This window comes from Pipra filicauda, unplaced genomic scaffold (assembly GCF_003945595.2).
Source record: "Pipra filicauda isolate LSUMZ 115617 unplaced genomic scaffold, ASM394559v2 scaffold18_size4552066_pilon, whole genome shotgun sequence".
In the NCBI taxonomy this organism is placed as follows: Eukaryota; Metazoa; Chordata; class Aves; order Passeriformes; family Pipridae; genus Pipra; species Pipra filicauda.
The window spans coordinates 1,945,338-2,013,024 of NW_024104298.1; the positions used below are offsets into that span (position 1 = coordinate 1,945,338).

At 45.4% G+C, this 67,687-nt stretch overlaps 2 protein-coding genes and 1 long non-coding RNA gene across 7 annotated transcripts; 2 read left to right on the plus strand and 1 right to left on the minus strand.

Moving 5' to 3' along the window:
* Positions 1 to 482: 482 nt before the first annotated feature.
* Positions 483 to 13,699, minus strand: LOC113998915. 5 transcript variants are annotated; one of them, XR_003544653.2, is made up of 5 exons: positions 13,515 to 13,699; positions 10,947 to 11,150; positions 9,170 to 9,316; positions 7,440 to 7,564; positions 1,778 to 3,074 (listed from the first exon to the last, which is right to left on the minus strand). It is a non-coding gene; the product is annotated as an uncharacterized LOC113998915 (long non-coding RNA). The 5 variants fall into 5 exon arrangements; XR_005563150.1 differs by lacking the exon at positions 13,515 to 13,699 and adding an exon at positions 12,963 to 13,492; XR_005563151.1 differs by lacking the exons at positions 1,778 to 3,074; positions 13,515 to 13,699 and adding an exon at positions 483 to 1,016 and having other exon boundaries at positions 10,947 to 12,345.
* A 240-nt stretch (positions 13,700 to 13,939) lies between these two features.
* Positions 13,940 to 31,384, plus strand: DDX3X (DEAD-box helicase 3 X-linked). Its single transcript, XM_027742014.2, has 17 exons — positions 13,940 to 14,100; positions 16,045 to 16,102; positions 17,054 to 17,104; positions 22,192 to 22,315; positions 23,505 to 23,645; positions 23,729 to 23,828; positions 24,387 to 24,522; positions 24,923 to 25,008; positions 25,583 to 25,681; positions 25,757 to 25,917; positions 26,082 to 26,226; positions 26,336 to 26,480; positions 26,791 to 26,972; positions 27,064 to 27,181; positions 27,544 to 27,700; positions 28,407 to 28,534; positions 28,852 to 31,384. The coding sequence occupies exons 1-17, from the start codon at positions 14,056 to 14,058 to the stop codon at positions 28,932 to 28,934; spliced, it is 1,959 nt and encodes a 652-aa protein (XP_027597815.1). The 5' UTR covers positions 13,940 to 14,055; the 3' UTR covers positions 28,935 to 31,384.
* Positions 31,385 to 56,426: 25,042 nt separating this feature from the next.
* Positions 56,427 to 62,347, plus strand: NYX (nyctalopin). Its single transcript, XM_027742015.2, has 2 exons — positions 56,427 to 56,545; positions 60,166 to 62,347. Exons 1-2 carry the CDS (start codon positions 56,524 to 56,526, stop codon positions 61,563 to 61,565), a joined length of 1,422 nt encoding a protein of 473 aa, XP_027597816.2. The 5' UTR covers positions 56,427 to 56,523; the 3' UTR covers positions 61,566 to 62,347.
* The last annotated feature ends 5,340 nt before the right edge of the window (positions 62,348 to 67,687 follow it).

Sequence of the window (67,687 nt, forward strand, 5' to 3'; positions counted from 1 at the left end):
CAGCCAGAGTAACTTCCCAGCCCTGGTATTTTCAGTGCATGTCTGGAATTTTGGAATGGGGTGGTGAATTTGGACCCTTGTATGCTGCAGTTGTTGATTTGCTTCTTGCCTTTTCTACTTCAGTTGTGTATTTGTATAAAAATTAAGAATCCTGGTGGGTATTTTTAGTGCAGGATCCAGGGGTTTTGGCTTTTTCTTAGGTTTAGATGGGGGACTCTGAGTTCTTTGTTATCCAGAGCATTGTCTGTACAGTTGCCATACATTAAAGGAGCTGGAATAAAATCGGCACAATATCCAGTTTCACCCAAATGAGGTTGTTGAGCAGGATCCAGAAGATCTGTATCCACAGAAGGCAAACACAGTATTTGAACAGAAACAAAGCCTGCGATTTATTTCATTATTTACCAAGTGCTGCCATGGTGCTCAGTACTATATAAACATTCCCTGCCCCGGGTTATTAATACTACCAGGCACAGGCAGGTTCAAGAATCAAAACACCTTATATTAAATATTCCCAGAACGAAAGCTGTAAGGACAAGTTAAAAGGACAAAGTTATCCGTAGAGGAATCCTGTTAATGAAGTTTCAGACTTCAAAAATAGCTACGTGTTCCAATAAGAAGTTCACATTTGAGGACCTAACTCTCCACCCATGCCATATAACAACCCCTCACGGACTATTGCTGTAACACATTTCTGCCCTGTTCAGTGTGTGAGGGATGCCAGCATAGCCTTTTTGTTGTACCATAAGGAACATCCACCCCCCCAACAAATATGGAGAACTAGTAGGAGATCAGATTTTGGGGGTTACACTACATAGTGATCCCATATTTAGGGAGAACAAGAAGGTTTTGGTCTTTAGACTGCATAGCTCTGGAAATGCTGGGGAGTCACTGCAGGGTCCCCAGCATATGTTGTCAGTGGGTGAACAGTAAAAGGGAAAATGTTCAGGAAGAATGAAAGGTCACATCTTTACCTCTTACAGAAGGACTAAAAGATGCAAGCTATTTGGAGGCACCTGGCAGAAGAAAAAAAAGGAGTGTTTTACTTAGATATAACTTGAAAACATTATAAATTCTTGAGAAAGGCTGGGAAAATTGTACTTAAATGCATCAGGTTGAAATGATCCCAAAGGTATACAACTGCTTGATGAAAACATCAATCATTTTTTAAAAAATTGTGTATGCATGCTTTAGGTCAGTGAAGATTACATCTTATGTAAGGCCACTTAAAAGACAGAGCTCTCACAAGAATTACAAATTATTCTGGGCCCATGAAAATCATCCTGGTTTTAATTACAACATTAAAGACAAATCCACAGAGTTGTAAGTTCTGCTGGCAAGCAATCATTATAAATCTGGACAAGGGATCACATAGAAATTGTAAATAAGGGCTATGAGAGATTTCAGTACTAGCTATTTTCGTCTTTAGAAATGTTTTTCATTTCAAAAAGTCATCAGCACTTGTGCTCAGCCAAAACTTGCTCATAAGACTAACCGGGATTTCTGAACATAAACCGTCCTTAAAAGGATACTGTCAACTCCCAACTAGTCAGTTTTGAGAAGAATTTTAAAGATCTTTCAGTACATGAATCCCTGGGGTGATGCCTGTCCTTTTGTCACAGTACTTCACTTTTTTTCCTCAGTGCTTTATCTTGCCCTTTTGCAGCATCAAAGGCACCACACAAGCTCAGGGAACCAGAAAATAGGGAGGTGAAACTGAGAGCCTGGAAAGCATTGTCAAATGCTGAAAACAAGCCAGGGAAGCTGAACAAAGAACTGAAAAGGGGTATCTCCTTTTATTAACTTTCAGTTCCAGGAATTGTTTGGAAAAGAGAGAAAAATGTCAGGTAACGATGCTCCTGCAATTTAGAGTTTAATTACAGCCAATACTGCAATAAAGAGAGGAAAGATGGACAAAATGAAAATTCTCTTCTGATATTAAGATGACCTTAAAAAATACTTTTAAAAAGACAAAAATTCAGACAAAGCAAGAGTTCAGCATGTTGTGGAACAGACATACAATATAGTTCCTATATCCTGGCACTTTAAACCAGAAGTTTGTTACAAATATCATGATCCAATGCCATGAGTTGTTGGAGGTGATAGTTACACTGACTTCAGGGGGTACTGAGGGCAAACTGGGAGAGGAGTCCCTCAGATCATCAGACAAGAGTTGTACAAGTCTGTAACACGTTTTATTATATTACATTTGTGTCAGCAGCCCTATCCTCCCAGTGGGATTTGTGCAGCTGGGTCCTTCATCTTGCAGGGACCCTCAATGATAGCAAAAAATATCTTTCAGTAAAGCTGTCAGGATTCAAACACTGCTGTCCCTCTGAAACGAACCTGAATCCTACTGGGACCTTTGTTTGGCCTTTCCTTACCTTCTGCATTTGCTTGAGAAGAGCTGCAAGGACAGCCCCAAGAAACAGCCCCAGCAAGCCTTGCCCAGTCTGACACCAGCTTTATTCCAGATGAAGAGGTCTGGAGCTGGTGATGCAGATCAGCCAAGCAAGATGAATCCCATGCATAAACAGCAGCTTGCATGTGAGCCTGTCATTACAGGCTCTTCCCATATAACTTCAGCTGTCTAACATGGAATGAAGAGTAGGCAAAAGCACCTTTGGAGGTGCCATGTCTCCTGTTGACTCAGCAGGATGACTAAACTCCTCACTGGTGCCTACAGTCAGGCTGGCCATGTTCCCCCTCCCACTGTGCCAATCCCTCCCTAGGCAGTTTTCCACATACAGCAGGCAACTCACATGCTACATATACATCACTCGTGGTGTCTGCTGATATCTCAGAGACAATTATAAAATAGTCACTTGGAAATGTCAGAGTTTCTTAAAGAGGCAGCCAAAGTTAACCCTTCTCCTTTGCTTTCTTCTTTCCATTTGTCTTCTCAGCTGCTCTCATTGTTGTCCAGCATTTGGCACCGCTGTAAAAGTTGTATGCCAGAGTGTTTCAAAAATAAGATAACCTTCTGCTCTGTTTTATAGTGGGTCCATTCATGAAGACCAGAACCTTCTATCCTGCAACGTCAGATATCCCTGAGATATTCTACTATTCCACAGCTGTAAAAAAGAAGCAAAAGCAAACCTAAAAGAATTTAGCATGGAAAACATATTGCAGCTTTAGTGACACACTGGGCTTTTGTTTAGGTTTCTTTATTATGACAAGTCATAGTATGTAAACTTCTCATGCAGTGACCGAAGTCATGTGTCTGCTTTATTTTAGCTTTGGAAACAGCAGCAATGCCCTTCAGAAAGGACCTGAGAAGTCCTGAAAGCCAAGGTACCCTCATAAGCACTGTGCTGCTTTTTCACCCTTTGGCTAGAAAACAGAGGTGTAGATTCTCCAGACCAGCCCTTTCCACATTAGGCCTTCCTTTTAAGACCCTGGCATTGGGAATGCTGTTAGCAAAAAAAGGATGTCTTGTTCGGTGTCTGTCTGGCCTGCCTTGAGCAGAAGTGAGCCATGCACAGGTGAAACCAGCAGAGCTCTGCTAGTGCTGGTAGTTCCACTGCTACTTTTATTACTGGAGCTGTTCCAATCAGAAACCCCTTCAGCAGGGTTAGGGTGAATGGAGTTTGAAAACAGCTCCCCATCCCTCTCCTCACCTTTCAGCCGGGTCCTACAGAAGACTTAAACTAAGCAGAGAGATTTCCACTGCTCTCATTCCCCAGGTGAGTGTCCTGCAGTGCACCTCTGCAGTCCTGTTCATGGAGAGGAGGGGTGGAAAGGGAGATAGGAGACTCCCCTGGTTCAGTAAGTGCAATGCCCATCCTTGCAGGTATAAAAGGGCAGCAGTGCAGTCATCTATATAAAGAATGTTCTTCAGAGGGGTCATGTATAAACTGCCTGATGGCAAGGGTATCAAATGAAGGTCGAGCATCAGAGACCTTTAGGCTATTACGAAATATGACTCATGGATTAGTTAACTGCCTGTCAGATTTTCCATTATGAAACTTTAACCACAGCCCATATCTGCACAGCACCAACACCTGTAGAAGTACAAACAAACAAGTGGTTATGTATGCATTTGCACTGAAGTGGGTCAGGAGATGTGCTATTGTATCAAGAGAAGCTTTTTCCTTAGTTACAAACTATTAACTAAGGAATAAAAATGAGAGGAGGGGGAGAAGATGCTATGAAAGTAAAAAAACCTGTTTTGAAGTACTTATTTGCCAAAGATTCTGCAAGATAAATCTTTACAGTTTAACTATATCAGATGAATCAATCTAAAAGTTCCCCTCTACAAAATACCATTATTTTAGCCATGATGAACATCAGTGCTTCCTAATCCAAGCATTTGCTTTTCCAATTCCCCTTGATGGCATGAGCAGATGTGAAAAAGCAACTATTCCTGCTCTGGAAAATGATTATTTAGATACTGAACTAAGAAAGAAGGATTTAAAAAAAAATTATTTCTGAAAATCAGTAAGATGTAGCCATTTAGTGGAAGACCCTCATATGTCTCTCATCAGCCATGACACCTGGCTGCTTTGAGGTGGCTGTAAATTCAAAAAGGCAGAAGATGTGCTCTGAAGGTTTCCCACAGGAAGTGGGGCTTTTGACCCCTGTGTCACCACTTTGGTGGACTCCACAGGTGAGATTCAGCTCACCTAATTTTAGATGTCTACAGTGTCTATCTCTACATCTGAGCCTGTTGCCCCACAGGCAATTTAAAGGTATGTCTTATCTGATCTATTTTAAATACCTACTTTGGGATGAGATGATTCATGACCTCCGAGTGCCTTTTTCTCCTCTGCAGCTGAAAGAGGGGCCTGAGATGACTTGGCTGGAGATCCTTCCATGTGTCCATCTACAGCTGATTAGATGAACCTGCCTGAATGCTCTGCCCCCACAAGGCTGGTAATTCATATGAAATGAGCTGGTTAACACTGCTCCTTGCTATTGTAATGTTTTGTCCATATCGCAAAAACACCACCACATCTGGCACAAATGAATCCTCAGAGGCTGCCTAGAGGTTACTGATTAAGGAGGAAACCTGAACCACTCAGATATATTTCATCACCACATTGTCTTCTTGCCTCTAGAGATGTTCCAGATCACAAGTTAGGTATGGAGTTCTCACTCCTCCTACCACTGTGGTGTCTAATCTGTGAAGACAGAAGTCTCCATTTCCATGCCTTGTCAGTCCAGCTCATTTCAGGAACACTATATTCATTTAAATGTTAAATTGCTGCTCTACGAGAAGTTCAGAAGATATAAACTGTAAGGCACAATGAAAAACAATTCAGTCTCAAGAAGTGAAGTCTGAGGAGGGGCAGAATAGCAGCACACAAATATATAAAAAGCAGTTGCAAAGAGGAAGGAAATAAACTACTTTTCCTGTTTACTATGAATAGGCTAGAAGTGATGAGTACAGGGAGACTTCACAGTGAGGTGACATACAACAAGCCGTGCAGCCACTTCTTGGAGCTGAAAACCACCATTGTGCCATCTTTTAGACAAGGGGGAAGTCACCAGGAGCTGCTGTCTTAGAGAGAGGCAGCAGCAGCTCCTGCTTCCCTGCAGGCACTGAGCTGCCTGCCTCGGAAAGGGGTGGGAGGGTTTCAGCTCCACCGTGTCCGTGGGTGTCTGAAAGGAGCCGGGAGCCTTTAGCTCACTAAGCAGCTTTTCAGTCCCAGCATGAAGCAGGGGTTCCTGCCTCACAGCTGAGGAACAGTGGCTGTGCTGACATGACAGCATCCTGGGGCCCTGCCCCTTAGGAGAAGACAATTATTGCCAGGGTTGGGAGCCCTACCTCAGTTTGGGCATGTAGCTGGTGTTCTGGACATCCAGTCTGATGAGCATCCATCCAGAGTGGATGGATATATTTAGTCTTAAGGCAGTGTGGTGGACTAGATGTCTCAAAACCCCTTTACCTTTAATGATTTAAGTGGAAAGGTTGCAATGTGCATGCTGAAGCCTGAGCTAAGCCTCTTACAATGGAGTGGGCCACAGCTCCAGCTGTGTAACCTCCACTGCTGACCAAAGCCAGCAAGAGGGACAGGGTGGCCTTTGATGAACCCATCCAGAAAAAGACTATTTTCTACTGACATTAAATTTTTTATGGTTCTTTCTCTGCTGCCACCACAAGAGATATGACTGAAAGATTATGCAGCTAGGTGCTCCTATTTACTACTCCAACATGGTATAAACAATGTAGAAAACATATAGGAGGGGAAGGGGAAGAAAGTGATTTCATTTAAAATAAAAACTGAAACAAAACAGGTTTCACTCAGCCACATTCAGTCTCACACTCACAAGTGCAGCCACCAGGCATCAGGTCATCATGTTCAAGCCATCTATCCAAAATACAGGGAATATGAAGACCATGCCCAGGTAATGGGTCTAGGATCTGTGTGATGCCATAGAGAACACAAGGGATGCCAACTATTAAGCCCTTCTCGTGTCTCCTGGGCTATTCTTGGATTCCTGACTATGCACAGGGTTTGGACATCTTTTTGTATCTTTTCTGAATTTTTGCAACAGCATCTGCATCCTGTCCCAACTCTGACAATCGAGGGCTAATCACTTTGTCCCCAGTTCTGAGTGTCTTGAGGGATAACAGGGAGATGCCCTGTGGTCTTGGTGACCTGCTAACTCAGGCCATTCAGAGAGCACTTTCCCCTCTGAGTGCTCCAGCTGGTGCCTCCATATCCAGACCTTCCCTCTCCTCTGCTCACAACTCTACGAGCTTTTGTACTTCAAGTTTCTACACCTCTTCCATTCTCTTGCTGGAGACCCCTCACTTGCCAAGGGACAGACCTAATCAACACTCAGTGGCAACAGTGAGGGAATGGAAAGATGGGCCTTCCTCCCCCTTTTTCTTGAAGACCAGAATTGGGTTTGGTTCATGATTTAGGTCTTTTAGTTCCTGGCAGGGCACAGCAAGGATTGCTGGCAGCAAGGGCAGCAGATCCCTTAGGGCTGGGGACTGGGGACTGCAGGGGAATTCCCAGGGCATCAGAGCAGGGTCTGGCAGCCCAGGCCATTCCCATTCCCCATCCAGGTGCAGCTGGGGGCAGCCTCAGGCACCGGGCACCTCCCCAACTCGGGGACAGCCATGGCTGGGACAGGTCGTGGGCCCATGGCCAGGCAGGGCAGGGCTGTGGGGAGCTGGAGACCAGCAGTGCTGTGGAGCTGGGGGTGTCCTCGGGACTCTGACAATCCCACAGGCCCTTCTGAGCTGCCATCACACTCTCTGGTCAGTGACCCTCTAGAGGATTTTCAAAGAAGACTCTAATGCTACATTTATGTTACATAACATAAAAGTTACATTTGGTATTTGGAAATAGTAATTAGAAAAGGTTTACAGAAACCAAAATGAGAAACATTAGTGCCTTCTTCAAAGTATAATACTAATGCTGATTAATATAGGAGCCATCTTGACTAGGTGCCTGTTTTGATTTAGGCAATTACTAGCTTACCAGTTCAAACCAGTTAACAATGAGAATTCACAGAATCCAAGATTTACTGATGTGCCTCTTCCCTTTCTTCTTGCTGCTATAAGTCTCTCTTCTTTTGTCTTCACCTTCTGTTCCTTTGAGCTTGTCTACAAGAGAAAGGCATATTCATAAAATTACAGTCTGCTTGTAAACCAACAGTTAACTCCAGGCATTCATTCAAAGAGGGGCAGTAGATGGATGCTCATGACTTTTTCCTACTGAATACTGTCATACTACAATTTGCTTGGCAAAGGACTCAATTTTTAATACCTGTAGGAACAGAGTGGGAGCCAGGCCCCTCTCCTGCCCTGTGGACTGGGATGTTCTGGCAGGAAAAAGGCTGCAGTGGGCATCATCTGCTTCACAGCTCGTGTCAGAACACAGTGACAGCAGCAGCTGCTGCTTTGGTGGGACCAGCTACCTCTGCCCAGTGGGTTGAGACTCCTGCTGAGGTCAAGACCATGCCCCCAGCTTTTCACTCCCATTTGGAGGACACAATGGGCAGAAGAAGCTGCTGGGCTCTCTTTGTTCTGGTGCAGGAAAATTTATTGCTTTGCAAGTTCTTCCTGTTCCTAATTGACCTGATCTAACCTGAAACAAGCCATTTGTATTCCTGCAAAGGAATACCAGGGAGTCCACATGGCCTTTTGCCCAGGTTTAACATAATTTCTTTAAAGCAAACTGCAAATTAATAGTAGTGCAACTTTCCTGTGCAGGCAAGCCCTCAATCTAATTGGAACATGGAAAACAGCATTTGTGAAGACAAAGCAGTGCATAAACTTGGGGAGTGAGAGAGGAAGGCAAGGTAATTTGGAGTCCAGTGGGGACAATGGAGAGATCCGAATGCAGAGAGATAAAAGTGATTAAGGTTTTTAAAATCCAAGCTAGCAAGGAATCTAGGGATATGAAAAATAGAGCCCAACTCAGAAATTTTCAATGTTCATAGAACTTCCATATTCTTTCCATTCATTCTTCCAGTCAGGACAACCACCCTTGTCATTTTAGTCAAAAAATACCCTCCCTTCCACCCTCTACAACCCTCTACAACTCTGAGCCACAGAAAAAGTCCAGCATGGTTCTGACAGCGCACAGGATGGAACATTCAGTTAGTGCTGCCTCTCAGTAACATTATTAATACTTGAAAATCTCTCTCACTTAATAAGGAGCAACGCCGGGCATTCCCCAGATAGCTGAGGCCATCCACTCAACCTGAGCACTCCTGGCAGCTGCACCATGTTGCACAACCACCATCTGCAAAGGTCAAAGCTTGCCAGGTGCTCACACCTGGCAGCAGAAGTCAAACCCCTGCACACAAGAGGGGAGAGAGCTAGTAAGGCCCTTCCTTGAAAACCCGGGATGCATCTACTCCATCTCTCACATGTGGCCAGGGAAAATCCTCCACAGCCAAGAGAGGTGCACAGCAGACAGAGGGACTTGTTGGCAAAGCAGGGATATTTAGCTGGGACATGGGGTGGAGGCTGGGAGTGAGGGTCTGGATATCCCATCAGGCTCTGGAGGAGTGACTTCTTGGGGGCTCAGGGAGGAGGGAGGGGGAGGAAGCCTCTCCTACTGCAGTTCTACACTCCTCTGGACCCAGGCAAGCAAGGCAGCCCCAGCAGGCAGGCAGGCCAGTCCTTTTTTTGGGCTAAGCATGTAACACAGCAGGCTCACAGCAAGCAGCATGGATTTTTTGCTGTTCTGCTCACTCTTACCTCAAAAGGGGACCATCTTCATCTTATCTCCCATTTCTTTGCCTCTATTCTGCTGCCATTTCAGTGACAGCCTTGGGTGGCAGTCCTGTGCCCTGATTCCAGCTCAAGAAGTATCTCCTGTGTGGAAGTTACGGACTCATTCTTCCTCTGTCATGTAACAAGAAGAAATAAGGACAAGACTATGCTTGTGCTTCCTCAGTTCCCACAGAAACCTGTGACTACTTGATCTTGTCACTAAACCATTACAGAAAATAAAAATAGGACTTCATTTAAAAAAAAGAGAGAAAGAGAAGCTGCTTCAGATAAGGACTATTATATGTTTGAAATGGCCAAATTCTCTCTGCGTATCCCCGTTCTAGAGTCATAGCTTATAAAACTTTCTGTCTCTCCTTTCTCACAGTCTCTGCTGTCTGTAAACAGTCTTTAGTGGTTTTTCAGGACAAGATGTGAATGTCTTTGAAGCTTTAGAACACGCTCCAGGCATCTTTTCAGAGATTCATCACGAATCTGCTCTTCATCAAGCCCTCTCCAATCAATTGTGTACATTCTATCTACCAGTCTGTGAGTGTGGAGAGAAAAGGGGAGCCAGCAATGCTTGGGTGGCAATACACTAGCCAAAGAACAGAGTAGCTCTTAATCAGATTGCCTTTTAATTCTTCAGGTGAGTTAAAGGCATTATGTCCTCTCTGAGACTTAGGATAGATGTATACTCAGCAAAGGCAATCAATGGCAGAAAATAGTGTTGCAGCATAGTGGAAAATTCTGTAAATATTCTATCAATGCTGTCCAGGCACAGTTTAATAATAATGTTTTTATTAGTAGTAACTTCCTTTATTACTTAGATTTTATATCAAAACAGAGTCAGAAGGACAAAAACAAATAAAAAAAACTCTGTGCACATTTTGGCTAAGATACCTGATGTAATTCTACAGGCAACAGAAAATTCTGCCCAGATTTTCCTGAGATTCCCCCCGAGTTCCATGGCTTGTGTAATGGGCACCCAGTGCACTCCTTTCCCAAGAAAATGTGGGTGCACATCCTGTGCTCTCATCCTGCTCTGCCCCTGCCTACCCAGAGAAGGAGGCTGTGGCTCCACACAGGCTCCTTCGGCAGCAGCTCCAGGCTCCTGTTGTCCCTGCCTGGGACTGGTTACCCCTCTCATGTTGGACTGGCAGAGGCACTTGTGATGCCTCCCTGCCAGACTGATCCAGTTGAAAAATAGCACCCTCTCCACACCAGTTTATTTGAGTCTGAAATGAGCTGGGCATGCAGAGTGAGATGGGGACTACATCAGCTGGCAATGCAAGTGTGAGAAATCCTTGGCTAACACTGAGTTAGGGCACATGTATGGTAGGAAATATTCACTAAATTGACAAAATTGATTGACTACAACCCAATATCCCACACACATTTACCAGGGCAGAGAGTTGATGTAGGCAGGGTCTCTTTCTATGCCTACAAACAGTTATTTTAAATTCAGATCAGTTCCTTCATTGACTGCACGGACTGGCATCACTAATAGCTGTACTGGGACAAAAGAGGGGACACCTGGGGGACAGGAACAAATGGCAAGTGCTGGGAACTGCCTACACCAGTCCTGCTGCCAACAGAAATGTCTGAACAGAGACAGCTTTTCAAATGTGAGGAACCTGGTAAAGCTGTCCAATGCAACAAACCTAGTTTTGTTTTGAAGTTAGAGGAAAGGTGCCAGCTTTAACAATGCTTTTCCATTTTATTCTGCTGCATAATTTTTTACATAGATTATTTTAAAACTTACCCAAAGAGTCCAAAGAGTTTCGTAGCCACTGCTGTAGGGAAATGCAGACTTTTTAGTGAAGGCTTCACCAGCAGTACCATCAATGGTTGCACGTGCTTCTTCTTCTCATGTTATTCCTCCAAATCAGTAAGATTGTGCCTTTTGACTACTAAAACTGTCCACAGAACTTTGGGAACTGATCAGATGGAGCATGTAAAAATTATGCTGTTAAAGACAGATTTCTGATGTTACGGAGAGATATACGCTGTTGACTAAAGGCTCTTTCCAAGTCCCTCTGCTAACCTGTGGCTGGACAACACTGAAGTTATATTTTTATTGCCCTGCTTACAATATGAAAGACTCACACAAATATTGTATCGTACTCATAAGCAGCTCTGTAGAACAAGAAACAAGTTTTCAGTACTGCAACCTGAGAATTACATTCATGGTAGGATTTATTTTGTATCACACTCTGGATTTCAGGGCCTGAGTTGCTTTATGATTAGTAAAATATCTCCTTTCCTTAGAAGTGAGGCCATAGCTTTGTAAGATGAGAAATCTGCTTGCTAAGATGGTTAGTACTGTATGACCTGTTGATAGTTTCAAAACAGATAAGGAAGCTCATGTACACAAGGTCAGTATCTATCAGTGTTGGATAAAAATATTCTAAAAGGCAGATACAACTTCATAAACAGTGTTGACTTCACAGCTCACAAGGGTTTGGTGGCAGCTGGTGACACTGTTTTCCTAATGCAACCTCCTCTATACCCAGAAAGCCGTATTTCTGGCTATTTGGGGGTTAACAGTGTAGCCTTTCAGTAAGACTACCAGAGGAGGCTCTGCAGGTGAAGGAACAGCAAATTTGGGAATCCTGCTAGGATTTGAGTGTCCAAGCACCTGGCAGTGTCAGGTTTTAAGCAGTTTTGGTCGAACCCATCAATAAAAACTTGCTGAGTTTAACAGTAAGCAGGGTTTGTGAGGACTCCAGTGTTGGTTTAATGCTTGACTCAGGTACTCAGGAGCTGCTCAGCTTCCTCCAGGGAATTGTGTCTGACTCAGCTGTGGAAGAATAAAAGTGAAACAGAGAATACATGGTCCTGCCTAGTGCAGATGGCAACTTAATAACAGAGGGAAAACTGATTTCCCCAAGAACTGACTTTCCTGACTGCAGGATCAGGGTTTAAATTGCTATGATACTTCTAAAACTTGCACAGCAAAGAATTAATTAATGTCATTTTCTAGTGCATATGAATTATCTTAAACAATGCCCTTGTTTATAAAAGCACTGAAGACACTGCAGGGATGTAAACATTGCAGAATTGTTCAGAAATTAGAATTGTCTCCAAAAGCAGTAAAAAGAAAAGGAATTAAAAGATTTATTTGACACTTGCTTTCAGAAAAACCCCACAAAATTTGGGCCTCCATCCAGTAACAGCTTTTTAAAAGAATACAGAAACTTTTTCTTTTTTCCTTTTAACTGTCAGGCAGCCTCAGTGAAGACACCTGCAAGGTTTTAAATTATATAAATAGGTGCACATGGGGAAGAAATACAAATATAAATCTTTAACTCTGGAGTTGTAGCTGGATGAAGGAGCATTGTGGAAGAGTGAAGGAGAGAACTGAGAAATGTTTTGTTTAAGGCCAGACCCTGTCCTGTACAGAACTGACAGGTTTGTCTGTGAGAAGGTGTTTTGCTCATTTAAGGATTTGTTTGTGGATGTTTAAACCTTGCAGGGCTTAATTTCTGGAATGGGAGGACTTTGGTTCTAGCGCTCCAACTTTAAGGGCAGGAAAACCTAAGCAGAGATTAACTATATGTGTGAGTACTGTGGGAAAGTATTGTCTTTCTTTTGAATCCCACGGTGAATCCAGCCATCCTTCTGGAGTTTAAATCTTCCCTATGCTCTCTTGTTGGAGGAGGGAAATGGAGGAATAATTGCTGTGTGTGGATCAAGGACAATCAAACTAATGTCCTTTTCCTTGGATACGTCAGTATGTCCTGACCCCCAGAGCATGTTTGTCAGGACTTTTACTGACCCAAATTCCAGGAAGTGGCTCCAGTGTTTTCTGTGTCAGCAGGCTGTGATGGAAGGGAAGGGGGTTATTTATATACTTTTCTTTTTAAAGACAGGCATTTTAATGCTTATTATTTGAGTGATGTTTACAGGCTAAGAGTCTTAATGAGTCCAAGGTGGGGCATTTTGGGGATGTAATGGGAGGGTGAAACTGTCACCACAGGGAAAATGGGACTGCCGGGGGGAACCTTTGGCATGTCCTTTGATTTGACAACTAAAGGTTTTAGGGGGAAAAAGATGCCGGATGTGTGCAATAACTCGTGTCGACCACCACCAGCAGCGTGTCGGGGTGAGCGGCTCGCAAGGATGTGCCCCGGGGCTCCGGGCAAAGGGGACTGTTTGAGCTGTGCAGACGCACAGGTTATGGTGTCCGCACCCGCGCTGAGAGCAGGTGGCGGAGCCCGGTGTGTTTTGGGGGGCAGCGACCCCTCCTCCCCTCACCCCCCCAGCACCGCCATTACGCGCTGCGCCACTGCCCGGGGGAGGGGAGCGACAAGATGGCGGCAGCGCCTACCCACGTGACCCGGGGCCTGCTTCCTTCTAGAGCCGTCCGGGCCGCACGCGCGCGCGGGGGCTCTCGCGAGAGCGGCGAACAAAAGGACAGCGCGGCGGAGCGAAAGGGGGGAGCTCGTGATCTCGCGAGAACTCGCGGCCGCTCTCTCTACCACCCTGGAGAGAGGTGAGTGAGGAGGAAACCTCGCGGTATCTCCGGGAGGCGCCGCGAGGGCCCCGGCGCCCCGAAGTCTCGCGACAGCTCCGGGAGCATCCCCTTCACTGTGCGCTTGGCTGCGCTGAGATCTCGCGAGAGCGCCGAGCAGGCGGGCGGAGTGAGGGGGGGCCGGGTGGGGGCGGTCGCGTGCGCGGTGAGGTCAGCGCGCGCGCAGAGCGGCGCGCGGGGGGCGGGGCCTATATAAAGGGCGGGCCGGCGGTGGGGGGGGCTCAGTCAGGGCAGCGATTCGTGGCGGAACCAGCGATATCGGCGGCAGCGACATCCCGGCCCGGCACATCCCAATTCTCGAGGCGGAGCGGGACAAGCCCGAGACCGATCTCTCGTTATGAGTCATGTGGCGGTGGAAAATGCCCTCAGTCTAGACCAGCAGGTGAGCAGAGAACCAGAGAGCGGAAAGGCCGCTCCGTTACCCGGAGAGTGCGCGTGGCGGAAGCTCCGCGGGCGGCGGTGGCGGGAGGAGGCGGTCGCGATCCCTCGCGCGGGGGCACCGCTCCTCGATCCCCGGCGGCCGCGTCGCGAGTCCCCCCCGGTAATCCCCCCTCGCCCCCCCCATCGCGGCCTGTTGTGGCGCACTCGGTCGTTGCGCAGTTCCCGCCGTGCCGAGGCCCCGCGCTGGGCCGGGCTCCCCCCGCGGCGGTGCGTTGTCCCCGCGGCCCGGGGGGCGTTGCGGGGCGTGCGGGGCCAGTCGGTGCCGCCCGGCCTGGCCCCGGCTCCGCTCGGGCCCCGCGGCCCCCGCGCCGCGCTCGGACCCGCTTTGTGTGGGAGCGCCGGGAGCAGCAGCGGCCCCCGGAGGCCGCGCCGGGAACTGCAGCGGGGGGGAGGAGGAGGAGGAAGGGGCGGTCAGTGGCCGCCATTGTGCGGGGCGGAGGAAGGGGGCACACACACACACCCACCCCACACACGGCGCTTTGTGTGACGCCCCTTCCCCGGGGTGGGGGAGCGGCGCTGGCAGCCGCCTTTGTTCGCGCTCCGGTGCTGTCGGGCCGCGGTGACGCATTTGGGCCTGGAGTCGTGTTTTTCCGCACTTTTTTTTTTTTTTTTCTTTAAATTTATATTTTTCTTTAAATTTATATTTTTCTCCCTTCTCATTCCTACGCTCCCCCTCCCCCGCCCCCCCCCGCTCCCCGTGCTGGGCGGGACCGATGGTTATCTAACCCCGCGGGGGCAGGAAGAGCCCCATCTGCCGCGGCCGGGCAGCCCTCGCCCTGCGCCGCTTCGGCGAAGTAGGTCATGGAGACGGTCCTTCCCTCCCTCTCTCCCGGCTCCCCCCCTCTTCCCCCCCGCCTCACACGTGACGGGCGCCGGCAGCAGGATTAGCTGCTCCCGCTGCGCCGGGAATCCAGCCCGCAGTGCCGCACTGAGATGGCGCCGGGGCTGCGCCAGCGCCGCCGGGACGGTGTTACCCCACACGGCGGGAATCCAGCGCCGGGAGATTCGCCCATCGCTTCTCGTGACGCTGGAGAGCCGTTTTTACCTTCTAAAGAGCCTTTGTTTTTGTTTGCTTTTAAAATAAGAATCATCCTTGACCTCCGCGTTGATGCTTCTATCAGCTGAAATGATATTTTTTTTTTGAGCGTTGGCTTTAAAGAGGGTGTTAAGAGGCCACCCGTGCGAGAATTTTTAACTGTCTGTCTCTAATAGCAGCACACGCAGCTTTGGATTCATTCATGTTGGAAGATGCTTCTGTGCGATTGGTCTTAAGTAAAATTCAGTTGTATATAAACACGCCTTATTTTTCCCCAGATAAGTTCATAATCTTGCCATGCAGCTGTAATAAGCTGGTTCTTCATCTTTACCAGTTCACTGCCTTCTAAAATGAGTCCATACTGCGCTGGACTTAAAACTTCTGACACACCAGCAGTCAACACCTTTTGGAAGACTTTACTGTGAGGGGCTTTTTTTTAAAAAAAAAAAACACAAAAAAACAAACAAAGCAAAAGTATTTTCTGAAGTAATTCTAGGAAGACATCACCTCTTATTTTGTGAGCAGTAGCTGCCTCAAACATGGAGACTGCAATCTCTTTGTAGTGTTATTGCACGTAAAAGAATACAAGTCTCTACAAGTACAGTGCCTGACTGAATTGGTATTATTTGGGCTGGAGTCCCTATAGAAAAAAAAATAGGCATTGATGTTAATCAGAATATGTTTGAGGAGTACTAACTATCAGGAGATGTAACTGGCACTGTGTAAACACATTTCTTTGCAGCCACAGTTTGTGGGAACACTGATTGCTTTTGATAAGCAAAAGGGTTTTTTTGTATCTTAGCATAGATTTGTCATATAACGTCTTGATATTTGTTTTATTTCTTATAGTTTTCTGGTCTAGACTTGAATTCCTCAGACTCTCAGAGTGAAGGAAGCTCTACAAGCAGTAAGTACATGCAAATTCTCAAGCTTACAAATACACAGTTTTAGAAATAAGGGGTTTGTAACTGTGAAAAACAAATTTTAAAGCAAAATTTACAGAGGCTGTTGGGGGAAATTAGAAAGATTGCCAGTTAAGTGTACATTGGAAACACTGCGTGTTTCAGATAGGACCGCTTCATTCAGCATGATACAGCATGTGTACATTTCTGAAATACTTGAGAGAACTTAGTGTTCCAGTTTAATCTCAGATTTTCAGTTGCCTCTAAACTGGGACTGCAGATTGTAGTTGTAATGTGGTGATCTGTCTACTCAAAACATCCAGGGGGAGTAGGAATGTTAACTCCACCGATCTTGATTCATTAAGTAGAAATTGATGTTAAAGGCTTAAGTGCTTAAAGAAGAGGGAGGGAGTCTTCCAGGAATTCACATTCAGCTTGTGCCTGGTACATTCTAATTCACTTTACTTAGCAGACAGATGCTTCTGGATTTAAATGAGGAATGCTATTCAGAGGCAAATTAGGTGTGGCTTCTGGTTTGATCTGAGCTGAACTGATGGGGATGGTGGAATTTAAGGGGAAGGACTGTCAGTGCCAGTACTTAAATGTCACAGTGAAAATCTTCAGCTGTTCAAGTATCTGGAACCAGATTAAACCTTAATGAGTTCTGGGAAGTTGGGCTTTGTAGACACTGTAACACCCATAAATGTGTGTGACTTGGTCAGAGAAATAGCAAGACATCTGTGCCTTAAAAGCAGCTGCTTAAATGAATGTGCAGTAACTTAATCTTCAGCTCTGAGAGAATGATACCAAAGTGCTGTATTAAAGGACCCTTATTCAAAGATGCTGCAAGAGGCCTCAAGGCAGATATTTTTACTAAGCAAAAGCTGTTGTTGACTAGCATTTCAAAATGTGCTAACACCACAGTCCTGTAACACTGCCTTTCTTTTGTCCTTTAGAAGGCCGATACATTCCTCCTCACTTGCGGAACAGGGAAGCTTCAAAACAGGGTATGTATCAGAAATGCAGTGGCAACACTTTTAACTGGTTCTTGGCCTTCTGAATCTGTGGGAACAGCCTGCACAGGCTCAGACAGTGCTGCTGAAGGTGATTATACAGACTGCTTGACTGTCCTGTGCAGAACATGGCAACTTGATCTTCTGCTTTCAGTGTGCTGTTCTTGGTCCCTTTGCCAGGTTATATTCTAAGCTCATGATAACTGACGAAATACTATTTATATCTCTTTAACAGTTAACCGTGGCTGAACCAAGATGGAGTGTCCCATCTTAACTTGATGAGCCATGTAATCTTGAGTGTCAGTCTGAATAGATTTTGTGAGTGCCAGTTCTTCTGCAAGTGACTGTGACTTGGAACTTGTAATCAGTTGTTTAATATGAACAAACAGCACAGTTTCACTTGGTAAATGGATCTTTTACACAAAGACATGTTGTCCTTGTTTAGCTTCCTGCAGTTTTGATGGAAGCCCCCAAGAGTACTTGCAGAAGGAAATGCAGGATGTTGTTGAAAGCAGTGCCAAGTACATGACCTATTTTGGTCACGTGTTTACACAGGGGTTTATACTGAGGAGCAGCCTTTTTATCTTCCACTTGAATCTCTAAACAGAACATGATACAGAAGAAAAATTTAATGGAAGGCTTCAGTGAAGTAAATCCTGACCTCTCTGTAAGATACTAAGAGGGCAGGTGTTGCAACACATGTTGTCATCGTGTCTGGTGACTTGTGTGGATATGAGAGAAACATTTCCTCTTAACACATAATCACATACTGGGATGAAGCAGCTAAAACACTTTCTGCAGTCCTACAACCTAAAGGATTGCTGTTTCATGGCATGGGAGGACTTGGAGCTCACCTATTTCTAAAGCAGTGAACTTTCACAGATTCTTTTCAATACTGCAAGAGGACAACTTCCCTTTGGAGTGGGTGGGAGGGTAATACTGAAAAAACTGCTGATAAATCCCACAGTGCTTCTGAAGCTATGTTCCTTTAAATCAGACTAGATGAAAAATGCTTCATTCTAGTCTTACACCATTTGAAGAAACAGATCAGTCTGTTTTTGTCTTGCTTTTGTATGTGCCCAAGCTAGTGGGTTTTTTCAGTGTTTAGAGGTTTTTTTTTTTATTATGTATAAGAAGCATGGCCTGAAGCATCAAATGATGGTACAGCCTTTTGCGAGAGCTGAATGTTTTGGGAAAAGTAAAGAGAATGGTGGGCAACAAATTCAGTGCTCTTGAAGTTCCCAATCACATTGACCTCGAATCCAACCAGTCTTTGAAGAAACTGACTGATAAAGCCCAGAGGAATGTGCAGTTTCTCAAAAGGAGGAAACAGCTTTAAGCTGGTTTGTGAATATTTGCTGTCATATAGATTTCTTTTCCTTATGTGGTGATTTGTACCAAACTCGAGTTTTGTGGATATTAGTTAATTTTGAGTTCCTATCGTGACCTGTTCTGTATAGGTCTGTTAATGTCACTTCTTATGTGCAAGACCAGAGTTCAGATACTGAATTGTATTGTGTGGTCATGGGGGCCACATGAAGTCCCACTCTGGGGACTTCAGACTTCACCCTTGCAAAAATGTAAACAAGTCACGAGGCTTATATTTGACATGTGGCTTGTTCAGTTAATAAAACTTTGACTGCCAACTTTCCTTGGTAAAGGATGAAAAATTGCCTTTAAACCTGGTTGAGCGCTGTATCGCTGACCTCATGACAAGGTTTGTGATTGCTGAATGGAAAAACTGCAGTTCCAGTTCAGGCCCCTATTGGAAGCAAAGAGAGCATCATAAGTTGGGGGTTGTAAAGCTGAGCTATTTTGTAGAGTGGGTTGAAGTCTGTTACACAGTTGTACTTTGGTAAAAGTAATGTTTGCTTCTGTTATTTACACTGAATCAAGGATGGTGTTCTTAGGCTGCATCAAAGCTGTTCTGTATTTTGGCTGCTCCTTGGAATTTTTAACAACAGATTTTTCAAAATGTAGACATTACAAGCCAGAGGCAAAAAACCGCTTGTGTGATAGTTTGGCTGTACAACAAACTCTTGATGCAGCCTTACAAGGGTAGTAACCTGATAAAATTTTTATTGATACAAAAGTTAAACTACTTTAATATTAGTGCTTATAATACTGCTACTACAGCAGAACTGTATTTCAGTAATCCAGTACAGTTGTCTTGCTCACATACCACAACTGTACATACTTCTGTGAAAGTGTTAAATAACTACTACTGCGTTCAAAACTTCAAAAAAAAGTTTCTTTCCTGTGTGGTGATGTTTACACATGCTCTGCAAACAAAGAGTGTGTGCACATGGGGTTCTCACTTTGCTCTGTAGCTGATGATGGGATCGTAACTCACAGGCACAATTGAAGTTGCACAATGGCCTTACTCACATTTAAATAGGAAGTTGCTTAAGGCAGTGGACTTAAAAAAGTAGCTGTAGTTTGTGTTCAGGAAGAGCAGAACATCTTTGTGATTCCAGTAGGTATTGACAAAAAGAGCTTTCTTCAGCTGACTCCTTCCATTCACCTGCAGATCTGACCATTTCTAACACTAATCTGTTGGCTTTGTAAATGGGGAACAAGGCAGTACAGAACTGCAGGAAGTAACAGTCTGCATAAAAATAATGTCCTTAGGTTATGTAATGGCGTTTTTCAGCTGTTGAAACTCAATATGCAGGGCTGCCTGGTCTACAGTGTCTTGCTTCCATGAGCTCAACTTGATACCAGTAAAGCTTGTTGTCGTGTTATTTTTCTGTTAAACTTCCTGGAAGCTGCTCTTGGATATTTAAAGTCTAATCTGATCTATAGCAGATCAGAGAGTAGATGTTGGAACTCATCTTAAAGGTCTCATGCAACCTGAAGTATTCTATGACTCTGTTTCTCCCAGTTTCAAAAAACTGACGATTGGCTGCTGCACGTGGAAGCTTTTCAAGTCAGCTGGCAGTAACTTGTGTTAGAGCGTTAGGAAATAAGAATTAAAATGCTGGTTGAGGGAGAAGCATTGACAACTGTAACATTGTTCATAAGCGTAAGAACTACAAAATTGCTCTGAAAGTTGATGAACTTAGTGAATTCCAAACTTAACCCCTTTGGTGAGAATTATGTGGTGGATGGAATTATACGGGTTTTTACTTACAAAAGAAAAAAGCCTTGACATTTTTAGGAATTTTCTGATGATTCTTGCATGGTCTTGTAATCATTCTCTTCGCTTTACAGCGATGTCTGTCACAGGCATTTACGTCTGATTTTTACGTCTTAGGGCATCTACGTCTGATTTTAGTTTGCCACGTGGTGTTCTAAATCCTGACTCTGTGTTCTGCCAGCCAGTTACTTAGAATTGACTTGTATGGCCTGGACCTCTTCTATGCTGATGGGAATGCCAATCTAAAAGGTGAACTGGTAAAGCAGGGAGTATATATTTATTTGGTCTAAAAGTTGCTGCACTACCTTAAAGAAAACTGTGACAAGGTGCCAGCTTCAGAAATGGGTGCAGTAACAAGCTGGGCGAGTAAGCTTACTTTGAAGGCTCTTTGGAGTATAAAATTTTCACTCCTTTTTGGAACTTTTGGCTTGGTAGATGATCTTTAGTACAGGGTCAGCCCAGTTTTTTCACTTTTGAGAAATTAGATATGTATATTGCTGAAGATGGCTCTGTCAGTTCTACTGCTGCTGGATCTCTTGGCAGGATGACATACCCTGACATACCCCAACATTTGTAGTGTGGTTTGAAAGTTACTACTAATAAAGGGATTCAGATGCCTTCTAAACTAAAATAACTTTCTTGAGTGTTTAAGAAGTGATTATGGTATTCCTGATGTTCTGTCAGTAGTCTCTCTGTGTGAAGTTAATAATAATAGATTATTTTTGCTGTCTGTTTCAGTTATCCAGACAAATTAATTACAGTTATCACACTTGTTTTTAAAAGTTCTGTTGTGACCAGTGTATTTCTGGATTCTGGGGAGTAGAACTTCTTGTTTTTTAAAAAAGTGGGGGGAAGAGAAATAAAACTCTAAATTTTCGAGAACATCTGAAAAAGTAGGGTAATTGTGGTAGCAGAGCTTTTTTCCAAGAGACTGGGGTCTAGAACAGCCCCTTTCTTTGGAATAATTTTGTTTTGTGGTTGCTTTTATTGTCTGATGAATAGGTCTTGACTGGTTTTTTGTTGTGGAGCTGGCAAAGCATGTGCACTTACAGGGGTGACATTATTTGTTTATCTGTTCCATTATTTCGCTTGCTCTCTGGTGGAATCCTGTAGCTGAGACTGGTTGGGTCATGTTTTCAAACTTGGGAAGGTTGGACCTCTGAAACAGAATTTGTAATTTTTTAGTCCAATATCAGAGTGGTGTTTAATGATTCCTGTTTCTGCTGCCTCACAGCCCCTTGTAGCTGAATAAAGGGGAGGCTTTTTACTTAATGGTGTTGGCAAACAGAAGTTCTTTGTATTGTTTCTGTGAGTTAACATAACTAAGTAGGCACCTTCTGTGGGCAGGTGTAAAAATGCTGTGGAAAGGCGAGTGTGGTTAATTTGTTGTGAAGAGCTCCATATGCCTTATTTACACATGGGGCTGTTACTTTGTTTTACTCTGTGTAGATCATATTGCTTTGTGTACTTACAGTGCGAGAAAACATTGTAACTTCTGACGTGTTTCTAATGCAGGGGTAATATCATTTGTTGATCTCCACTGGGGCCTTGTTAACCTCCAAAAATTAGAGACATACTCAAGAATTTCTGTTGCCTAGAGAATGTACATGAGGCTTGGCAAGACTTAGTGCCTTAATTTTTCTTCTGATACCCATTTTGCCCGGAGTAGGCAAATTAATTACTGGTACTAAGGCATGTGCAAGTTTTTAAAAAAACAAACATACTTGTCCATGAGTGAAGGACTTTCAACAAGTTCTAATGGGTGATGAGAAACGCTTAGTCCCTCGTTGAGTAAGTCTTAACATCCATACCCCATAACTTCCCTTTTTGAAGGACTTCAGTCCTGTAGAGCTTCCATTGAAGATGTCCTGGACAGAACTTGTATTTTCTCATAAAAGCCTGGTCTGTGTAATGTGTGGCTAAAATAATCTTTCCCTTGTAGGGTTTGACAGTGGTGGCTGGAGTTCCAGACGGGACAAGGATGCGTACAGCAGCTTCGGAGCACGGTCCGACCGCGACGCAAAGTCAAGCTTCTTTGACCGTGGGACTGGATCAAGAGGAGGAAGGCAAGTACTTCTGTGTCTGCGTGGTGCATAGGAAGTCTCTCTCAGTTCTAGTGCTGCACATGTTATCTTGGTGTCAAAATTAGAGTCTAGGTGTGAATAACATGATAAGGTAGGAGGAGCCTGGGAGGGGAGGCGATAGGGAGAGAACCTTGCCTTTAAAGCTACATGATTTCAAAGATGGGCAACTTGCATGTGTTGAAAAATGTGCCCTGTAGTCTGCCACCAGCCACTCAGTGCAGCTGTAGAGACCGGCTGACTTCAGCATTTCACCAGAAAAGTTCCAGGTGGGTGGCTACTTCCAAAAAAGAGCTGTTGGGAGCACCACAAGACAACATCAAAATGGATTTTAATTTTTTTTATTTTAATTTCAGTATTTTTTTCTTGTTTAAAAAGTGTAGTTAATAAAACTGGGTGAGACTCTTGCAGGTTCTCTGCCTTACTTGATCAGTCTTACACACATCATGCGTTGTATGCACAAGTGTGGTGAGAGTGACCTTTATCGACTAGTAAAGCTGACGTTAGTCCTGTATCCAGAATTTTCTCAAACATGGTTTACCAGGCCTAAAACTAAACAGTTGAGGTAAGGACTTCTTCCACCTTCTTTCCGAGTCAGTAATACAGGTGAGCTCCCTCTTTATGGAATAATTATGTGACGTATAATTGAGGTATTTGGTCACATGTGTGGTGGGGGAATAAAGGAACAAATTGCAGCACTTAAAGGTTTTGTCTGGACATGGGAGACCTGTGTAAAATGAGGCAGAGGAAGGGGTGGGGGGAGTTCGAAATAATGCTTCTCAGGAGGTTTAAACAGAGCTCCCTGAAAAAGAAAATGTCAAGGACTGAGCAACTTGGCATTGCAGCTCTACTGGCAGATGATTGTTTGCATTGTTATGCTTAACCAAATAAAACTGGTGATAACAAGGTTCACTGTGTTAAGCCAAACTGAGCCCTGAAGTCACAACAAACTCTCCTGTCTGGCACAGAATAACATGACCTAGTCTGATGGCTGGGACTAATTTCTGTTCTTAGGTCAAGAAGCAAGCACAGATAGTGTGATGACTGAGTTGTTCCCCGGTGGTGTGTGTAATACACAGAGCATACGCTGCTGCATTGTTACAGCTTTGATTTTTGCATGTTGAAAAACCCCTGATGCCTGGGAATGGTGGCCTGATACTGTTGCTGTGTTTAGATATGAAGAGCGAGGCAGAGGGGGTGACTATGATCGGAGCGGCTTTGGAAGATTTGACCGCGGTGGGAACAGCCGCTGGTGTGACAAATCAGATGAAGATGACTGGTCAAAGCCTCTGCCCCCAAGTGAACGCCTGGAGCAGTAAGTAATGGAATAGCATAAATTCATGTGGCAGGGCCGTTGCATAATTCTAGCAAGTAAAATGCTGTCTCCTCTGTTTTTAGGGAGCTCTTTTCAGGAAGCAATACTGGCATTAACTTTGAGAAATATGATGATATTCCTGTTGAAGCAACAGGCAGCAACTGTCCTCCACATATTGAGAGCGTAAGTTTTCTTAAAATCTCTTTTGTTACTGTATAATAGTGACTGTTTTGCACGTGAAACTTGATTTCTTGCTGTCTGGAGTTTATGGAGGAAAGGAAACGCTGTCCTGCTTTCCTGCAGCTAAGCTGTTTTGCAGAGGAGGGTTGTATATGATGAGCTAAGTTGTGGGAGAAGCTGTGGAAGCTTTTTCAGTTAACACTTGCAGCTTACTTTGTGACTTGTCCTTAAACAGGGAACCTGTGAAGAAGTAGAAGTGCTTGGAGGTGCTGCTTTGCGAGCAACTGCTAAAGCATAGGCACTGTTTTGCGCTAAGCATAGTGTGCTAGTGTAGTCTGCCTTTCAGGCTTGGCTAGCTTTTTAAGAATTGCTTAGAAGGCTGGACTAAGTATCTATGTAAGTCTCAGTAACCAGCTTTTGAGTATCTGTGAACTTCATAGGCAAGTTCTATAGGAAGAGCTGAAACAAAAACTACCTTATAAATGATTTCTTAAGTTGAAAAATATGTTACATGGTGACTGCAGGGAAGGATCCTGATCTTACTCATTTTAAATCTTACAGTTCAGTGATGTTGACATGGGAGAAATTATAATGGGAAACATCGAGCTCACACGCTACACCCGTCCTACCCCAGTCCAAAAACATGCAATACCTATTATTAAAGAGAAGAGAGACTTAATGGCCTGTGCTCAGACAGGTAAGTTGGTAGCTCCTTGCTGCTTAGTCTCAGTAGGAGTGGGGTCTTGTATTGCTGCAGGTAAGAGGTCTGTACAGTAGTACAGCCTCCTGTTCAGTGTACAGTGACATACCTGCAGTGTTGGAAGCTTTAGAGTCTTGCATCTGCTTTAGATGTGACTTGACTGGGTTTACTGTGTTTGTCCTGAGAGAAATGTTCATGTCTTGAACCACATTCCCTTCAGGGTTTTTGCTGAGTGATAAGTCTTTTGTAGTTAACCTCTGCTGGCTGAGGGGTGCACTCCAGTGGTGTAGGTAGTATCCATACACTAGTGCAGATATTACGGGTAATATGCTATTGATAAAGGATTTGTGCTATATTTGACAGTAACTCCTAATAATACTGATTTGTGTTCCGTTAGGGTCTGGGAAAACAGCTGCATTTCTTCTACCAATACTGAGCCAGATATATGCAGATGGTCCAGGTGATGCCTTGAGAGCGATGAAGGCAAGTATTCAAAATACCCAGTCCTGGAAAAGCTGTGTGACCAGTGTGTACTTTTGTTCTGTGTGCTGATGTTTGCTACCGAACACAAAAGGTGGTCTTAAATGTCATAATCACTGGAAATGATAGGCAAGCTTCTCAACTTCTAGAAGAATTTAGGTGTTTCCCTTAAAAAGTACAGGCTGTGGATTGCTTTTTTTCCTACCTAAAGAGTTGATATTCACAACTCTCAAGAAAATTTTTTTTTTGTCTTTGTTGCATAAGCTTAAAAGACACTTCCCTTGCTTCAGGGTAGGAAGTAACAGGTTTTATGGCTATTGTTTCTCTGCTACTCAAGTTTGGGATCACAGTGCAGGTTGTGGATACCAGGGTTGTGCAGCTGTTGCTGTACTGACCCGCAGCTGTACCTTGGGTATTGTAGTAGGGCCATCTTCAGATGCAGTGCTTAAGTTGACTCTCCATCATGCCTTTTCTTTCTCAAGGCAGACTTGGTGACCTGTCTTTAATATTGCCTGTAGTAGCTGTTTTCTTTCCCCCTGTGTTTGGGGTACTCATTCCAAGTATTTTTTTCCTTCAGGAGAACGGAAGGTATGGCCGCCGTAAGCAATATCCAATCTCACTGGTCTTGGCTCCCACTAGAGAACTGGCTGTGCAGATCTATGAGGAAGCCAGAAAGGTATATCTTGGAGCTCGTCATTAGAACATAGCTTAAGTAGAGTTTTCCTTGGAGCTAATTTACTTTGTTTTGTAGTTCGCATACCGCTCCAGAGTTCGCCCCTGTGTTGTGTACGGTGGTGCAGACATTGGTCAGCAGATCCGTGACTTGGAACGTGGCTGTCACTTGCTTGTAGCAACTCCAGGACGACTGGTTGATATGATGGAGAGGGGAAAGATTGGGCTGGATTTCTGCAAGTAAGTGTTGCTTTTCTGTAAGATGAATGACTTGAAGAAAGGTCTAGTTAAGGACCTTAAGTTGTAGCTTTTGGATTGTCTAGTTGAGGACTGGTAACCAGTACAGACACTAGACCATAGCTTACAGAAAAAGTTCTGAAGAAGCTTTTTTTATTGCTCTGTAGGTACCTAGTGCTTGATGAAGCTGACAGAATGCTTGACATGGGGTTTGAACCTCAAATTCGTCGAATTGTTGAACAAGACACTATGCCACCAAAGGGGGTTCGCCATACCATGATGTTCAGTGCTACTTTCCCCAAGGAAATCCAGGTACTGTACATGAGTTTACATACTTCAAAAGTTCATAAGGCCAAACTGATTTCTACTCTGGAAGGGAGGCAGTGTACTGATTTGATTTTTGTTTCCTTCCCTTTTTTAGATGCTTGCTCGTGACTTCCTTGATGAATACATCTTCCTGGCTGTTGGCAGAGTAGGTTCTACATCTGAGAACATCACACAGAAAGTAGTGTGGGTGGAAGAGTCAGACAAACGATCATTTCTGCTTGACCTGCTAAATGCCACAGGTAAAGGCCAACTTCAGAAAAGCGAATAAGGCAAAATTCAGATGAGGCAAATCTAATCACTCAAGTAATAACTTCTGTTGATTAGATGAATGAAAGGATATTTCCTTAACAGCCAGTGAATGTATTACACTGGCTAAATGCCAGCATTGAGTTGACGTAAGCATATCTTAGTAAAAAATGAGGAGGGACATCCTCAGTGACTTCACCTCAAAATAAGTGAGCAGAGAATTGAAACTGCCTGTTACCAGTTGGTGGAGCCAAGTATTTGTGCCCATTTTCTTCTGCTAACCTGTGCTTTAACTGTTGTTAGGCAAAGATTCCTTGACTCTGGTGTTCGTGGAAACTAAAAAGGGGGCAGATGCTCTTGAGGACTTCCTGTACCATGAAGGATATGCCTGTACAAGTATTCACGGAGACCGTTCCCAGAGAGACAGAGAGGAAGCGCTGCACCAGTTCCGCTCCGGCAAGAGCCCCATTCTTGTTGCCACAGCAGTAAGTGAAATGTACAAAACCTGAGCATGGAAGCCTATTAACTTGGCCTGTGGAATTTTACTAAGACTTTATTTAATCCTTTAACCACTAGGTAGCAGCAAGAGGACTGGATATCTCAAATGTAAAGCATGTCATAAACTTTGACTTGCCAAGCGACATTGAGGAGTATGTACATCGTATTGGTCGTACAGGCCGTGTAGGAAACCTTGGTAAGTATGACCTAGAATTTTCATAGCAGAGTTGACAGGTGTAATAACATTGGCTAAGTAGCAAATTTCCACTAACTTTATGAGAGAAGCCCATGTGCTGCTTTCTGTGAGCAAAAGCTGGTTACTGGTGTCTAGCCAGTGTGGGAAGTAACCAATACCTTTGGTGGTGTTCTTATTGTCATTAAAAGGCTCTCATGCCATGTGTAAGACTGGTGTGTTCTGTGTCTGTCAGTAAGCAGTCAGGGGTTTGTGAGTAGCTGTGGTGTTCTCAGACTTGGCTGTAAGGAAGTGGAGTGTGGAATGGGTTTAAGTGCTGCAGTGTACTTGCATTCTGTGTAGCTAAAACTGAATGTTCACTTCAGGTCTTGCCACCTCATTCTTCAATGAGAGGAACATAAACATTACAAAGGACTTGCTTGATCTTCTTGTGGAGGCTAAGCAAGAAGTGCCATCTTGGCTGGAGAACATGGCTTATGAACAGCATCACAAAGGAGGAGGCAGCCGTGGGCGATCTAAGAGGTAACGGGCACAAGTCTGGCTAAAGGTGTCTACTTGATCTATTGTGAAAGACAGCTCTGTGACTTGTTTTCAGTCTAAAAATATAGCTAGAGGAAGACAAACTAGTGCAGTATAAACTGAGTTAAGTGCCTGTGAAGGTGACAGCTGGATGTCTGTCTGGTTTTGTTCTATCATAAGTTAACCCATAAGACTTCTCTCTTAAGCAGGCAACCAGATACAGCTGAGGTAGAATGATGTTAGCAAAAATTCCTTTAGAACTTTGTGAAAGCACTTACAAAACACATGCAGAGACATACCTTAAGCAGCTGTTTTGATATTTAGGAGCAGGTGAAACAAAACAGGAAAGTCATGCTTTTCTACCGTATGAGAGATGGACATAAATGGATCACATAAACACTAAGATAGGGTTGGACATTCTGTGGCACAGAGATTGCATTGAATGAAACATTACCAGAACCCTACAAATTAATTCTTAGTGTAACGTGGCAAGTTCAACATGATGCTGCTTGAACAGTAAATTTTTGTTTGCTGTCCTGAGTGCCCTTTCCGGGTTAGCACTGGGATGTGTATGAAGTGTGCTGAGCTCAACATTGGTACTGGCTGTTGGTAATCAGAGTTAAGAAACTGAGTACATGAATCTCAATGTGTGCAGTGCTTAAAATGCCACTTGCTTCACTCAAATGTGTGTGTGTGTTCCCCTCTGCAGCAGCCGATTCAGCGGAGGGTTTGGTGCCAGGGACTACCGAACGAGCAGCGGTTTTGGCAGCAGCAGCTCCAGCAGCAGCCGATCGACCAGCAGCCGCAGCGGGGGAAGTGGCAGCAGAGGGTTTGGAGGTAAGAGAAACTGGGCACGCAGTGTGGAGATCTAAAATGCTTGCTGGAGTAAAGCTGCTGGAAGTAATGTTTAAGTACAAGGTCATCTGGTGGCTGTTATGCAAAGTCTCAGCATCATCCTTAGGTCTAGGCCAGTGCAAGTTACCTGACTGATCGGTTTGGTGCTACCTACCTTACCAGCATTTTAGTTTAATGTGCGTTTGACAGTACTTCTGGGTGGGTTTCTTGGATAGACAGTAGATATCTGGGCTGTTTTCTTGTGAAGGTACAAGTCTTCAGCAAGTTAATTAAGCATCACTTTCTCTTGCCTTTCATAGGTGGTGGTTATGGAGGCTTCTACAACAGTGATGGATATGGAGGAAACTATAACTCCCAGGGGGTGGACTGGTGGGGCAACTGATCTGCTTGCAGCAGATACTCCACCAAACAAGCTAATATGGAAACCACATGTAACTTAGCCAGACTATACCTTGTGTAGCTTCAAGAACTCGCAGTACATTACCAGCTGTGATTCTCCACTGAAATTTTTTTTAAGGGAGCTCAAGGTCACAAGATGGAAATAAAGGAACAAGTAGCCCTATCTTGAAGGTGGTTTTGAAGACTTTTATTGCTGTAGTCAGGATTAACTCCCCTCCCACCCATCCCCACCCAGAAACTGCATTTATGATTTTGTGACTGAGGATCATTTGTTTGTTAATGTACTGTGCCTTTAACTTTAGACAACTTTTATTTTGATGTCCTGTTGGCTCAGTAATGCTCAAGATATCAATTGTTTTGACAAAATAATAAAAATTACTGAACTTGGGCTAAAATCAAACCTTGGCACACAGGTGTGATACAACTTAAACAGGAATCACTGATTCATCCATAATATTACAAAGAAAAACTTATGCGGTAGCCTGCATTAGGGCTTTTGGTATCTGCAGATTTGAAAAATAAAACATCTTGAAGCATATCAATGCAATTAGTTTCTAATGTGGCAAAACTGTACTAAGTTAAAGTTCTGATTTGCTCACTCTATCCTGGATAGGTACTTAGAACCTGATAGCCTTTAATAAGCCATTCCAGTCATGATGAGATGATGTATGGATACATGCATACATTAAAAGCACTGTTTTTGAAGTTAATGCAAGTAAATACAGCAATTCCTTTTTCAATATTTAGGCAGATCATTAATGTGAGCTAGCCAAATGTGGGCAGAACATTACAGGGAATGTTTAAAGGTCTGATAACTTGAAATAGTTTTTAGGAGAATTCATCTATTTAGACTTTTTAAAAATGCCTGCCATAGGAAATTGAAATGGTAGAATGGCTGACCATGGCAGTGATTGGTCCTCCTTAAGGGCCTGACTGAATTTTTGGTCTAATAACGCATGCTAGTGTTGATGTTTTTTGGTCAAGAGGGTATGAACAGGAAGAATTATGCAGCAGGCTTTATTTTAATGCAGATTCACATTACTCTGTTCAAGCTGCGTGGAGATGTTAAACTGGCTTACTGTAGACTTTGTAAAATGGCTCCAGAAGAGTAACAAACAAACCTGAGATCACAGAGGTTGGAAATGTACATAAACTGCACAAGGTTTCAATTCTGCTATTAAAGTGCAGTTTTAGTCAGTTTTAGTTGCATAGGTTTCCATTGTATTTATAGTCTGTTTATGCTAAATCTGGCCAAAGATAAGTATTGTCCACCAGAAAAATGCCTCTGCCACTTGGAATTTCTGTGCTAACTTTGCGGCCAGAGCATTTAACAACTAATCTACAGTGGCATAGGAAAATGGCAAAAATCTCCTAAAGTGCAATAGATTTTTTCAAGTGTATTGTGCCTTGTTCTAAAACTTTTATTAAGTAGGTGCACTTGACAGTATTGAGGTCATTTGTTATGGTGCTATTTCAAGTCTAGGTTTAGGCCCTTGTACATTTTGCCCATAACTTTTTACAAAATACTTCTTTTATTGCACATTCAGAGAATTTTATATATGTCTTGTGTGCGTGTCCTTAACTTCCAATCTTATTTTGTCTCTTGGAGATTGAACGCAGCTTGTTTAAGGAGAAGGAAATAGATTCTAAAACTTATTTGGGACCATGGGAATGATAGCTGGGAAGAAAACTATTTGCACACGACAGATTTCTAGATACTTTTTGCTGCTAGTTTTGTGTAATATTTATTGAACATTTTTGACAAATATTTATTTTTGTAAGCCTAAAAGTGATTCTTTGAAAGTTTAAAGAAACTTGACCAAAAGACAGTACAAAAACACTGGCACTTGAATGTTGAATGTCACCGTATGCGTGAAATTATATATTTCGGGGTAGTGTGAGCTTTTAATGTTTAAGTCATATTAAACTCTTAAGTCAAATTAAGCAGACCCGGCATTGGCAGTATAGCCATAACTTTCTGATAGTAAAACAAAAATTGGCAACTTAAAATTAAACATGCCAAGGTTTTGATACACTTGTCTTAAGATATTTATGAAACACTTCTAAACACTGATGTGAAGTGTCCAGATTCTCAGATGTTTGTTGCGTGAGTTTTGTTTAGTTGTGTGTTTTTTTTTTTCAGTGAATGTCTGGCACATTGCAATCCTCAAACATGTGGTTATCTTTGTTGTATTGGCATAATCAGTGACTTGTGCATTTTAGCAAGTTTTATCAGCCAGCAATATTTTCAGTTCAGATACAAGGATTCAAAACAATATGCAAGAATGGATTTAAACTTGCTGAATGTGAAAATTGAACTTCAAGTCACTGTAGGTTTAGAATTGCTTATTGTATTAGTTTAGATGCTAGCACTGCATGTGCTGTGCATATTCTTGATTTTATTAAAATAAAAAAGTTGAACTGCACAGTCTACTCATTTGTGAAGCGTCACTCCTGGTTTATGAGATCTGTAGCCCCAGCAGTCCCATTCCCGTGCAGCTCTGGAAGCAGGTGACTCTAGTGTGGTGCACGTCAGCGTGGTGGCAGATGGCAGCTCAGGGTTGGAGCTGAAATACCAGCCCAAAATAACCTGGGTCCCGCAGTGCTGGGTGGTTGTGTGAGTTGAGGTGCCAGCAGAACAGAGGTGGGACAGACAAGGAGACAACCTCCTGTTTTTTCCTACCGAGTTTGGCTGTAACAACTTAAAATCTCTGTGACCTCACACTCAGGCTTGATCCCTCAGCTGTTCAAGGTTAAGGACTTCATCTCACAGTTGTCCCTCTGAATTGCACACAGGTGCCCTGTGGTAGTAGTAGGGAGCTGTAATTTTTGATGTCATTCCTGTTCATTGTTGCTAGGTGTTGAAAAGCTGGAATGAGGTTAAGTATTGGAATATCCAAGGGAATACAGTGGAAGGAATAAACTCGGATGTTTCCAGTAGCTTTGAAGTGAGACAAATCTTCATTTGGGCGAAAGTGATTTAGAAAGAACATGGGTTTCAAGTTAGGTGCTGAAATGGCTGTAGAAACTGGTGATTTCCTGGTAAGTAAGGGAGAGGTGGTGGAAAAAGTGATGCCTGGGAACTCTGATCCACAGAAGTGTGATACAGATGCGTGGTATGGGCTGAGGACTGGTAAAGGTGCAATCCTCCCTCCGTATAGTGCACATCTCCCTATTTGGCTCACCACCAACCAGTACTGTGTAGGGGCTTTGAAGAACAGTGGCGGGGAGGGGATGACCGTGATTCCCAGGAACAGCTTGCTGGAGCATCTGCTTTGAGCACACTGACTGTGGACCACACTAAATTTACCTGCTTTAGACTTGCATTAATTATCAACCTCATCGTGCAGGGCTTTGTGTCATCATGCTCTGTCCCTGGATGTGTGACATGCACTTAAGTTTTCCCTCCCCTGTATATCACCTTTAAATTGGCAGAAATGCTCGAACCACAGTTAGGAGATAACACTGAGGGAAGTGTTGTACCCTGTGGCCCAGGGCATCTGGAACCCCAGCTTTGAGTGGAAAGCTTTGCATGTGGTGCTTTAGCTTGAGGTTTGTTCCTGGCAAAGTGCAAGTGTGGCAGGGCAGTCATGGAGCAGCCAAAATCCACTGGAGCACAGAGCTGGGATTGTAAAGGTAGTGGAATGGTAAATGTAAAGCAGTGCTGCATGCAAAGTGAGTGAAAATCAAAGGAGGAAGTCTGGTCTTCATGTGTGGCAGAAATGCTCATGAAGGTTATCCTTCATGGAGACTGGAGGAAACAATTTACCTCTGGAGGTACGAGATGGAAGCTACTGGTGGAAATGGCAGGGATGAGGAGCCTTAGGACACCAAAAGTGCTGGGATAAGAGAAGCCAGAGTGTGTTCCCATAGAGGTGGGAGTCTGTATGGCAGTAGTTCTTGGCATACTGGGCAGCATTATTTTCCCCACAGTAAATGAGAAAAGATTTGGGAAAGGGTGGAGAAAACGTCCTAAACTGTAAAGTGAAGAAAAGGGCTGTGAGGTTAAATGATGAAAATGATTAATGATTTGTCTTTGACTAAAGCTGCATAGTATGAGGCCTTCAAAATGTGCTTAGTCAGTCCTTAGGCAGTAGATGTTTGCATATACCAACAGTGGCAGAGGTTATGGTAAAAAGGCTGTAGTAAAATCCACTCCTGGTTCTGCCAGTGAGGTGACTGTGACCTGCACAGATAAGCAGTAGTCTTGAAACAGCATCTGTTCGATTGCGGTGAGGGGGTGGGAGGGACTTGGATTAATGTCCTGGTGTGGATTTCATAGCAGTTCAGAGAGCAGTGGGGTTACCAGGGAGGTTGGGTTACTGCTGTGTTGGGTGCAAACATGAAATCTGGGCAAGGATTGAGTACAGGAAAGGCGAGTTGCACAATCAGGGTGCTCCTGAGGCTGTGGCAGTCACAAGTTGCACTGTAAACCTCATTAAAGCTGTGTGTCTGTAGCCTTCTGAGTTTGTGACTCCTCATCAACAGTGTTTGCTGTTGCTCATATTGATCAATGTGTTCATGAAAACAGCCTGCAGTTAGTTATTACAATCTGCATTGATTACAAATCCTGTTAGCTGCCAGTCCTAGCTGGAGGGGGACAAGGAGTCTGTAGTTTCACTCCTGCTGTGTTGTGAGCTCTTCCCCTTCAGTGAACCTGGCTGGGGCCATTGGAGCAGCACACAGGCCAACCTCCCAGTGGATCATTTTTGACGGGAAGAAGATTGCCAAGGCTGTCGAGGTGACACAAAGTGCAGCATCGAAACTATCTCGGTTGCTACTTTGTGTCAGAAAGCAGCAGTACAGATCCTGTCTGTGTTTCTGCCAGCCTCCCAGTTGGATGGTTCATTGAATCATTGGATTGTGCATAGCACTGCTCGTTATGTAGCACTCCTGTAAGTAAAGTAGTCTGTGTGATTATCCCTTGTTCACAGAAAGATGACTCTTACCAAGCTGAAATAACCTGCTGGTGGTTAATGAGGCACGGCGGGATCAGAGCCAAGACTAGGGAAAAGCTTAAGTTGTGGGAGGGGCTTTGTTCACTTGTTGATCTACCACGATGTGGTTCTCTACTGCTGCCCTTAGTTCTTTCTTGGTGTTACTTAGGGAAGGTGTGGAAAGGCTGTTGGTGCTATGGTTCTCTCAAGTCTGCCTGTCCATTTAGGATAAGGGTGGAAGGAAATTCTGGTCTATGTTTAGTTATTAGGGGCATTGCATCTCTGCAGAGTTTTTGGAAGCAATTAAAATTCCACTCTAAATTTTGCATCTTACCCAGGTTTGCTCTTTGTCCTGACACTTCAGGGGAAATTCACCATGCACATCTAATTTTTTTAGCAAAAAAATATTGCTGCTAGAGGAATTGCATTGTTCAAATAGATGTTCAGTATGTTCAGAGCAGAGATTACAGAGTGCTGAATCTGATTAATGATCTGTACTGGTTTCAGTACAGCGACAGCATCAAATTACGTATTTGTGATGAAAGCTTTATTCCCTCTGGTGTTTTATGCAAAGCAGATTTCTCAGGTGAAGTGTTCGTCATCAAGGGTCATCCTCTGATAGGCCAGGACTACAGGCTTTGCAGGGAAGGCTGGAGTACAATCTGGAGCAAAAGGATAGAAATCTGTTGTCATTATGTACTTAGACATTCGGTGCAGAAAATGAAACTATTGCTTCAAGGAGGGACCTGATTACCAGAGTTTTTTCAGTAGCTAAAGAGTTTATCTAATCTCCTTCAGTTGATGACTCATTGGAAAAGAAGCACTAGTGATAAATTTGAAAAGGAAACAGAATAAAAGGTTAGGCAAAGAGAGGAGATGTGTTCCCAGCAGTGCTGATGATCCGGGTTACCTGGGGTCAGTCACATCGTCGTGCTGCAACTGTTCTCTTTGTCTCTTGTTCATCCTGTCAGTTTAAAGACATCAACTTTTTCAGTCAGTGATTGCAGCACCACATCCAGTCTTATCTGTCATCTCACCTGGGATTTCTGGGTTCTACTTGAAACTGTAATTTGCAGGTAGATTCAGCTTAAAAAACTAACATCCCAATAAGAGCATGGGACGCTTCAGCATATTCCTTGATCATTCTACCATAACAAGAGAGATAAATGAGGTTTCTGATAGCATTTCTCAAATATTTACCCTTGTTCTTTCTAACCCAACTTCCATTGTTTACTTTTCTATATTTTTGGTAAACATTTGTTTCTTCTTGCAGTCAAAACAAACATTGCTTCTGATGGTACTGGAGATCTCAGAGGCTCCTTTGATTGAAAACGTTTCTGGTGAAGCAAGGGAAACAAACACTTTGGGCTATTTACAAAGAAGGAACAGCCAGAAATTGAGTGGACCAGGAATCTTAATTGAAGCTGTTTGTTAAATGCCACTTATGTGCTGAGCTGAGTCAGAGATTAGATTCAGGTTAGAGGAAGTGTTCTCTGAAGAAATGTAAAACTACTTGAGAGCTGAGAACTGGCTTATGGAAACAAGAGTACCACATTGTTGATCTTTTCCAGCTCTCTCCATCTATGTACGAAGGAGGTGTGCTCGGGACTCTCTGGGTGAAAAGACCGTGTCCTGAATTATGTTATTTAAGTTTTGTGGGTCTACAAATATTGTGGTATCATGTACTTGAAAGCTTGCCTGATTTTTTTAACTATATCAGTGGGTTCAAAAAAGGATACATCCTCTCACTGCTCCTTAAAAGCCTGAAGAATCTGATAATTAGACCACTGTTGAATCACAATGGGCTTTATGAAAAAAAACAACTCCCACAGGGACTCAAGTACTTGGCTGTTTTATGTGGATAAATTAAAATTATGGGCTCGTTGCAACCACTAGTGCTTCTGCAGGACTTTTCACGAGCAAATCTCAGCATATTTTAGGAGTCAGCCTTGCCAGGAAATGGAGACACAGCAGTCAAGCAAGAGGCCAGTGGCCGAGTTAGAACCGAAGCCCAGCTCTCGTCTGGGTGAGTGACCCCATGTTGCTCTTGCAGTGCAAACATCAGCTTTCTCCCACGATAACTGGGGAGCTGGGAGTGGTGTGAGGGGCTCCAGCTTAGCGTGGGAACCAACACTCAGACTGCAGCCACTGCACTTGCCCTGGAACTCTGTACTCTTCAGTAGTAACTCCCTGGGAATCAGAGTTCCCTGTGCAAGATGAGTCTTGTGGTGGTCAGCAGGATTTTGGAAGGTTTTCTGCTACTGCTGGTTGGTCTTCAGTTTAGCACCAGTGATGCACCCTTGCTTGCCTTGCAGGAAAACTCAGGTGTTCTTGAAGGAGTTAATCATGACTTTGAAGTACACTCAACAGGAACCACTCGTGGACTGGGGGCAGGTTTCAGTGCTGTGGGACACAACAGCATTCCCAAAAGTAATAGCAAGTAGAGCTGAACCCTGCTGAATTTTCTGGCATGGGATTATGAATGTCTTAACGAGATGGAAGCATCAGGACATCTCTGGGTCCCTGTTGATGTCTGCTTGAGCAAGTGTGCTCAAAGAGTAACACATCACCAGTCACTTTTCTAGGGCTTTTATTAACTCAGTGGAGAGTCACTCTAGGATGTACCAGAGGTCAAATCATGCTTTTTAGTTTGGATACCGGAATCTCTCTCCCATGTAAGGAAAGGATCATACACCTTTGACCAATGCTTTTAATACTTCGGGTACAGCTTTTGATTTAGAAGTCTGATCTTTCTTAATTCAAGCCCACATGGAGAGGCTGTAGACACCACATACAGGTTTACCCCTACCTCAGTTTCAGTTCAGCTGATGGCATTGGATTGGAGGTAGAAGTTGCGGCAACGGAAACCTTTCAGAGCAGGTTAGGTTAAGAATCAAGAATTACGTGAATTAATTATAGATTAAGCTTAGGGACAAGGAATGTGTTTCCACATGGATGGTTCAATTGGAACACAGATTTTTTTTGTGCTGCAGTTTCCTAGTTACTGTGGCTGTTGAGTAGTTTTCCTTTTGTAGTCACCAGGTGGTCTGTGATTAGAGATTAATTCTGTGCTAGGTTTTATGTCTGTCAGTGTGTAGGCAGGGTGCTAAATTGCCAGCCATGGAGCTGGGGACTGCCAGCCATTTATTGCCACGTGTTTGTGCTGTTTGTCCCACTGGCTTAAAACCACTTTGTACTCCTTCTGTCTTCCCTGACTCTACTAAGCCCAGGAACCCTATACCTTCCTCTGAGTCCCAAAGATCTGCCCTCATCCTTCTGAAACAGACAACCCTTCCTTTTTTCCCCAAACTTTTTGGCCACCATCTGCTACCTCAACTTGGTTTGGGTAATTTCAGAGATCACCTGCATTCTCAAAAGTCAGAAGCTTCCTACTGTTGTTTCCCTTGTTGTTCCTGCTCCTGGAGGCCTATTTCTGCTGTACAATATTTTGTCTTGAGTGTGAAGGTCTCCTTTTAGGGGCAGGTGTGATTACAGCTGCAGTGCCCTTCAGGGTGGGAAATCCATGCCTCCAGAGGAAGAGTTTGCAAGGCTACTCAAGCAGGACCTCAAAAGTAATAGGTCCTGTCTGAGCTGCAGGAAGATGGCTGTGCAAGGCTTTTCTCAGCAGAATTATTACTGTAGGTTATTTAAACATAGCTCTCCTGGGTCATTGAATTCTGTCAATGCAGAGCAGTAGCTGGCAGAACTGGTAAATGGTTATGGCTGTCAAATTTGTATGTAGTCCTCAAAAAATGCTTTATAAAATGCTCAGTATCTGAATTCTCATCAGTTCAGGAGAAGATACAGCTTTATATTGAGAAGGTTTTTGTTTTTTACTATTTGTCAATAGCATAAAAATAACCAGAATGCAGTGATTGATAAAGCACCAAAATGAGGAAGAAGCTAATATATATTTACATATAAGAGCATGTTGTATTATTAAAATTAGACCTGGATGAGATGTTTTTCCTTTTCCCTGGAATCTTTCAACTTTAAAATTAAAATCTTTCCTCCCTACTGATACAGATCAAAATAGCAGTGTCTTTGATGTAACATAAAGTCTTGGTTGTTTGATATTTCAGGCTATTTGTTATATTGCTTTCTTTATTAAAAATTACAGTAAAATGGCTTTAGTTTCTAAATCCAATTCTCAAAATACACTTTTTTAAAGAATTGACGTTTTGATGATTCTGAACCACTTTTCACAATGGCCCCACCTTACAAATGGTTTTTTAAGTATCAGCATTTTCTAGCAGCCACAGAACAATTTTGTTGAAGAGGTCCTGTCTGACTCTGTAGTCATTTCTTCTCAATGTGTGGCACTATTTTCTTTGTCACAGTGGAACTCAGCATCTGTTCTGCCTGTCACCAGTTCAGCCTTGGGTGCTGTAGGTTCAGGGCTCGTGTGTGGGTGCACCCTGACAATAAAAAACCTTGGAATGAGCTGCTTCCCTCCAGCGAGCAGCAGGGGTGCCTGTTCTGCCTTGTTATTCACTGTATTATTTGGTATGTTCATTTTACAAAGGTACCAACAATTTACAAAAGTACAGCCTCGGCAGCCTGTGTGTTCAGTGTGTGGATTGTAGAATACATCTGATTTACAGCCCCATCCTACTCTCAGAAATGTTGTAGAGAAAATGTCTATTGGATTTTTGAGAGCGAAAGTGGACCTTTCATGCACCTGGTTAATTTGTCTCCTTTTGTGAACTGTGTAGGGCTGGTTTTGCTGAGGCCAACACTTGTGGTGCATCGTTTTGTTTAATGCTCTTATAAAGCACTTTTCCAAGCTCAGAAGAGACAGCTGAGGCAGTAGTTCCAAAGCATCCTGACTCCTGGCTTACCTTCACTGCTGTTTTCTTGAAAGGAAAGTTTCCTGCTGATTGGGAGGAAGGTGAGGCACTGGCACAGGTTGCCCAGGGAAGCTGTGGATGGCCCATCCCTGGAAGTGTCAAGGCCATTGGATGGGGCTCTGAGCAACCTGGTCTAGTGGAAAGTGCCCCTGCCTGTGGCAGGGGGGTGGAACTGGATGATCTTTAAGACCCCTTTCAACCCAAACCATTCTGTGATTCTTTGACGTTCAGCAGCTCTCACCACTTCTGATTTGGTGTTCCTGGTGGGCAGATGGGGATGGTCCTTTCCTTGCTGCTTCATGAGGCTTAGTTGAAGGTCTTTCTCGAGCCTTGGAGGCAGCAGGTGGTCACAGTGGTAATGTTGGTTCTTGCTGCTGTAAATGAGGCTTGTAGGGAGTCCCCCCAGCTGGGGGAAAGGCAGCTCAGCCTTGCTGCAGTAGATCTCTGGCACAGGCTTTGCCCTTCAATGTCAAAATCAAAGTGGGAATGAGATCAAAGCTTTGGATCTTCCTGCTTTAAAGTCACGGGACAGATCACAGTCTGTGTCCCGATCCGTGTGCTGAGGGGCTGGCTGGGAACGGCGGAGACACTGGATGTGGGGGAGGAAGGAGGGATGGCAGCTGTGTGTGTTGGTGCTGGTGCAAGCTGGCTGCTGACGCTTGCAGGCTGGCAGGAGGATGTGCCCGATCAGCTCTGTGGGAAGAGAAAATGTCCTGGATCAGTTCATGCTGGCAAGAACCGAAGTGAGAAAAATACTGAGACTGAAGTGGATGAGAGTCTTTCCCAGGCTTTCCATGCAGAGCTTCCCAGAGTCCCTTCCCTGCTCACAAGGTGCATACCACATTTTCCTTTTGAACATATCAGTGAATCGACCCTCTCTTGCTACAGAAATGTCTCAGTTTCCTTCTCAATACGGGGGGGGAGGGTTTAGCCATTTAACCTGTGGGTGGCTGGTGTTACCCTTCATTCCTGTTGTCCCTCCTGAATATCAAATTTGTGTTCCCTTGCATCAGGAGGCAAGGGAAGGCTTGTGGCTCTGGGGTGACACCTCCCACCCAGCTTAATTTAACCTGTGGTACTGCCCTCAGAAATAGGTCTGGAGCAGGTTATACTTGCTTTTCTCCCAGCAGAGAGTTCCCATTGTGATTTCACTGGTATCACTGAGAGGTCCTTGGAGTGCTGGCCTGGAATAGTGCTGGGCACGGGAGACCAAGCAAAGCAGCAGCTAAAATGAAGGTGGCAGATGGGTTTGATTTCTGTGGTTCTTGTGTGTTGTGTCACCAGTGACTTTCAGAGCACATTTTGAAGTACTCTGGGAACCTTACCTGTAGGATAATATTACAGTGTTAATAAAGGAACAGGCAGGAAAGAAACATGTCCAGGTTTTTCCAGATCAAACGGGAAAAGAAGCAGCTAGGGAGTAAGGAAATAGTGATTTCAGTGCAGTAGAGAAGGCTGTCAGGCTTTTAGCAGGGTGATTGTTGATGGGCAAGAATAGAGTGCATTACTGTCAGAACAATTCCATCCCATGTTGCTTTAAGTCTCCTCAGCCCAACTGGCACAGGATGCATGTTTGCATGGTGAAGTGCCAGTAAACCAGGCTAGGGAGGAGCCAGGCTTCTCCTAGCTGATTTAAATAATGTAAAACAACTGTCCTTTAGTGGGAAATGCTAAAAATCCCAGACAGTGCTGAAGCCCCTTTCATGTGATGAGAAATTAATTCAATTCCCGGTATAGCCAATGGTGAGATTAATTTATGCCTCAAGTTCTAACATTAATCTTTAATTTATCCTAGTGCCTCTTCATCTAGCTGAGAGCTCAGTATCTCCTGACTCTACTGTTGATCAGTTTTCTCCTATTTTTTTCATTGTCTCTCCCCTTGTCTAAACTCTTGACCATCTTTTTATACCTCATCCCACCTTATCAGTCATGGGATATGTCTTCTTTCCATTATTTACTTCCTTTTCCCAAGTGGGACCATAGAATGGTTAGTGTTGGAAGGGACCTTAAGGATTATCTAGCTCCAAACCCCCTGCCATGTGCAAGGACACCTTCCACTAGACCAGGTTGCTCAGAGCCCCGTCCAGGCTGGTCTTGAACACCTCCAGGGATGGGAAGTCCACAACCTCTCTGGGCAAACCTCTCTGGGATTGTCCCTCTGGAGGGTGTCACAATGTGGCTGTGTACATGCCAGCCACCTCTCACAATGGACTCACGGGATAACAAACCCGTGCAGGAGCACAGATCCCATCTGTATGTTCTGCAGCGTTTTGCTCCATATTTATGGAGCACATAGCAGAGTAGCATCTTATCTGAATGGCCATGCAAATCCATGTGATTACTCATGAGAGCAGGGAGCTTTAACTCTGTAATTCATACAGAGTGATGCTAACGAGATCTTCTTAGGGAAGAGCTTCATGGTGGTCTCTTAGGTCTGTTTTATTTCTGCTCTCCCCAAAGTATCACCTGTGAGCTGTGAGAGTGTGGTTGGCAAACTGTAGTCGGATGTTACAGACTTTATCTGATGAAATTACTGTCTGGGGGAATAAACAAGCAGTGTTTTATGTTTGGCTTTAGGAAATTCAGAGATTAGTTAAGGCTGTGTTTTAAACCTCCTCCATAAACAGACTCCAGCTGTGGCAGTCCCTTGCTCCAAGCTGCAGTGCCAAAATACAGGCTTTTTCCTGGACAGGCTTTGTCCTGAGATGATCTCTCAGTTTGTGAATGTGTTCTGACTTGGCAAAACCCAGTTGTTTAAAATATTCAGCGTGACAGCTGTGAAACTGTACAGACCATGGTCCAGAGACTGACTGGGGGAGTCACCAGTGCCCTCTGCAGAATGACAGTCAGCACTGGTGTGACACCAGCGGTGCTGACAGCTCCAGCCTCGGTGGTTTGCAGGCACATCACCCCTTGTCTGTCACAGCTGAGACATGGAGGTGCAGCTTTCTCCAGGAGATGAAAGACAAAAAGCAAAGGATGTGAAATCCATCGGCAGCCTGGAAATGTATTGGTGTTTACACTGCACTTTTCTGTGTGCAGGGCTAAAATAGGACACATCTATGTCTAGCTTTAAAGGGGCAGAATGCTCCAGTAACCTGCCTGGGCTGTAAACCTCACATTTGATCATGGTGTCTATTCACAGGTAAAGAATCAAATATTTGGGCTGAAAGGCTTGTTGCCAATTTGCTGTGCAGCTTGTTTGATTAAATTTCAATATATGAAATTCCCTTTGATGGAAAAGAAAGGGCAGCACTTACAACAAACGCCATGGTAGTGTATTTATGACAGTACAAGTTAGGCAGATGAATAACAGTATTTGGAGGAATTTCTGAGAGCTGCCTGGTGGTTACAATAGGCAGCACTGCACCGCCAATTACATGTATCATTTGTCCAAGTGGAGTCACTGCTGTGACTCCCCTTAAGCTCATACACAGCACTACAGATGCTGTGCCAGGATGGCTGGGTAATAATGATGCCCCTTCTCTTCTTAAGAGATGCTTATCTGCAACTTTCACTCGTCCTTTCACGTAAGTCCCAGGTGAAAGCACTGAGTTTTCCAGGCTTATCAATGGATTAAAGCTGGCAAGGAAGTTAAAAACCTCAATCATTTCTTTTTAGCAGGCTTATGACAGATAAAGGAACTCTGAAGTATTTCTATTCCTCCCCAAACGGGGAATGTCAGATAGACTGTTTCCTGCCTTCCTTCTTAAGAATATGGTGTGGGAGGTCTCAGAAGTATTGAATTGCTTTTCCTTAATCAAAAAGACAAGAGTCTTGGAGCTTTAATAGAGACATATTTTCTTCTCAAGAGTTCTCAAACATTTGAGTTACACCGGATTTAATGATACAGGAGTTTTAAAGGGGCTGAATAAATCACCACTTTTGCTTTTCCTCGAGTGACGTGCTGATGATAAAGCTTCTGTTAGAGATCTGCTTTCGGGAAAAAAAACAGCATTAAAACCAGATTGAATTTACTGTGTCTGAAAAAAACAGCAGTGGAAAAACATGCCTCAAATGCATAAATGTTACTGTTCAACACAAAAATGTCAAATGTGCACGAGATCTCTTCTGTTCTCGGAGACCTTGGTTCTATTCAGTAAATATATTCGGTTACTAGTGGTAACTTGGAAGACTTAAGAGCGGGGAGGAGAAGGAGGGATAACCAAACAGAAAGCTGACAAGGGGTGCAGCTGTGCAAGCATGGCTTGTCTGGCTGGAGCTGCGGCGCCGCGGCCGAGGGATGAGTGAAAGCCCTGGTAGGTCACGGCACAGTTTGTTCTTTCTGATTTACGAGTCCCACACTTTGAGTATGTCCTGGCTTTGCTGTGTTAATGGCTTCAAGTGCCCAGGAGTGTGTGTGTATCTTAGGCAGGCACTGGTTATGTCGGGTGTGTCAATCATCAGGCAGCAGCACTGTGCAAACAATGGCAAAAGAGCTGCTGCATTCTCACACTCTTGAGCAGACTTATGCTTTCCAAAATGTAGAGCCAGGGGTATGTCACTGTGCTTTCCAAACTGGACCCTGAAGAGGGCTGGAAAGCAGACAAAAGGGTCTCACTTGCTGATCAAGGTTATGGTGCATTGCCATGTGAACATTGCAACCAGTATTTCCAGCACAGTCACTCAGCTCATGCGGATGCTGTCAAGCCAGGGAGAAGGAAAATAAATAAAGCAATATGCTTGCAGGTACTGCAAATACATCACATCCTGTTTATTACATAGAATTCCTCCCACCCTATTAATAAAACGTCCTTAAGGTTTCAAAGTGAAAAGCTCAGCAGCTGCTGATGCAATATGACAAGAGCAGAGTGATGATGTTTTATACCACCCACAGATCAAGTCTGAAAGCTTTATTTACATACTGCAAGGCTGTTTGCATAAGGCCTTGCCTGCTTTGGTGCATGGGAAATCTGGTGGTGAAACAATTCAGTTGTGTTACAAAATTAAAAAGCGTTCTAAAGACTTAAGACATTAAGTGCTCTTTGCGTGCTGCTGTATTACATTCATAAAACACCCAAGCCTGGCTCTAATGGGCTGTAAATGAACTCTTGGTGAAAAATTTATCAAAATAAGACTACAGACAGCCTGGGAGAGTGCCTTCCAGGTTCCTCACAAAGACTTCATATCAATTAGCAAAGCTAGTCCCAGAGAGCACATAACAGGCTTTACACTAGGCCTTGCAGATGCCGGGACGTGACTTTATTTTTTACAATACCAGTATTTACACCACCTGTGGGCTTGGGGGGATCAAGATTTTCAGTGAGAGCAAGGAAATGGTATCGTTTAGAAGGGAAGATAAACAAAATTGTAACTACCAGGAAAATGGGAAGTCAGAGCTGTGTGGGCTGAGTTCTGTCCTTATTTGGCTTTGGGGAATTATGTGATTTTATTCTATGACTCAGAGTTGTTTTTACAGCATTTGCGTCACCCAGAAAAGTTGAATCTGCATAAGACCCAGCATGTTCCAGGAGAGAATATTTTGTTCTGTAATGTGAACTTGCTAACAGACACTGACAGCTTTCATGTTTTGCTTCATTATTAGTATTATTGTCATTCAAGCATAAACTTCAAGATGTCTCAGAGCTATCAGTTTGTGTTACTGCAGCAAGTATATGCAGTATCAGGGAAAATCAAAGCACTTGGAGAATCATTTTACAGATCAGCAATAGTGAATTCCATTTCTGGAGAGGGCCCTAAGCTTTCAGTTTCCCTCCTTTGACCCCTGTTCACATGTGGAAAAACACAGCCTGTGTATGACGTGGATAATGTAACTGCCCCCCTCAGTTCCACCCAGATCTGACCATATTATTTTGCTTGCAGAGCCTAACCCATTATAGGTGCCACAAATTAGTCACTGCCCTGAAGTGTAAATACTTGTGTTTTTCCATCCAGAAGGGTGGTTAGAGAATTTGGCACATAATGCCCTAAGGAGTTGGCAGAACTGAAAGTAGGTGAGCTCAGGCATTGGTCTGAAGATGCAGCAAATACAAGCAAATCCAAATTTAGGGCTTTGGAGGCTGGATCACAAGCACTGCAGCCTTGTGATGCAAAGTGCTGATCCAGTATTGGCTTGTTCTGCTTGTTCAGATGTGTTTGAGTGTTTCTGAGAAGTTATTTTCGTGCTGGCAGGCTTTGTGAGAGATCAGGTGGTGTCTGCCCATGTGGCTCTGCACTTCTGCAAGGCTGGAGATCATTTCTCTTCCTGCAGCTGGCACAGAGCTGTCATAGAAGTATGATGCTGACATAAGCACTGCTCTGGCTAATTGGACAGAAAATGAGGTTGTGTACCCTTACCCAGCCCAGAGCATGTCGGTGGTACCGTGTGGGTTGGCTTCTATTGACGGCCATGGAGGAGCCTCAACCTCCCACCCATTGCTTGGGACTGAGTGACAGCTTGGGCACAGCTGAAATCCAAAGCAAAATGAGGGGTTTTTTTGTTCCTGAAAGAGGGGCAATCACCTTTTACCCCCCTCTTTCCTGCACATCGCAGGCACTGGACTTTGCCTCTAGTTCACTGTGTCACCTGTTTGACACCGAGCTCAGGCACCAGGGTGTGCCATGACCCTGTGAGCCATTTCTGTAAAGCAAACTTCCTTCCCTCTCACCTACTAATTTTTCTTTTTAGCTTTTTTTTTAACAGCTGCGTTTTACCAGTGGTCTACTTTTGGCTTTTGCTTTTCATCGCTCATGTTTTGGCAAGGCAGAAGGCTGAGGCTCAGCAAGGTGCTGCAGCCTGGAGGGGAGCAATGCAGTAATCTGCTCTCTGCCTCTCCTCTGGTGTCCAGAGGAGAAGAAAATGAAGCCGACATGATTATCAGATAGCTCATTAACTGAATCCCATCAGAAATGGTCACTCCGCAAATTCTTGGTGATTTAATTCCCCCATTTAATTACTTCCTCCCCTAGAAATGATTAGCTCACATTAGAGACAAATTACCTGTTAATTTTCCATTTGATAATTAGTGCTTTTCTAGGCACTAGTTAAGCTTTCTTGCCTTATGTCAGATTTGATCGAAAGCAGGCACCCAAGTCTTTTGATTTGGGTTTCTATTAATGTTTCCTTTTCCCCTTTCAAGTGTGAAAAGACAGGCAGGGGTCTGACAATGCCCATAGGACCTCCTGGAGAGATGGTTCCTTCCCCACTTCTGCTGTGGACTTCGCATGAAAGATAAAAAACCCACTCCAAAATTAATTACAGTGCCAAACCGTGACCTTTGCAGCTTCTGCTGCGCTGGTGCCCAAAGTCTCTGAGCCTTGATTTTTTTATCTGCCTGAGTGTTTGTCGGGCACGGGGCCAGGGGCAGTGGCCTGGAGAGGGGCTGTGGTGGCGAGAGCTGCCTGTGAGGGTTTTCACAGTGGATGAGGGAATTATCTTGGGGTCTGGTCTCTGCTCCTGAGGCTGCTGCTGTATTTTATCTACGGATTTGCTCAATGCAAAATGCAGAAGCTGTCCAGGAAACAGAAGGCGATGCTTTCACCCCCCCGCCCCCCCCTCCCGGAAATGTTTGCAAATCCCATCTCCTCTTTCACTCTGCGTTCCTGCCAGACAGAAGCCGCTGGCATTATGTATTCATTTCGCTGCACAGTGTCATGGTTTCAACAGGAGGGGGGGATAGTCCTCTTTTGATCCGTGCCGGCCCGTTGCTTCTGTTGGTGGGCACTTCTTTAGGGAGAGGGTGGTGCGGGTTTGGCTCTCTCCGTGCAGTGGAAAGCAGGGAGCTCGGGGCTGCTGTTTGTCAGGGGAGCACTGAAAAACCTGCTGGTGTATGAACCGTGGGTGATGTTCCTGTGGAGCACAGTTTGTCCCTGCACACTCCCAGGGGAGTGGTGGCAAATGCTCAGTTCAGGCTGGCGTGGGATGGAGCTCAGGGAGCGCGCTGGGGCTGGGGCTTCCCGCACGGAATTAGGTGTGTGAACAGTGCCCCAGCGACACCTGACGGAGCGTTTTTGGACTGGGCTGGTAGGTCCTGCACAGGCATGATGGAGGAAAGGCAAACAGATTTCTGTATGGAAAGGAAGGCACACTCCGTGCTTGAATAAATATAATGTTCCGATCTCCCTCAGCTGCTGCCTAAGCCCCACGTCTCCCAAACCACTTCTGTCTTCGGTGGATCAAACATTCAGGCCCAGAGCCTTGAGGGTGTTTAAGCTGCTGACAACCCCAGGTGAACACCTAATCCTGTTTAGGTCACTCAAGTGTGAACGGAACCACTTAAACACAGGTGCTCCTGCCCGGCACAGCCCCAGAGCTCCAGGGGTGGGTCTCAGACAAGGTGTGTCGAGATGCTTTGCTGGCACAAGCCAACCTCACTGTTTTGTGTTACTGCCCTGGCTGCTCATCCCATTCCCCTGCAGATGCAACTGCCTGTCCAGTTGTGAGGGACCTGTGTGTTCTCCTCTTTTCTGCATCTTGAGATGAGGCTGTAGCCTTTCAGCCCTCAGGCAACATGCAGCCAACTTGCAGCACTGGAAGGGTCCCTAGGACCTGATAGGATGTTCTGTCAAGGTACCCACTTAGCATGTACCCCAAATAATAATCTGAGTGTGTCCCATCTTGGTGCTTTTATTCATTGCTTCCATAGTCTGCTCTTTCTTTGCAAATTTTAAATGGTACCACTTGCGGCCTCAAGCAGGGAGGCTTCCCCATCTAAGGTTAGCATTTTTGTTACAGTGGTGAGCCCATTACTCTGATAGGAGAGACTGTGGATGGTCTGTCACCAAGTGCATCTGAGTGGCTGCTGTGAAAGAGAGTGCCAAGGAGGGAGAGGATATGTTTTGGATGCCCCAGGACTGCTGCCCTTCATGACCTGTCATGCTGCTCCTTCCGCCTCCCACACCCTCATGTACCAAAATGTGTCTCCCTTGCACAACCTGGTAAGTCTCAGAGGAGAAGTGTGAAACAGCTGCTGAAATCAAAGGGAAATAATAACCATAGTGAGAAATTCTGGGTAGAAGGCAGGTTTTTTTGAGGGCTGTGGTATCTTGCAGAGCCCTGGTGTGATTTTTTTTTAATGCTGAACATCTAGCCCTCCGTCTCATTTCCCACAGATCGGCTTCATCAGTGTGATTCTGCAGCATCTCCCTGCCCCTGCCTCATACACATTGTTTGCCTCCTTGTTTATTTTCTGTTTCCCACCATACAAGGAGGGCAGATACTCTCTTTTCTCTACTATAACTCAAATCAGGCACAGTACCTCCAGCAGCGTGTTGCAACACACTTGTTGCTAAAGCCCAGCTGTTGTGGCACAGCTTTTCTGACAAGAGCAAAGAGGGTTTTCCCCACCTGTCTGTGGGCTCCTGTGAATTTGACTCAACCTGCACAGCATCCCTGGATGCAACCTAGAAACGGTTAAGAGATGAGCAGGCTACGGTGCTGCTGCTGTCAAGCTGACAGGAGTGGAGCTTTCTCTTCCCATTACCGGTTACTAGGCTTAGGACTCAGTGCCGATCCCATCCAAGAACTGCCTCCTCTGCCACCGTCAATTCAATGTCTCAGAAAAAGGTGTTGAATCTCTTATCCCCCAGGTATCGAGGTCTTCTGCAGCTGGCAGGAAACAAAGTCTTTTGGATGAGCAGAAGTGCTGTTCTTCTGTGATCCATAAATATCCCCAGTGTGGGGGATTTGCTGTCTTTGCCATGTCATGCCACAGGGACTTTTTTTGGTGACGCCCAGGGTTGGCACGGAGGAGGAGATGTCAGCAGCCCATAAGATCACAGGCAGGGAATGAGTAGGAAGCAGAATATGTGGGTGTAAATCTGAGCTTAACTCCTGCAGTGGCTGCTCCCCTCCCACCCCCAGGCTCTGCTAGCTTTAATCATCTTAGACCCGTGTAAAAACTCTGCATATGTCAGGTGGGGGATGTGTGAGTAGTTGCATTACTGGAGCTGGAGAACCTAAACCCCTTGCAGATGGGCTTTGTGGAAGCTTGGGGAGAGCAGCGTGACAGATGTCTGCTGATGGCTGCACTGGTTGCTCCCAGGGCAGCTCCTGATCCCAGTGACTGCTCCATCTCCTCTCTGGGGTGCTCTGGAGCAATGCTGTGTTTTCTCACCAGAGTTTCAAGTGCACCATGTTTGGACTCCCTGAGTTTCTTTGTCCTTTATCTGTGACATCCTTTCTTAGTGGCCCAACACATTCCCCACCCTGTGGGGAGCTTTTCCTCATACAGCTGTGGGGAGGAGCCGTGGAGATTTTCTTATGCCCCTTCCCTTTGCTAGGAGGGGGCATGGCTGAAAGGTGTGTGTGTGTCTCTTTGTATTGCAGTACACAGAGGACTCAAGCACAATGAGCAGTTTTTCATGAATTCTCTTGCTATATTTTCATTCCAGTTTTTTACCTGATCTGGGCTTGATTACTCACGGAATGCATGGCCATTGCATACTCAGTAAGGCATGATAAGTTCACTTAAATCTTCCAGATCATCTGTAATTGTATGTTGGTCTAACCTCTGGTATAATGTACTTGTTATATGGTATTGAAGTTTATTCCTGATTCGATTCTTTGCTCCTTTCCTGCCTTCCAGCAACTTTGACAGACAACAGATTCTATTTTAGATCTATTACCAGGTGATTATGGCTGGTTGGCATGTTGGAGTTCTCCTTGTTAGTTGGCATTCAGAAGTGTTAGTCAGGTAGGGGAAAGTACCATGACAGATGGAGTGAAAATCACATTGCAGCATAGCTGTAGCTCCCCAGATCCCTTCATCCAAGAGTTCCTGGGCTTCTGGTTCATTCTCCCCAAGTATCTGACCTGGCTACAGAGCAGGCTCCTGATAGAAATGTCTGAGCTAAGCAGAGACAGGTAAGTGATGAACCTGCCCCAAATGTTGACACTATATAGGAGAGAGAAGGTGGCACTGCTCCTGTCATGGAGGTGGGAGAAATGAATCACCAGGAGGTGAATAAACTGTCTCAGGAGCCCTGGGAGGGCTGTTGGCCTGGACAATGTATGGGCTGTTGTGTGTTTAGTGCAGATAGGCTGTTTCAAGAGGTGTTTACAGTGCTGTGTGTAAGTTCATTGGGCATTGCCCAGATGTGGCTGTGGAGGCAGATTTATTAGGATGAATGGACTCACCAGCCACCAAGGGGAAATTAAGTGGAGCTCACTGCCATATGTCCTTGCCTTCCTGGGTGTACTGTGCAGCATTCCCATTAGATAACAAGGAACTGCAGGAAGCCACTGCCTTGTGGAAAGCACGGCATGAGGACTTCAGCAGGAGACAAGCAGCTCTGTATTACACAGGATAGAAATGACCTCACAGATGCTGAAAGGCTGTGGCAGAGCAGCTCCCCAGCTGCTGGTGAAAGCATCATGAGCCCAAACCCTCCCAGGGCTGCCTGGCTGTGCATGCCCACACCACTGGCACCCTTGGCTTCAGCAGGGAGGGCAGGCTGACTGGTACAGGTGCTGCCAGCCTTGACTTTCCCTCTCTGCTGGTGTGACATGTGAGCAGCAGCCGCCTGCTCGGACACACGCCGGGCACGAGGTGATGCCGTACAGCTCACTGAGCTGAGGGCTGCTCAGGGGCTGGAGTGAGGGCAGAGCTTCCCTCACCCTGCACAGAAACACAGATACTGCATCCCCTGCTCAGGCTTCACCAGCAGCGGTTTTTCCCCGAACAGAAAAGCTTGAGTGTGGCTGGCCAGTTTTAGTCAAAGCCAAGAGTCACAGAGCGGATGTGGGAGATGTAGATTCAAGTTCTTCTTCAGCTTTAGTTAATACAGATCTGAGCCCAGCTTCCATCTCCTTCCCCAGGGCTGCTCTGGGTATTGTGAGGAGTTACCTGGTAATCCAAATGGTGTTGTTTTTCAGCACTGCATCCATACACATTTACTGCAGTGGGAAGCAGGAACTTGCTTCCATGGCAAATGCTCAGCCCCTCACTGCAGAGCAGCCCACACTGCTCCTTTCTTGCTGGAAATGTTACTGTTTGATTGGCATGAGGGAGACATGAAACCACTTCCCCAGGATGGGCTGGGAGAGACCTGGTGAGCTGATGTAAAAGCCAGTGGCCTGGGCAGTCTTGGAGAGGGTCTGTGTCCCACTCCAACTGCCAGGCAGCTGGAGGATTTGTTCTTGATGGAGCTCCATTCCATCCCCCTGGCTCCCTGTTGCCTGTGTGTGGGGTCTGCATGGGGTGGGTCTAACTGGGCAATTGGCAGAGGTTTGGGCTGACAGATGAACACACTAGCCCAAGGTTTGCTGTGCATTGCATCTGCTTCAGGCTGCCTACCCTAGAGTGTGCTGTTCCCTTGCAGAAGATGCTCGTGCTGCAGCTGCAGGCTCCTGGGCCCCAGCTCCTGCCGCAGGGCTTGGCCACCGGGCAGCAGCTGGGCTGGGCCTTCAGATTTGGTGCCCAGTTTGACTCTTTCTGCTGTTTTTTTGGCTTCACTTCCTTACCCTTCACGTGGGTAAGCAGCTGTTTGGCAGCTATTTCTTACCAAGTGCTGCTGCTGGCTGACTTGTCTCATCCCTGCTTCCTCCTTCCATGGACCAGGTGGTGAAGAGTTCCCCCCCCAGTGTTACTTCTGTGGGCAGCCTGCAGCCAGCTGAGCCCTGCCATGAGGCACTACTGGGCTGCTGTGCCCCTGGGCTGGGTTTGGACATCCTGATGTGCCCAGCACTGCCTGTGCTCTCAGTCCATGGACAGGAAACTGTTCCCACTCAGACCAGCTCTGTGAGGGCAGCCCATGAGTGTGTGTGTGCCTGCAGCGCTGGGGGACACGGCTCGGGTGGGAGGGAAAACGGGGCAGCTGCTGCTGTGAAATGGAGGCCCTCCTTGCTGGGGACAGGGGGGAGGACATTGGGGGGGGCACAACACCCTTCTGTCCAAGGGGTGTCTTGAGGTGGCGTGGATCTTCTGCAGCTGGCATGGGACTGGCAGAAGGCAGCTCAACGAGGACACTGCACAGCAGCCTGAGGGGGCTGGGTGGGCTGTGAGGGGGCTGTGACACAGGGAGAGGGTCAGCAACATCCTGTGACCTGCAGCACCCATACTGGGCAAGAACTGATGGTCCTGGGATGAAATGGGACCCCATTTGGGTAGGGATGGGGGAAGGCCTTGCAGGAAAGCCCCTATATAACACCTACAGGTGCCCTCAGGGCTCCGGACCTTTGTGCCTGAGCCAAGTTTGGTGGCCTCAGTCCAAACAAAAATGAAACCCCTGCCTGCAGAAGAGAAGCTGTCCTCTCTTCTGAGCAAGGGAAAGGCTCTTTAATCCTTGCTCCTGAAGTCCTGGTTGGCTCCTCAGCTTCTGCATCTCCTGTAATCATCAATATCATGGGTGTACCAAGCACTATTTCTGGTGGCGGCGCGGTCTGTGCTGCAGCTGCAAACCCCAGCACGGCCACACTGGTCCATCCTGTCTGCTCAGAGCACAGTAATCCCACCACAGAGGCTACCTTCTGGCCCCAAACCTACACCATCCGGAGCCGTGAGCGCAGCAGTTGTGTGACCACCCCGAGTGCAGTCTGGTCCCACGGGGCAGAGCCGACAACAGGAGCCCCGTCGAGAAATGCTGAGGCAGCTTCTTCAAAGGTCACCCCAGTGATTACGTGCACAGGAAAGGCTCAGCTGTGCAGCACAGCTGTGGCTGTGAGAAGAGGGGAAGTGTGCACCGAGCTGCGAGTGCTGTTACAGAAGCTCAGGAAACCAAAGCCTGGGGCAGGCGGAGGGGCTCGGGCGCTCTGTGGTGCAGGGACCTCATCCCCCAGCACTGGTGCCACACATGCAAGCAGCTATCAGAGATTAAAAACAGGGGACTGAAGATGTTCAGCCACTGGAGTTAGGCAAGCAACTCTACCTCTTCACTGCTGTGAAGAGGGCAGTGCTCGGCTGGAAGGATCTGGACATGCAATGCCTGGGTTCCATCTAACCCAGCACTGGTGTGTAATGGTGTGGAGGTATCCCCAAAGCTGAACACCCTCAGCTGTTTTGTCATCCTGTCAGTGAAAATGGGCCCTGCTGAGGGCCATGATGGTGCCCACAGGTGGGAGGCTAAAGTAGACAAGATGAGACCTCTCACCTTCAGTTAGGGGAGATGAGTCCCACCAGCTGTTCTTAGCCAGCCTTTGATAATGAAGCAAATGTTTTAATCTGAAGTGGAACCACTACAAGAAACAGCCACCAGTGATCATTTTAAATCATATCAATGTGTATCAGAGATAGTAGCTACATACATATCCTTAAGTCACTGTCACATGGAATGCCCCTGGCCACGAAGAAATGGGTTGTTAGAAGCAATCTCGAGTCAAGTCTGCACAGGCTTCTGCAAGACAGGTTTTTCTTCACTGCCAGCTGCTGAAGCTGTGCCAAGGTTTATGTCCCCACAGGACACACTACTGGAGCAGAACAGGCTCCTCCAATCAGGACTGAATTCTTCAAGTTTTTTTGGTGGAAGATCAGATATAAATGTGTTGTGTTTTTTTTTTTTAATGGCAGCAGAGCTCTGCTGCTTTCTGGTCTCAGATGCACTGCTCTGTTGACCTCTGGCATCTCCGAGTTCCTAGAGATTAAAAAGGGCAGACCATGAGGAAGAGCCCTTAGTGGCAAAAAAAATTAACAGCACAGAGCTGCAGTAGCAAGGGCTGCAGCTTCTGAGTCTGCTTCCAGCCTGGCAACCACAGCAGCTTCCCAGCACTGAGCATCTCTAGTGTGCTCAACCCTCAGCATTAACCAGCCATGAGTCATGCTCTGAAAAATGCTGAGGTGTGGTTTAAAGCCTAAGTTTGGTTCTTTTAAGGATAAATCTGGTCTCCTTTATGTACCCTCTGGTGTTTAAGGTTTTCTACCTAAGACGACATGAAACTTCTCCTTTCCTGGCCTCTTTCTTGCGTTGTCATGCCCTTTCAGGACCAGAGGTTATGAGGAAATGAATCAGAAGTTGCCAGAAGTTCACGGGAGCCACTGGGTGTCTGGCTTGGTGCACCTGCAGTGCACCTGCTGAAGCTGCTCTCAGGGTGATGCTCCCTGACGGGGGGAGACTTTCCTAGAAACTGTGGTCTCGGTGTGCCTCCCATTCCCAGCTCCCCAGCCTCCCCCCAGGGCATGTGCTGAGATGTTCATACCATCTCTGTGCTGAGGTCTGGAGGTGAGTGAGGCTCCTGCCCATGGATGACACACAGAAATACACTGCTGTGAGCCTTGGGGCTGCTGCTGCTGGCCAGGCAGGAGTTCCAGGTGTGTAACACAGGTTTGCTGGTGAGGCTGGGGGTGGGTGGGGCTCATGATGGGGCAGGACACGGATTGTTTCTGCTGTTTTACCTCCAGCCACAGTAGAAAAGTCTGGAGTGGGACTGGGCTGGATCACCAGGCCAGCTGCAGTCACTGAGCTGTGTATGTGGGATGGATGCTGATGGCAGAGCTGCTGTCAGAAGCTCCTGCAGGAGTTAACAAATGTGCAGGTCTATGGTGAGGCTGCTGCTGTAGGATGTTCCCTGCCAGCCTTCCTGCAGCAACTGGTTTCAGCAGCACTGCTAACAGCACCACAGCTGGTGATTCTACAGCGGGCACCTACTGTACAGTAGGCACCCACAACCCCAAAAGTAACTGCTGAGGTGCTCACAGCGAGGCACAGGGGAGCCCCAAAATCTCAGCAGAAATGTGGTGCCTTGGTGCAGATCAGCCCCTCCTGGTTTCTGATTTAGTGTTGCCGTGCAAACCGAGCTGCAGGTCTAATCCCTGGGGAGCTGCCAACTGATCACACAACAAATTGTGCCCAAGTCCCTGCCCACTGCCTCCCACCTTGCAGACAGCATATGTGCACCTGGGAGGAGACATGATTTCTGATACCACTGTTAGGGCTCTGGTAAATGCTGGGGAAGGAAAAGCAGAGAATAGCACTTTCTCCTCCTCCCCCTTGTTTTTTCCATGGCTTAAAGGCCGGTGATCTGCTTTCTGTGATCAGGTGGGTTGAGGCTTCCTGGTATTCCCATGGGAACCAGGACTTTCAGGGGAGCCATCAGCTGCCCTGTCACTAGTGAGCACCCAGACAGTGCCACTTCTGTCCCCACAGTCTCCAGCAGCTTCAGCTGCAACGTGCCTGTCTGTGGCTTTTGCAAATCTCTTTCCTCCTCTGCAAAACAGCACAGTGCAAAGCACCGAGGTGCAAAACTGTGGGGGTTGTTACAGCAGGGTGGTGGGAAAAGGTATCCTTCAGCTAAAAACAGTGCTATTTGGGTCATCCCCTCCCCTCCAGGCTGCCCCCACCACCAGCCTGCTCATGCTGTTGAGACAGACACAAATTTCTGGAGGTGCCAGCCAGATTCCTTGAGACTGAGGGAAAGCCAAACCAAAATAAACCTGGTGTATCTGGGTGCTTTAATTTGCAGGAAGAGCCAAGCAGCAGGCTGGTTCCCAGCTGAATCTTTCCTGTTGTATCAAGCATAAATTCATCAGGTATTCCATTTCCTGGGGAAAAAAAAAAGGCAGAATAATTCACTTAGAAATAAAGAGTAGAGCTATTTTTCCCTCTGACATGGTGAATGCAATTACCTAAGGCATGGGAGGCTGAGATAACTCACTTATTCAGCCCCCACTCTCTGAAGAAACCATCAGCATTCTGTCAGAAAAGGCTTTGTAAACGAAATCACATCCTGAATGCTAAAACATCACCACGTACAGAAGCTGTCCTTATGATTTCCACGCACTAGCTGCAGCATCACAAGTAAAACACACTCATAGACAGGGAAGAGTTTGTTATTATAAGGGCTATATACACCATGCAAGCTCCAGAAAGGGTTTGCTGACCCTTCTCCCAGTGTGGTTGTCCTTCTTCAGGAGCAATTCCCAGCACAGCAAAGCACAAAGCATCCTTTTAGCAGTGTGGGAGCCATGCTGGAGCTGGGAAAATGTGCATGGGGAGAGTCCCAAGCTCTGTCTGCTTGGAGAGCTCAATGAAGGGAAGCCATAAGCCTGTGCTTGCCCCCAAATTTAATTCCATTTAGGCTGCACCCTCCCACCTCTTTTGCCCTTACATAATGGAGAGTGGAGTAATGACTTTCAGCAATGCTGTTTGAGTGGCAGCAGTCCAATTCTGGACTGTATATTTTTTTTTTTATGGTGGGGGGAGAGCAGGTTGGCAGAGGGGAGAAAGCATCAGTTTGGTTTGTGTGCAATCCCTGTTTTGCTCTGGGAGCTTTAGAGGGCAGACACATTCTTCCATCTCCGCTAATCCTCCTCTGATACAGAGGATTTTCCTGCCATTAAATGATAGCTTGTGAGAAAAAAATGCCAACTTTTCAGGGGCTGACTCGCATGGCTAATGGCAGCCTCATGAGCAGGAGGGAGGACACAGCCACTGCCTGGCCAGGTAAGCAACGCATCCGGATGATTTCTGTTGGGAATTTTAGTTTCAACTATTCGATCCTAAGCTGGTTACGCTCCTCTGTACCACCACCTATTTCCTGGGGAGGCAGCCAACCTGTTACTGTTGGTGACCTTTCCCCACATCAGATAATAGGAACCTGACCTTGGCACGGCTGGTGGGAAGGATGTGGATGAGCTCCCGAAAAGCAGTGGCAGAAAGCTGCAGGATTCCCTAAGAAGGTCAGTGGTGGAAGAAAGATACTCACCAGGAAGGTGTTGGGGACTTCTTCATTTTGGAAGTGTGTGAGAGAAGAGCTTTTTTTCTTCATCTTCCTTTCTAAACATAGATCATTTTGTGGACAAATGATAAAGGGAAATGACAGAGGATGAAACCTGTCTCTGTTCTTCCCGTGTGCTTTTAGATCCCTCAAGTTTGCTTGCCAGACCTGAAATGCCACTAGGGAATAATCAAGGTAATGTTTGCCATCATTTTAAATGGTGAGTATACTCTTATTCTGCATTACCCAGTAGTGGATTAGACAGATCATTTGGAAAGGTGGTGGTTAAATACTCAATCATTGCAATCGTTGTCTCTTTACCCTTCTTAAAACTCTGCAACATTTTTTTTTATATTTTTTTTAGTCTCTCACCGTTTCTTCCAAATACTGAATTACTGTAGTATTTAAAACAGCAAAAGAGATCATCCCTGGGGAATTTTGTTTATTCCTTAATGTCACAAATATTTTTGACCTTACTGCTGTATTTCACTGTTTTTCGAAAACACGCATTTCATTTGAGCACCCTCTGTGTCAATGAGTTGGAGGCATCTTCCAGCCACTGCCCTGTCCGTGAACACAGCATTAAAAGTAAAGAACAACCTTTCTGGGGAAGGAGTAAGGTGGGAAAGGTGGGAATGTTTAAGGCTATGTTGGTCAGAGATCAGGGGAGAACTAATCTGTGCTCTGAGTAACAGCTCTCCTGAGGGTTTACTGGGGTTCAGGTGGAGAGTGTTTTCCAGCTTCCCTTGCAAGAGAAAGAGGGAGAAATTGCCACAAAGACTGAGGTGCTGAGGGGCATCTCTGAGCTCCTATTACTGGGGGGATATTTTCTCATGGGATGATCCTCAAGTGCTTGTTTTCATGTCCTGCACAATGCAACACTTATAAACAGGGAGTTACACTTATAAACAGGGATCTTGGCAGTCTGCTGTGAAATGCCACTTGCAGAAGACCCAGATTTGGCACTTGTGTGTAAGGAAAACAGGCTGGATATGGCTTGGGTACAAATATTTCCTTAACCGAGTGATTAGAGAAGAAGCAGGGAGGGGAAGGAGGGGATTTGGTTATCAGCAGACTTGTTCCTACCCTGCACACAGTGCACAAAGCAGTGGGTACAGGTGTGCTCTGAAGGCCAGAGATGTGACTGAGCTTGGGGCAGCTGGTTTTAAGCATTGAACTTGCTCAGGACACTCTCACCTATAGGACAGCCTATGCACATATGCCCCTCTGGATGTCACCCTGAGCCCATACAAGGCTCTCATACCAGCAGCAACACTTACATTCATCGTTTTCCAGACAGCCACCTGCAGTCAGACATTTGGGAACAGGCAAATCCTTAATCTGTCTGGCCCTCAATTTATGTAACTGCCTGACAAAAACAACATATGCCCCTGTTGGCAGGCACTGGGGTGGGCTGGTGCAAAGGGTAGGGAACGAGGCAGCCCCTGGGCAGGCTGAACAAAGAAAGAGCAATCTGAGCCCAGTGTGTTCTTCCCCCTCTTGCCCTTGGGCTCCTCATCCCTGTCCTCCCAGGGCCCTGTCTGAAGGAGACTTTCCTTTAGCTGTGGCTGTTAGATAAGGGCTGGGGAAAAAGGAGGAGAGCAGACAAACAAACAAAATGACAACCTGTCTGAAATCCTTTCCACCTCTCACAGTCCTTCACTATCATTTATCCTTGAAGTGATGCTGTTTTGCTAATTCTCCAGTCACGATGGCATGGCCAGGCATGATGGGACCTGAATTTTGATGAAGAGACCACAGCTAAAGTCCTTCTGGGATGCTCTCTCCGTGTATCTAAATCCCTCTTCCACATGCAATGACCAGGATGGTTTGAACAGAACCATCTGGGCAGTTCCTGGATTGATGCCCTTCAGTGGGGACCTGCCCAGCAAATGTTTTTGCAAGTCTCCTGCTTGCAGAAGCCACAGGCAGTGTAAACTCACAAATACAGTCCCGTGCATGTTGCCTTTAAAAAGAGTGGAGGAAAGGCAGAGAAATTGCAGCTTGAATTGTCATTTGTTCTGTACATTAAAGCCTCAGGGACTGCTAAAATAAAAGCTTGACGCTTGCTGAAGCTGATGCTTCCTGGCATATCACCTCACAAGTCTGTCTTAATAAAAATGCCCGTTGGGAATACAGCTGCAGTGGGCAATCGCTGTGCTGCAAACTGCTGGGAGCTTCCCTGTCCAGACACTCAGCAGGAGTGGAGAGGAAAGCCTGTCCCTTGGCCCTGGGGGACAGACATGACCACAACAGTAGCAGCACCATGATCCCAGCAGCGCTGTAATAAAGGTGGCTGTTGGTACCTTATGGGTTTTTTTTAGGGGAAAAAAAAGAAAAAAAAGAATTATGCTTATGTGGGAGCCAATAAACTGCAGCAGAAAAACCAGTCAGGAGCAATAGCACCATTTCCTGCTAGTGACTACATGGAGTTCTCTGGTGTGGCTGCTCATTTTGTTGAGTAGCAGGTAGGATATGCCCGGGAGAGCAATTACAGAACGGGCTCTGCCTTCAGTTCTTCTTCTCTAATGAGTTTATTTTCATAGAATCAGAGAACGGCTTGTGTTAGAAGGGACCTTAAAAATCATCCAGTTCCAACCCTTCTGCCATGGGCAGAGACACCTTCCACTAGACCAGGTTGCTCAATGCCTCATCCAACCTGACCTTGAACATTTTTAGGGGTGGGGCATCCACAACTTCTCTGGGCACCCTGTGCCAGTGCATCACCATCCTCAGAGTAAAGAATTTCTTCCATATATCTAACCTAAATTTCCCCTCTTTCAGAGGTAAAAACCATTTTACATTAAAAAAAATAATTCATTTTGCAGATGTTTTGTTGACTGGACATTTTTTCCCCACAAAAAGAGCCCGTTTATGGAGGTTCATGTCTCCTATTCCTTTTGTTCATCTCTGATTTCTCCCCAAGAGCTTTCTTCTCTTCCTTGTTGTACCCCCACCTGCATGGGACTAACCTGAAAAGAAACAACAGCCACACACCTCTCATGTCAGGCTTATAAAGGACAAAGTGGCTGCTCCCATCAAACATAAGGCACTATGATGACTCTCTTGAGAATTGGCAAAACAGTAAAAACTGTGCTGGAGGTGCAGAGTATCTCATCTATGATGAGATCATGAAGCAAGCAGTTGAACAATATCTCTTAATTTGTTTTTAATCATGCTGTTTTACCAGTACACACTGGGAATGTGTTTTTAAACACTCTACTACATCTTTCAGAGCTGATAGTTCCCCTTCCAGTGCTGCACTGGCTCTGGTGGAAAAAGGTTACGTTGAATGAACAAAGGAAAGCAGCAACAATCATGAATTTGACATATCCCAGGAAATCAGCTGATCTCCCCTGCTCACTGCCTGACTCAGCATACACTGCCCTCCCCTCTTCCCCACACAGAAATACTGCTATAATCCATAGATGCTGGCCTTCAAAACATCTCTGCTTGCTCCCTGGCTAAAAAATCTCTACCTTCTGCCTGGTCAAACCATGTCCCCATCAGCCTGCAGAGATACCAGCTGCAGAGACACTAAGAAATACTAAAGTCTAGGTGGGCCCCCTCTTGGGGAGAGAGCAGTTATGATAATCAGAGATGATGTTCTAGATGACGTATATTCTCAGTGGGTTTAAAAACCCCCATAGAAGACTGTTAGGAATCCTTCACAAGAGCTCGTTGCTCAGCGCTGGAGTACAGGCGGCAATTAGCCTGGCTAGAAGGGAGGCAACGACAGCATAATTTGTTTTTCCTGTGGTGACTAATACATTTGCTAATAGTGCATCCCTACTCTCTCCTGCCACGCCTTTGTGGGCGTGGCACGTTCCTGCCCGGCAGTGATCCTTTGGATCCCTCATGTCCACGGGGTTTGGGCCTGTGTCCGGTCCTGCCCTCCCAACTGCGTGTGCACCCAGGAGCGGAGCTGCTCCGTCCTCTGCGACCGCGCCGGCCTGGGGCAGATCCCCAGCGAGTTCCCTTGTGAAGCCTCTTCTATCAACCTGGACAAAAACAGCATCAAGTTCCTCTCCGAGAGGGCCTTCGGGACCCTGCCTTCCCTCAAATCCCTGTCGCTCAACCACAACAACATCTCCTTCATCACCCCGGGGGCTTTCAAGGGGCTGCCCAGCCTGACCGAGCTGAAGATGGCCCACAACGAGTACATCCGCTATCTCCACACGCGGACTTTCACCGCCCTCAGACGGCTGGTGAGGCTGGACCTGGCGGACTGCAACCTTTTCAACATCCCAGACAGGATCTTCATCGAGCTGCCTGCTCTGCAGGAGCTCTTCTGCTTCCAGAACAACTTCCGAAGGATCCCAGGTGCCATCAGGGGCATGGAAAACCTGACCCACGTTTACCTGGAGAGAAACAGGATCGAAGCGGTGGCCTACAACTCCTTGCAGGGCCTGAGCAAGCTGAAGTACCTGAATCTGCAGGACAACAAGATAAATGTCATTCACGAGCGAGCCTTTCAGGCCTGTCAGAAGATGGAGTACCTGTACCTGAACGACAATTTAATCAGCGAGCTTCCAGAAAACTCCTTCGATGGCCTGAGGCGCCTGAAGATGCTCAACCTGGGGGGGAATTTTCTTAGGAACGTTTCCAACACCTGGTTCAGGGACCTGGGGGAGCTGGAGATCCTCTACCTGGACCGTAACAGGATCAGCTACATTGAGGAAGGGGCTTTTGAGAACCTCACCAGCCTGGTCTCGTTGCACTTGAACAGCAACAACCTGACGACCCTGCCCTTCTCTGTCTTCGAGCCAGTGTATTTCCTCGGGCGGCTGTACCTGTTCCGCAACCCCTGGGAGTGCGACTGCCGCATCGAGTGGCTCAAGGAGTGGATGGAGAATTACAGGCTTGTCAGGGATATTCCTTGTGCCTCCCCCTCCTCAGTAGCTGGGATTGACCTGACGGACGTGCTCTACGAGAGGTCGCCAGAAGGTTACTGTCTCGACCCGGTGGAGCTAAACATCACGTCTGAGGGTCCGACCCCAAGTGAAGAGCCTTGGTCTACCACAGAGAGCAAGTTCAACAGCCTTATCTCCAAACTCTTGCTCCAGATGGGCCTTCCCGAAGAGGTGTCAAACGCCACCGAAGTCTACAGTAACACCATGCAGCTGGATGGACAGACTGAAGGGGTTTCTTCTGGCGTGGGGGAAAAGAGTATCGAGGCCGACTCCTCTTTTTTTTACCTCCCAGTACTTTTTACAGTGATTGTTTTGCAGTGCAAATAGTCCAAGGGCTGTCTGGACCGACCATGGGTCCTGCTTAAGCGTTTAGTCCTTGCACCTACTTAGTCATTAGGGAGAAGTTTGTACTGTGGGCCTATGATACATAACTGGCTCCAAACTCTTCCAGGCTGGGTTGGTTGGATCTGGCTCCAGATTCCCCCGGGAGCTGGTGGGATCTAGTTCAAGGCTGGTCCCACTCTGGGTAAGAGACCTGCCCTTTGGGTGTCTCAGAGCCTCCTGGATACTCACAGAGCTCTGTGGAAGACGAGTAGTAGCAAGGTTGAGTTTTGCCTAGAGAGACTTGTGATGTTCCCTGTACCTCGACAGGATTTTGATCCATTCTCCCTCTGCTATCCTGGCACAGATGCAGGAGAACCAGATGGACCCATGTTTGTCAAAATATTCTTCTCTGAGGCAAAGCTACTTAACAACATACTTATTAGTGTCATTTCAATGTATTTAATTTTATTCAATTAATATATGGTTACAAGGAATACACTGTTTTTATTTGTAGATTATTTCATGGCACGGCAGCAGGGGCAAAGCACGGTGATGACAAATGCAACCAGGCTCTACTAAATATTTTATATGTCCACCACTAATGTGTACCACATACTGTATCATGTTACGCCATACTAACCAACCATGCTGTCATTTTCTTTTATATGGCGTCTTACATGTTTTATCTTTGAAATCTTCAATGAAAGCTGCTAATATGACCAGAAAGAATAATAATGTTTTATGTATCAAAGCACATTAATAAAATAATTTGATATTTTGCTCACGAAAATAAATTAACTGCTTGACCTCCCTTTTTTTTTTTTTTGAGATCCTTGAATAACTCTGGTGGGTTTTTTGGTAGGCTACTCAAATGGGTGCATATGAATGTCCTTTCATGGTCTAGAGCAAATGGCAAGCTGTTTATTGCAGCATAAATACTTTCACTTGGAGCCTGACCACACTTGCATTTGTGTTAAGCAGAAACACTTTGAAATATAAGTGACTATATAGAAATATGTGTCTGTGATTTTTAACAATATTAAATCATTATACATGGCTTATCATACTATGATGTACATGTTCATATGATATGATGCAATGTATACAACCCTTTATTAGTGCTAAAATGTCATGAAGGAGGAATAAAAATGGAAATTAATTTTAAGAAACCATCAAAATATTTTCCATAGCCCCCTTTCCCCCCCACACCTTCCTTTTCCCAAGCAATTGAACATGAATGTGGCTTCCTCCCCTGCCCTGAGTGTGCTGGAGTGGCAGCAGCGGAGTGGGAGCTGCCCTGGCTCATGCTTTGCTGAGGTGGTGATTCAGTATGGACACCACGTTGGCTAAACCCGACTGAGATGAGCTGCCCTTGCCTCTGCCCCTTCCCCCAGACACACACAGGATGGACTTTGGGCATAGAACAGCTGAAAAATGGTGGGTAACCTACAAATTCATGCATGAAGACCTTTTGCTAGTTGCTCCTGTGCCCTCTTACATCTGTGATTGCCTGGGATAACTGGGGAAATAAATGAACTTTTTCAAAGAGGGCTCAACCCTTCAGTGAAGGTGCCTTGGGTCAGGTCTGTCCACGCTGGCCAGGCCAGGCCAGCTGTGAGGGAGAGTTAATGCCCTCAGGATCAAGCGTCACTGGCACCCAATAACCCCACAGAAGGTCCCACAGTCCACAGGGAAAACAGCTCTGGGGAAAGCCAACATCAGCTCCTGTGCAAAATGGTCGTGACCTCCTCAGTCTCTGGAGTAGCTGCTGCATGAACTAGAGAAGCTGCCTTTTTGCCTGCACATTTTTCCAACAAAAAGGTGGCATCTCCAGCAGCTTCAAGACATGTACCTTGAGGCATCCTTGTTTGGTCTGCAGTGCTCTGTCCAGAAAGAGCTACTTCTTCCTAACTAGCACTAGAGATTTCCAGAGGAAACCTGAGTTCAGGGAAAACCAAACCTTCCCTGTTGCAATGGCTCCTCAGCTTTCTGTAGCTCAACCACAGTTTCCCAAGGGGAAAAAAAAAAGCCAGATGGTTTGATAAATGCCTATTTGACCTGTTCCATGAACTAAATTCAATGAGTTTGGATTTCCAGGCTATTTATGAATCCATTAATCTTCTTAAGTGCTAAATTCATCTGTGTATTATAAGAGGCTGTTTTTCAAACCCAGTCCATCCCAATGCTGTAGAGGCATATTAGGTTAAGGATGCCTTTACAGGAGTGGTATTTCATCCTGTCAGGGGAGGTTTATCAATAGGCTTGGCACAGATGGCAGGACACAAATGGTTGTATTTCACTTCCTATAAGTACGGATGCCTCATGATTGAATTGTTTTCATAACCCACATTTTTATTTTCTGTGCTGAAGTACATTAAAGCTGAAGATCGCCTTACTGTGCAATTGTTGAGTGGTTTTCAAGTCAATTACTGCTTCAAAGATGCTTCTGCTTTATCGGCACGATGCACATCTGAATGCGAATCACAGAATCACAGAACCAATTGGGTTGGAAAACACCTCTGAGATCGTTGAGTCCAACCTTTGACCAAACACCACTGTGTCAACCAGACCATGGCACTGACTGACATGTCCAGTTTTTCCTTAGACACCTCCAGGGATGATGACTCCACCACCTCCCTGGGCAGCCCATTCCAATGCCCAATCACTCTTTCTGTGAATAAATTCTTCCTAATGTCAAACCTAAACCTCCCCTGGCATGGCTTAAGATTGTGTTATCCTCTTGTCCTATTGCTGGTTGCCTGTGAGAAAAGCCCAACCCCCACCTGGCTACAACCTCCTTTCAGGTAGTTGTAGAGAGTCATAAAGTCTCCCCTAAGCCTCCTCTTCTCCAGGCTAAACATCCCCAGCTCTCTCAGTCGCTCCTCCCAGGACTTGTGCTCCAGACCCTTCCCCAGCCTCATTGCCCTTCTTTGGACACTCTCCAGCACCTCAATATCCTTCCTAAACTGAGTGGCCCAGAACTGGACACAACTCATAATTGCGTTTTCCCCCCTTTGTTTTGCATCTTGTGATTAGAAAACAAGTTAAATTAGGGATCTGCCTTTTTCATGAACAGTGTGGGGTTTTTCTATTTTCTTAGACTAGACTCTTGCTGCAAAATAGTGTTTCAGCTGGTAAACCTGTAACCTGTTGGTTACAAATTCATGGCTGAGAGTCTCTTCACAAATCAATGCTGTTTTCAAAATCTGCCTCTGGACTGAGATACCTGCAAAGACGCCACAGAACTGCAGGGCACACTCAGCTGAGATGCCAGTCTCAGTTTACACTGGCTTTGGGACACTGATGTCACTGTGCCGTGGGCTGAGGTGCTCATAAAGCAGGTTCTTACCTAGGAGGGTGCAGTGCTGAATTTAAAAGCACCACGATGTGGTTGCACTCACATCCCTCTGTGCCTTGCTCTCCATGCACTGGGGAGGGCAAACCTCTAATGGCCTGACAGTGGCAGGGTGGGCATTTCATGGGTGTTCACACTGATGTCTATCAGTTGCAGCAACTGATTCCTGGGTGGGGAATGATGTTGTTCTAGCTCTCAGCCATCATATCCCTTCAGTAGGGCTCCAGATTACAAAACCATCACCCTGCACAGACATCCCTGTCCCAGGTCAGACAGACACTGGGGAAGGAAAACTTAAAAGAACTTTTTGTTTGACGACTGATGGGTTGGTTTTGGTTGCAGTGACTGCCTGTAAACTCAAAGGCAGAGAAAATGGCTGAAAACTTCTGCCAAACCAATGTCTGCTTGGACTAACTACAAATGTTTTCAAGTGATGCTCCCAGTCTTGCCCTCAGTGTCAGATGCTGGGAATTTACTTGAAGCAGTGGGGAGGGATGGTCATGAGTTGCCCAGTGTTTGGGCAAACCTCTGACTGAAGTTTATTCAGAAAGCTGGTGCTCCCAGAGTGAAGCACCCGGGAGAAAGCAATTTGTTTTAATGTGTGGTACCTGGCAACACAGTGCTCTTCACTGGTGCAACTGCTCTTTATGCTTCATGATGTTTACTGTTAAATTAGAAGGGAGAAATTGCCAATATAAATTTAAAAAACCCCAAACCAAACAAAAAAACCCCAGTCTGATTTTGGATATCATCTCTTGGTTTCAGAATTCTGTCCCTATGCTGCATTCCTAGAGGTCACACTTGGTGTTTAACACGAATACTGTTATGCCCCTTTTTTCCTTTAAATTTAAAGCTGCTCCCAGCAACCTCCTGTGAAATGAAGCTATTGGATGTTTTGCTTATATTGTGGATTTTCATATTTTTTTACTATGAAGTCCAGGACAAGAGGAATCGCTGACTTTTGCTAAAAGGACAGCAGTTGCTGGCCAGCCAAGACTCGGGAACTTCATGGTCAGTTTTCAAGAGCATTGTTACGTATTTTAGCTAATTCTTGTCTTCACAACATCTGGCTGAGAGCTCTTAAAAAAATCAAATTTTAATTTGTTGGGTTTTCTTCTGATAACTTTTGTGGTCACAAATTCAAAAGGAATCAAATCAACTGAGTTAAGTTTCTTACCCCAGAAAACTCCTTTGAAGTATATGAAACCTTGCAAGAAAATAGCCTGTTATGGTCACTCTTGCCCCAGGATGAACTTCAGAAGACAGAGCTAGTTTGGTTAAGAAAAACAGTACTTTCTAGGTACATGACACATACATTTGTAAATGCTTGGGTTTGTAGAGTCAAGGTATGGGCTTGTTACACAAACACTAATAATACTGGTCCTTCCTTTTCCCCCACCCAAATCTGGTAAGAGATCAATGGAGTTTGAAGAATCTTCTGCAGTGACCTCCAAAGCAATTTTAAAAGAGTTTTATGAAAAATGCTAACATGGAATAAAGGTCACAAGTTATAATTAAAAATAAAAAAAAGGCACAAGTATTACTTTAAAGAAAACCAGCTAATTTTTAAGTCATAACTAAACAATCTTAGTACTGAAAATGCATAAAGGTCTAAGAAGCATCTGTGTCAAGGGACAGTCCCCATTGCCCAGTTGCTGGACAAGCTTTAGATTTTACATGAGGGAGAAGAACCTATAGAACAAAACCTAAACATGGGCAAGATCAGCACCAAAGTTCTATTTGTCATGGGACAAGGCTGGTATTTTAAACTCTAATATAAAGATGAACACAGAAAATAGATATATCTGGACAGAGAAATATCTGTGTCTCTTACCCAAAGCCTGATTTTGTTGACGCTGTGGTTAGTTGAACCAGTCTGATCTTGTACTCTGTGGTTAGTTTTAGCCTTGAATGCAAGAAGTTCATTACTTCTGCAGTTTTTCTCACCTTTGACCTTTACCACATCCTTTGATTTTTATTGTACTTCCTTCTTCATCTCTCTGTCTTTTAAAGGACTGATTTAGAATTAACTCTTACATTCTCTACAAAAAAATTCGATTTTAAAAAGACCTAAAACTTCCATTAGTTTTTCTATACACACCTGATGGTTTACTTTTCACGCACATCCTATGTATTTGCTTTTTTGATTAACAGCTAATTTCACTTCGGGCTTCTTCAGCATCTAAAGCGGAGGTTTTGACCTGTGACAGGAGCTTCTTGATGTGTCTGTAGATTTGCTATGGGACAAGCTTAAGGAGCCCTTTTTCTGCCTCCCTGTTTTCCACACCCTCCTTTCCTTGGTTGCAACTGCTTGTTTCTGCTCCAAGCCAAAACTTGCCTGTGCCCCAGTGGTGCTGCTGCTGGGATTGAACTGGGTCACTGCAATGGCCCAATTAAAACCAACACTCACCCTTCCTCTCTTTTTTTGATGTTGTCAAAATTTTTGATGATGTCCCTGCCATTTCCTCTAAATTTTTCTTTAGGGGTTGGGCCATAAGTGGGTTAAACAGGGGATAGTAAGAATAAAATGTAATTGCTTTATCTGAAAGGGGGACAAGCTAAATGGGAATGATGATGCTCATTTGCTGGTTTGCACCACGTGATTTACTGGTGCCAGCAAGGATCTGGTCCAAGGGTACAGGGCCAGGTGTTCTCTTTATTCAGGACACAAATAAATTAACAATTGAATTTAGGAAACACTTCAGCAAAACAGGCCCTGCGCTATAGTTTAAGACACGCTGTAAAAATGTTGCTTCAGCTGTGGATGGGT

What these genes read in the sequence shown, in the direction of transcription:
- DDX3X (XM_027742014.2), top strand. Translation starts at nt 14,056, where the DNA reads ATGAGTCATGTGGCGGTGGAAAATGCCCTCAGTCTAGACCAGCAG. An exon ending in AATGGCCTGTGCTCAGACAG is followed by an intron (nt 24,523 to 24,922) that starts GTAAGTTGGTAG and finishes GTGTTCCGTTAG; the next exon opens with GGTCTGGGAAAACAGCTGCA. An exon ending in CTTTCCCCAAGGAAATCCAG is followed by an intron (nt 26,227 to 26,335) that starts GTACTGTACATG and finishes TCCCTTTTTTAG; the next exon opens with ATGCTTGCTCGTGACTTCCT.
- NYX (XM_027742015.2), top strand. Translation starts at nt 56,524, where the DNA reads ATGTTTGCCATCATTTTAAATG. An exon ending in GTTTGCCATCATTTTAAATG is followed by an intron (nt 56,546 to 60,165) that starts GTGAGTATACTC and finishes CCTGCCCGGCAG; the next exon opens with TGATCCTTTGGATCCCTCAT.